This window comes from Chlorocebus sabaeus, chromosome X (genome assembly GCF_047675955.1).
Source record: "Chlorocebus sabaeus isolate Y175 chromosome X, mChlSab1.0.hap1, whole genome shotgun sequence".
Lineage (NCBI taxonomy): Eukaryota > Metazoa > Chordata > Mammalia > Primates > Cercopithecidae > Chlorocebus > Chlorocebus sabaeus.
In genome coordinates this window covers 115,791,929-115,864,017 of record NC_132933.1, presented here as the reverse complement: position 1 = coordinate 115,864,017, position 72,089 = coordinate 115,791,929, and the positions used below count along the sequence as shown (strand labels likewise).

Here is a 72,089-nt window from a genome sequence, read left to right as displayed (position 1 = left end):
GAATTTTATGTTATGTACATTTTATCCTAATTTTAAAAACAATAATTGCTGAAATTATAAAAAGTAATTCAGCAGGCAGACGGCTTCTTTTTTTTTTTTTTTTTTTTTTGAGACAGAGTTTCACTCTTGTCACCCAGGATGGAGTGCAATGGCATGACCTCGGCTCACTGCAACCTCTACCTTCCAGGTTCAAGGTATTCTCCTGCCACAGCCTCCCAAGTAGCCAGGATTACAGGTGCCCACCACCAAGCCCAGCTAATCTTTTTTTTTTTTTTTTTTTTTTTAAGTAGAGACAGAGTTTTGCCATGTTGGCCAGGTTGGTCTCGAACTCCAGGCCTCAGGTGATCACCCGCCTCAGTCTCCCAAAGTGCTGGGATTATAGGCATGAGCCAGCACACCCAACCAGATATCTTCTTTAGAAAAAAAATGAACAATAATAGCTAATAAACCTGCCAAGTGAATATGAGAAATTCACTGCTTTCTGCAAATTAAAGAAAAATAATAATGGGCATTTAATATTATTCATTAGGAGGCAGAGCAAAATGGCTGAATAGAAGTCTGCACTGATCTGCCGGGTGCAGTGGCTCATGCCTGTAATCTCAGCACTTTGGGAGGCTGAGGTGGGCGGATCACGAGGTCAGAAGATCAAGACCATCCTGGCTAACAAGGTGAAACCCTGTCTCTACTAAAAATACAAAAAATTAGCTGAGCATGGTGCCACGTGCCTGTAGTCCCAGCTACTCAGTAAGCCGAGGCAAGTGAATTGCTTGAATCCGGGAGGCAGAGGTTGCAGTGAGCCGAGATCATGTCACTGCACTCCAGCCTGGGCGACAGAGTGAGATTCCTTAAAAAAAAAAAAAAAGGCTGCACTGATCATCCTCCTCAGAAAAAACATTGATTATTTAGAACTATATTGTTATATTGTTTAATTTCCATACATTTGCAATCTTTCAAAATTTCCTTCTCTTATTGATTTCTAATTTCATTTCAGTGTGGTCTGAAATGTACTTTGTGTTATTTCTATCATTTCAAAACCATTTAGGTATGATCTATTGCCTAGCTATGATCTATCCTGGGAAATATTCCATGGGAACTTGAGAAGACTGTACATTTTCCACTATATGTTAGGACTAGTTGTTTACAATGTTGGTCAAATACTCTTTATTTATTGATCATCTAGTAGTTGTTCTGCACATTATTGAAAGTGTACTTTTGAAATCTCTAACTATTATCAGTGAACTGTATGTAACCATCCAATTATATCAGTTTGCCTTTGCATATTTTGCAGCTCTGTTGTTAGGTGAGCATATAATTAACTGTCACCTATTCTTGAAGTGTTGACACTTTTATCATATATAATGTCCTATGTCTCTCACAAAAAATTTACTTAAATTCTATTTTGTCTGATTTTATTATATTTTATTATATATATAATTTATATATATAATTTAATTTATTAGAGCCACTTCAGCCCTATTTTATATTTCCTTGGTATATATTTTACCTTTCTTTCATGTCCAACTTGTTTTTGTCTCTTTCCCCTTTTACTTTTAGCTGACACATAACAATGGGACATATTTATGGGATACAGAATGATATTTTAATATGTGTCTACAATGTATAATGATCAAATCAGCATAATTAGCATAGTCATCTCCCCAAACATGTATTATTTCTATGTGTATTATAAACATTCAAAATTCTCTCTTCTAGCTTTTTGAGAATTACAACAAATTATACTTAACTATATTCACCCTACAGTGCTGCAGAAGACCAGAACTCATTCATCCTGTCTAGCTGTAATTTTGTATCTGTTAACCAACCTCTCCTTATCCTCCCTTTGCCACTACCCTTTTCAGCCTCTAATACCACAATTCTACTCTCTGCTTTCATGAACTCAATGATTATCTAGCTCCCACATATAAGTTTGAACATGTGGGGTTTTTTTGTTTTTTTTTTTATTATTATACTTTAAGTTCTAGGGTACATGTGCATAACATGCAGGTTTGTTACATATGTATACTTGTGCCATGTTGCTGTGCTGCACCCATCAACTCGTCAGCACCCATCAACTCGTCATTTACATCAGGTATAACTCCCAATGCAATCCCTCCCCTCTCCCCCCTCCCCATGATAGGCCCCGGTGTGTGATGTTCCCCTTCCCGAGTCCAAGTGATCTCATTGTTCAGTTCCCACCTATGAGTGAGAACATGCGGTGTTTGGTTTTCTGTTCTTGTGATAGTTGGCTAAGAATGATGGTTTCCAGCTGCATCCATGTCCCTACAAAGGACACAAACTCATCCTTTTTTGTGACTGCATAGTATTCCATGGTGTATATGTGCCACATTTTCTTAATCCAATCTGTCACTGATGGACATTTGGGTTGATTCCAAGTCTTTGCTATTGTGAATAGTGCCGCAATAAACATACGTGTGCATGTGTCTTTATAGCAGCATGATTTATAATCCTTTGGGTATATACCCAGTAATGGGATGGCTGGGTCATATGGTACATCTAGTTCTAGATCCTTGAGGAATCGCCATACTGTTTTCCATAATGGTTGAACTAGTTTACAATCCCACCAACAGTGTAAAAGTGTTCCTATTTCTCCACATCCTCTCCAGCACCTGTTGTTTCCTGACTTTTTAATGATCACCATTCTAACTGGTGTGAGATGGTATCTCATTGTGGTTTTGATTTGCATTTCTCTGATGGCCAGTGATGTTGAGCATTTTTTCATGTGTCTGTTGGCTGTATGAATGTCTTCTTTTGAGAAATGTCTGTTCATATCCTTTGCCCACTTTTTAATGGGGTTGTTTTTTTTCTTGTAAATTTGTTTGAGTTCTTTGTAGGTTCTGGATATTAGCCCTTTGTCAGATGAGTAGATTGCAAAAATTTTCTCCCATTCTGTAGGTTGCCTGTTCACTCTGATGGTAGTTTCTTTTGCTGCGCAGAAGCTCTTTAGTTTAATGAGATCCCATTTGTCAATTTTGGCTTTTGCTGCCGTTGCTTTTGGTGTTTTAGACATGAAGTCTTTGCCCATGCCTATGTCCTGAATGGTACTACCTAGGTTTTCCTCTAGGGTTTTTATGGTATTAGGTCTAACATTTAAGTCTCTAATCCATCTTGAATTAATTTTCGTATAAGGAGTAAGGAAAGGATCCAGTTTCAGCTTTCTACTTATGGCTAGCCAATTTTCCCAGCACCATTTATTAAATAGGGAATCCTTTCCCCATTTCTTGTTTCTCTCAGGTTTGTCAAAGATCAGATGGCTGTAGATGTGTGGTATTATTTCTGAGGACTCTGTTCTGTTCCATTGGTCTATATCTCTGTTTTGGTACCAGTACCATGCTGTTTTGGTTACTGTAGCCTTGTAGTATAGTTTGAAGTCAGGTAGCGTGATGCCTCCAGCTTTGAACATGTGGTTTTATGGTTCTGTGACTAATTTATTTTGCTTACCATAATATCCTCCAAGCTCATCCATGTTGCCATGAATGTCAAGATTTTATTCTTTTTTATGGCTAAATAATATTCTATTTTTTATATATACACCACATTTTCCTTTTCCTTTTCCATTTATCTGTTGATGGGCATTTAGGTTAATTCCATACCTTAGCCATTAGGAATAATGGTGCAATAAACATGGGAATACAGGTATCTCTATCACTATATATAATAATTAACTTAAAATGGATTAAATACTTAAATATAAGACCAAAAACTATAAAACTACTAAAAGAAAACAGGCAAAGCACTCCAGGACACTAGTATAGGCACAAATTTTATGAGTAAGACTTCAAAAGCAAAGGCAACAAATAAAAAATAAACAAATAAGACTATATCAAACTAAAAAGCCTTCTGCACAGGAATGGAAACAATCAACAGAGTGAAGAGACAACTTGTAGAATGGGGAAAAAATATTTTAAAACTATTCATCTGACAAGGGACTAGTATCCAAAATATACAAAGAACTGAAACAACTCAATAGCAAAAAACACAAATAATCCCATTAAAAAGTGGGCAATCAACTTTTGTAAACATTTTTCAAAAGAAGACATATAAAATGTCCAAAAGGTATGTGAAAAAATGCTCAACATCACTGATCATCAGGGAAATGCAGATCAAAATCACAATGAAGTATCATCTCACCCTAGTTAAAATGGCGTTTACCAAACAGACAAAAATAACAAATGCTGGTGAGGACATGGAGAAAAGAATACTCTTATACACTGTTGGTGGGAGTGTAAATTAGTACAGCCATTATGGAAAACAGTGTGGCGGTTTCTCAAAAATCTACAAATAGTTTCTCAAAAAACTAAAAAACTACCATGTGATTCAGCAATGCCATTACTGGGTATCCAAAGGAAAGGAAATCACTATTTGTGTCACTTAATCTAATGTGAGTCTTTTCCACACAGTGTAGAGATGAATTGTATTTTTCAACCACTGTGCCAATCTGCCTTGTAATTAGACAGTTTAATCAATTTACATTTTATGTAATTACTGCTAAGATAGGAGTTCCTTCTACCCTTTTAGTATTTCCTTCTATATTTTTTCTTTTTTGTGCCTCAATTCCTCCATTACTATGTTCTTTTGTATTTAATTAATTTTCATTGTAGTGACTTGACTGTTTTCTCATTTCCTTGTCTTTATATATTTTAGGGTTTTTTTTTAGTGCTTACATGGGGTATTAAAATTGACATCTGAAATTTATAACAATGTAGTTTAAATTAAAAACAACTTTACTTCTATAGTATACAAAAACTTTCAGTGGCATATAAAATGTCTGTCCTTATATAGCTCTGCCCCCCTTTTGTGTTGTTATTGTCACAAATTCCATTTTTATCACTTATATCCCCATTAGCACAGATTTATACTTATTGTTATATAGGAACAAAAAAGGATTTACAAACCAAAAATACAATAACACTTGTTTTAATAATTTCTTCATGACTTTAAATTGATATCAAATTTCCTTTTATTTCAGTCTACAAAACTCCCTTCAGCATTTTTTACAGGTTGGGTCTATTAACAACTAACTGTTATGCTCTTATTTATATAAGGATGTCTTAATTTCTCCTTCATTTTTGAAGGACAGTTTTGTCAGATAGATAATTCTTGGTTGACAGGTATTTTCTTCTTTCAGTGCTTAAATACATTATCCTACTTCCTACTGATGTGTATGGTTTCTGACAAAAAATCAGTTGTTGATCTTATGGAAGTTCCATCATGTGTCACGGTCTTTTGTTTGATTGCTTACTGTTTCCAAATTTTCTCTTTCTCTTTGGCTTTTGACAATGTATTTATTTTATGTCTTACTATGAACTTATTTGAGATTATCCTATTTTGAATCTGTTGAGCTTTTTGGATGTGTAGATTTATGTCTTTCATCAATATTAGGTAGTTTTGGGGCAATATTTCTTCAAATATTCTTTATGACCGTTGATCTCTTTCCCCTCCTTCTGAGAGTCCCATAATGTGTGTGTTGGCATGCTTGATGGAATTCCATATGGCTCTTAGGCTCTTTTCAAATTTCTTCATGTTTTATTTTCCTTCTTTTCCTCAGACTGGTTAATCTCAAATGTCCTATCTTCAAACTTGCTGATTCTATCTTCTGCCCACTCAAATCTGCTACTGAGCTTCTCTACCGAATTTTCATTTCCATTATTAGATTTTTCAGCTCCAAATTTTATATTTTTTTAAAAATAATTTCTATCTTGTTATTGATATTCTCTATTTATCAAGCCATTATTCTCCTGGTTTCCTTTATTTCTTTGCCCATGGTTCTCTTTAGTTCTTTGAGCACATTTAAGATAGTTGAAGTCTTTGTCTAGTATGTCCAATGTCTGTTCTTCCCCCAGAGATAGTTTCTATTAATTTCTTATTTTCCTGGGAATGAACCATACTTTTGTTTCTTTGTGTGCCTTATAATTTTTTGCTAATACTTTTTAAATATTATAATGTGGTAACTATAGAAATCAGATTTTACTTCCTTCCCATGATCTGTTGTTGCTTCTTGTCAGTTGCGGTTGTTGTTTTAGGTAGTATTTTTAGTGACTTTTCTAGGCTATTTTGCAAAGATTGCATTATTTTTCATGTATGGTTATTGAGGCCTCTGTTCTATTAAATTTGTGGTAAGCTAATAATTTTATAGGGATTTCCTTAAACACCTGTAGCCAAAAAAAAATTTAATACTCTCCCAGTCTTTGCATATTTGCTCTGTTGTGGTCACCATTTCAATGCTTAGCCAGGCCACTTACAACTCTGCCTTTGCCTTCCTTTGTATCTTCATGGAACCTAAATGCCAGCCAAAAGTGATAGCTTAGGGTTTTTGCAAGTCTTTTCTGAACATGCATCCAGCCCTTAGTGTGTGTATGACTTTTACATTCTCCAGGATAGGTGGCACCTTTTCAAAGCCATTATTCTCCCATGTATCTCCTTCAGCAGTCTCTCCCTTTCCAGGCTTTTCAGTCTGTCTGATGCTTGCTCTATCTGTTATCCCTCATCTCATGTGGATATGGACTTTAAATGTTTTTGATAAATGCCTACTGGAAAGCCAATCCAGTGCTGAGGAAACTCCATTGGGAAAGCAAAACAAAAGCAAGCCTCTGAGATTATCTCTCAGGGAGCCATCAGACAGGACAAAATACCAATTCTATGTTCTCAAAGTTGTTCTCAAAGAATTGGTGTTCTCTGTCACTTGCTAGCTGCACCAAGAACCACAATACTGCAGGACTAAAGGAAACATAGAGTTTTTCCTTCTTCTTCTACAGTATTTTTTTTATTTTTTTTTTATTTTCTGGCTAGGCACGGTGGCTCACGCCTATAATCCCAGCACTTTGGGAGGCCGAGGCAGGCGGATCATGAGGTCAGGAGATTGAGACCATCTTGACTAACACAGTGAAACCCCATCTCTACTAAAAATACAAAAAATTAGCCAGGCGTGGTGGTGGGCACCTGTAGTCCCAGCTACTCAGGAGGCTGAGGCAGGAGAATGGCATGAACCTGGAAGGTGGAGGTTGCAGTGAGCCAAGATCACGCCACTGGACTCCAACCTGGGCAACAGAGCGAGATTCTGTTTCAAAAAAAAAGGAAAAGGAAAAACTTTTCTAATACATATGTGATCTTGTTAGTTGTAAACATGTCTGCCTTCTCTTATGGACTTTAATTCCATGAAGTTGGACTGTAGTTTAAATGATCACTCATTTCCCAATAGTTTCAACAGTACCTGGAAAATAATAGGTGTTCAATAAATGTTTGTTAGTCAAGTTCACTCTATATAAAGTAGATGAATTAAGACCCTGAAAGTTTGATGTGACTTGCAGTGACTCACTCATCTACTCAGCAGGGAAATCTAGCTGAAGTCTCAGAACTTCCAGAAAAAATATGACGTCGTTTATTTACTTCTTTGAATTTTAATCTCACCTTGCTACCATGATTTGCCCTCGAGCACACAGACCATGTTGAACTTCCAGAAATTGTGTTAGTTCCTTCATGTGTCCAACCTCAATCCCTGTGCTATGCTCACAGATAGTCTGAGAGGAGGTCTTTAAAAAATATATGGACTACTTTTTTCTAACAACTGTATTGTTAAAAAATGCTTTATGAAAAAAATACTTCATAGTCAATCCCAACTGCTTTACAGCAAATTAGCCACCCATCATTTTTTCTTGCCACAAATGCACAAGATTCCTACAAAGTTCAGGGCTAGGTAGAGATTACAAGGTAATAATTTCTGTCTACTGCTTTGCTAGTCCGCCCAAAGGAATATCTATGCCTTTAATTGCCCACTTTAGATAGCTTTCAGCTTTTGAAAATTCTGTAAGATAAAGCTTCCAGTAAATACTACCATTTGACAACATATATCACCTTGAGGGGAAGCAAAGTACAAATGTGAACCACATGAACTTAAGAAGCAAAGTGAGTCACACAGATCTGCCAAATTTGATATACTAAAGAGGAACATCATTCTTTTTTAATTGTACATAACACTTTGAGAACATCATTATTCGAAAAGGCTAATCCTTATTCAATGCCCTCAGGCCTTGCTGTAATCCTCTGTAGGAGCAATTTTCACTGACAGTGGGCAGTAATTCAGTCACCAGTAGGCAAAAGCATTACACTGATAAACATAAATCCTCCAGCTAGGGAAACAATAAATAACTTTAACAGATATGTAATTAATAGGCTGCTCAACAAGTGCTCTGAGCTCCCCAAACTGGGATTTAAATGCAAATATGCACCAGAGGGTGAAAAGCACAAATGGAAGAGAGAACCACTGTGAAACCATGCAGGCCCCCCAAAATTCAACAAGGGACTTAGTACAAGGTAATCATGTAACTTCCCAAGGGGTTCACCTTGCCTGCTGCCTAGACAGAGCCAATTAATCAAGACAAGGGAATTGCAATAGAGAAAGACTAATTTACACAGAGCTGGCTGTGCAGGAGACCGGAGTTTCATTATTACTCAGATCAGTCTCTCCAAGCATTCAGGGAGCAGAGTTTTTAAGGACAACTTGGTGGGTGGTGGGAAGCCAGTGAGCCAGGAGTGCTGGTTGACAGGGATGAAATCATAAGGAGTTGAAGCTGTCTTCTTGTACTGAGTCAGTTCCTAGGTGGGGGCCACAAGATGAGATGAGCCAGTTTATTGATCTGGGTGGTGCCAGCTGATCCATCAAGTGCAAGGTCTGCAAAATATCTCAAGCACAGATCTTCTGAGCAGTTTAGGGAGGGTCAGAATCTTGTAGCCTCCAGCTGCATGACTCCTAAACCATAATTTCTAATCTTGTGGCTAACATGAGTCCTACAAAGGCATTCTAGTCCCAGGCAAGAGAGAGGTCTGCTTTGGGGAAGGGCTGTTACCATCTTTGTTTTAAACTCTAAGCTATAAACTGAGTTTCTCCCAAAGTTAGTTCAGCCTATGCCCAGGAATGAACAAAGACAGCTTGGAGGTTAGAAGCAAGATGGAGTCGATTAAGTTAGATCTCTTTTACTGTCTCAGTCATAATTTTCCAAAGGTGGTTTCAATCACATCAATATGTCCAGGTCAAGCACTAGTACTTCTCTTCCCTTGAAGTTCAAATGTACTTGAAGTTCAAATGTCTTCCTTTTCTCTTAAGATACACTAAATATATTTCTTAAGAAGACCCAATGTAAGGACAATTCTCTCATATTTTGCTTTGCCTCATAACTTCTCCTCACAGTGGAATCCAAGATGAGCAGGTGCCATTTCAGGGCCAGGTTACTCAGGTCCCACGTGGCCATTTCACACAAGCCACAGGCTGTGACTCTGAAGGAGGTGAGCTTGAGACCCTCACATGACCTCCTGTTTGTGAATTTTCAAATTCCTCCTGAGGGGAGAGGGGAGACTCTCATCACAAAATAACACAAGAGAAACAGAATCAAAAGAAATGAAAAGGGAAAGAAGTAAGAAATCCCTACGGGTGACTGGCTCAGAGACAAGGTTAAATACAGCTTATTTGCCTTTTACTGCCTCTGCTCCAGAAGGACACCCCTGCTAGACTGCCTCCTTGTGAGCTACATCACCGTGGAAGAGCCAGGCCCAAGTGAGGTTCTGGGGAGTCTCATTCCATCAAGGATCCCCTCTGTCCCTTCTCCTAACATCTCACCCAACCCCTGAGGGTCAGGTCCTTTATTCTCCTGGCTACTCTGAGCCTGAGTGAAATATCCTGCTTCCCATTCCAAAGGAAGCAACCCTGCCTTGTGTCCTCTTCTCTCTAGATGGTATGAGGACCTCACTAATCAATAAACCACCTATGTACCAGATCTGAATGGATGCTAATCTGTGACTCCATGTGGGTTGACATCTTTACATGTTAGTAGGAACCTTCAAGTACTCTTCCTTACTGGAGATAATAATGCAGGACTTTATACAGGCAGCCAAATGTGGGGTTAGAAGCTGTAAGGGAAGGCTGGAGATATTTTACATGAAAGGTGTTTGGGAATAGGGACATCTGCCCTGGAATTGACAGTGCTTACTACATTGAACAGAGTGGGGTTAAATAACATCTCAGCAGCCCACTGGATCATCATTGTTAAGGACCTACGTAGAAGGTACCCGCCTTTTTCCTCCTCTGTTTTCACTCACTAGTTATTCACGAACGCAGCCACCCTGGACTCCCCTATATGCCGCTTGTATAAGATCTAAAACCACAGCATCTTGAGGCTGATGCAATTTCTGGTGAGGAGTGAGGAATAGGAGACCCGAAGCTTATCCTTTGAACCCCTTTTCCACCATGACGACCTCATGACATGCCCTTTGTTTTCTGTCCTTTCACAGGGACCTCGTTGTGCGGCTTCCTCAAATGTAGGTTCATGGACTGCACATCTATATTCATTCTCTACCTTTCGGTTTGGAAGCTGTGCAGCTCCTCCCAGCATGACACTCCCAAGGAACCCCCATAGGCATCCAAATGTCAACTGCATCCTCATCTCTGACTACAGATGGAACCACTCCCAAGCATGCCATGCAGGTCCCTTGGGAGGGCTTGTACATAGGAGTCACCTAATATGATTTGTTAAATTCTAAAAATACAGGCTTAAAGACACCGTGCATTTCAAAGCTTGAGAAAATGTACTGAGTTATAGGGTTATAAAGCAAATTCACATCAGAAATTAATTGAATGAAATAAAAGAGCACAGATCCTAAAACACGGAATTTGTAGATAATATTATTTCTTCACTTGAAATTTGCTCTCAAGTGTATTTAATATCAGACCTAAAAATACATCTGATGTGGCACTGCAGACTCATTTTACCCTTCTGCATTCTTCTTAGAACTTTAGAGACCTGGGTATGTCAACAGCTTATTGGGATAGTAACAAAATGAAAAATCAGAGCAAGTGGTCCCAGAAGTTACGTACAGAAAATCAACCATGACACTGCTGAAGCAGCTCCATTAGGTCCAATATAAGCAAATAAAACTTATGAGATTGTATAACACGGTATTTTGCTTCATAAGCATTTGATTACGTTTTGTCTATTATTTGGAATAAGGTAGGACTCATTAGTCAGGACACACACACATACACACAAACTCCCCAATAAATACAAATATGTCGATTCTTATAAAGATCAAAATCAGGAATATTTATTCCTCATGCTTTCATTTGCAATAGTTGTAAACTCCCAACCACTTAAATGTTTCCCCATTATAAGTTCATCAACCCTTAACATGTGTTACTCAAGTTATAATTTTGCTAATATCACCTATGTTAAAGAACTACCATTGGTAGCATTGCTACATTACCAGTGTAACTTTATTCTCTCCAAAAAAATATGGCACTAGTTTCTAAACCTGAGTTTATAAAGTTCAACTAGTCACCAAATAAAGTGCAATGTTTGTCAGCTATTGTAGAGAAACTGGCTGTTATGTGAAATGGGCTGCTCCATCAGCAGATTGCCAGGGACCATTTCCAAATACAGGTGGGAATATAGGCTGCTTAAATAAATAAACAAATAAACAAACAGAAGATAGATCCTGTCACTTTCAAAAAGAACAAACATATCATGACTTGGGGCCTGTGAGGGTTATGTTCCATCTTCTCCAGTTCTACCAACTGCTTTTCTCTGCTCTTCTCTGTGCCCCAGAAGGCTGCATCCTGCAGTGTTCATGAGGGGCTCCTCTGCTCTCCGGCTCCTGTTGGGTTTGGCTAATGGGAGGCACCAGTGAGAGCATGGAGGGCAGGAAGAAAGTGAGGTTGTGGAATTTATTCCTCAAACCACTTTCAGACTTGGGCAGTTGTGGCAGTCACTGTGCCCCTCCACAACTATAGCTCTTACCAGTGACTTCTCTGGCAAGGCTCCCTCTCTCAACCGGCTGCCAAAATGCCTCTCCCCTTCAGGTGTGGTAAGGTTTTCTGTTGCTGCAAGTCCCTGAAGAGCCAATTATAATCCAAAAAGGCACAATCTTCAGTGCCATAATCCCAAATATTTAAATCCCAAAAGATCAAAATCTTGAAAATATAATTATGAAAGAAATAATTTTTAAAACTTTAAAAATATACTTATTTCCATTTTTAAAGGGAATGTATTGAGAAATTTATAACACAGGGCAGAACATGTCATAGGATAGTTTACATAATAAAAGAGACAATAATAACATATATATTTTTGAAGGCCTAAACACTCTGGTATATTAACACACAGGTATACCAGCTATGAGCAAACAAACCATATTCATAAAGTAATATGTCAAAAAGGGAAACTTATTAGCACATATCACTGTGGTTTGTAATTGTGTGTACCCAGTTGTATAACTGCAATCACCTGAACTACAACAGACAACCTGTCTTTTGACAAGATTGATTTAAAAAAACTGCAATGAGTCACTACTGCATCAACCCTGAGTCAATCACCCAAAGAACCAAGAACTGGAGAAATTTATCTTTCACAAATGCAGATGTACAAAAAATATCTCCTCACTTATTGAGGAAGTTTTATTGTTTGTTTGTTGTTGTTGTTGTTGTTGTTTTGTTTTGTTGTTGTTGTTGTGTGTGTGTGTGTGTGTGTGTGTGTGTGTGTGTGATGGAATTTCACTCTTGTTGCCTGGGCTGGAGTGCAATGGTGCAATCTCGGCTCACTGCAACCTCCACCTCCCAAGTTCAAGCGATTCTTTTGCCTCAGCCCCCCAAGTAGCTGGGATTACAGGCACGAGCCACCACCCCCACTAATTTTTTATATTTTTAGTAGAGACGGGGTTTCACCATGTTGGCCAGGCTGGTCTTGAACTCCTGACATCAGTGGATCTGCCCGCCTCGGCCTCCCAAAGTGCTGGGATTACAGGCATGAGCCACCGTGCCCGGCCAGAAGTTTTTATGCACATGCACAATGCTTACATACAAAGTCAATGTTGTGATAATACACTTTCATGGAGTCACATTTCAAAAAATGCATAAAACAAATTAGAACTCTCTAAAAGTCTTTACACAATGTATACCTGCAGTGTTTAAAATTATGCAAAGGTAAAAATACATAGCATAAAGAATTGTAAAAAAAAAAAAAAGTTGACAATTTAAAATACTATAAAAACCTAAAAGACAAATGACAACCAAAATATATATATATATATATATATATATGAAAAAGTATACTACAGGCACAAATTATAGACAATTATTCGAAGATAGTCCAGAGATTCTGGCCAATTTTTATGATCATTAACTATATTTTAAGGTATCGCATCATGTCACTTGAGGTCAGCAGTTCGAGAACAGCCTGGCCAACATGGCAAAACTTATCTCTACTAAAAATACAAAAATTAGCCAGGCATGGTGGCACACCCCTGTAATCCCAGCTACTCAGGATGCTGAGGCACTAGAATCACTTGACCTCAGGAGGTAGAGGTTACAGTGAGCTGAGATTGCACTGAGCCGAGATCATGCCACCATACTCCAGCTTGGGCTACAGAGTAAGACTGTCTCAAAAACAGAAAGAAGGGAAGGGAAGGGGAGGAGAGGGGAGGGGAGGAGAGGGGAGGGGAGGAGAGGGGAGGGGAGGAGAGGGGAGGGAAAGAGAGGGGAGGGAAAGAGAGAGAGATAGAGAGAGAGAGAGAGAGAGAGAGAAGAAAAGAGGAAAGGGAAAGGAAAGGATGGAAGAAGAAAGAAAGAGGAAAGGAAGGGAAGGGGAGGGGAAGGGGAGGGGAAGGGAGGGGAAGGGGAGGGGAGGGGAGTGGAGGGGAGTGGAGGGGAAGGGAGGGGAGGGGAGTGGAGGGGAAGGGAGGGGAAGGGAGGGGAGGGGAGGGAAGGGAGGGGAAGGGGAGGGGAGGGGAGGGGAGGGAAGGGGAGGGAAGGGAAGGGAACCCATTCCACGGACACTCATATGCATACTACAAATTTGATAGAAACAATGCTGGTAACCGAATGGGACACTGTTGTGTAAGTATCTTCTTATCTTACTATGCACATACTTGTTTCTGAACCAGTCAGTAACTTTGCTGACTTCTTCAGGCAACTGCATGGAGCTTTAATTCATTAAAAGATGCTAGAATGCCATCAACTGGAAGGAATGCCAGTGCAGGTAAATGACACTTTTTCAAACTGAAGTTTTCATCATTGCTGTACCTCATGGCCAATTGATTCATCTTAATTTTCTGTCAAATATATTGGGGTGAATGGAAAAAAACAAACTTTATTGGAAACACCTTGAAATTCATTTTTAGAAACCTTAATTGCACCTAATTCCAAATCTGTCATTATGGTTTGGGGATTCAATTGAAATTCATTTTCTTCTGCATAAAGACAGTAAGAGGGTACCGAGGTATGCAGATCACTTGAGGTCAGGAGTGCAAGACCAGCCTGGCCAACGTGGTGGAACTCTGTCTCTACTAAACATAAAAAAATTAGCTGGGCATGGTGGCACCGCATCTGTAGTGCCAGGTACTAGGGAGGCTGAGGTTGGAGGATCACTTGAACCCAGGAGACAGAGGTTGCAAGTGATCCAAGATCATGCCACTGCACTCCAACCAGGGCAGCAGAGTGAAACTCAATCTCAAGAAAAAAGAAAAAAAAAAAAAGACAATAACAAAATAATAGTTTCACCTGATGTTATGTAATCAATTTGTGATCGTGATTTTTCAGGATTTTAGATGTTAGGGATTGCCGACTTTAGGAATTTAGACTTTAAGAACACTGATCTTTCAGGATTTTAACATTCTGGATTGTGGCATCTGGGATTATGTTTTCTGGGATTACAATCCAAACCCAAAGGATCTTCTTGTCATCCACCCACCTTGTCATTTAACAGATGATATTAGTCAAATGTCAAACTATCTCAAAATTAGGGTTAGAATTTAAGTCTGTAAACTCCCAGTTTAGACAGTGCCCCATTCTACCCCTCTGCCTTCTTGTTGAGCCATTTGGGAAGAGGCCCTCGGAGTAGTTAGTGGTCCTGGTAGTAAGAGATAAAGTCATGGCATGTCCATAAGGAGAAAGGGAAAAAGGGCATGACAAGGCACAGGCTGAGCACCTGCATTGGTATTGATAGCAGTATCTGGGGCTACACCCGTGGGATGTAGACAGATGCTATCTTCTTGCAGAGAAACACATATGCAGAGGTCATGCTTCCTCTCACTAGAGTAAACTCAAATTCTACCTTTTTTTGGAAGCCCTCCTGGAACTGAATCTACCAAACAAAATTAAATTCCCATAGAATGTATTGCTTGAAACATTGTTGCAAAGATCAAGTGAGATAATGCATATTGGAAAGCTTTATCCAGGGTGACATATTATAGTATTATTAATGAGAATCCTCAGTTAAATATGAGAATTCTTGCCTCCTAGACATGGTGTCTGTTTTGACATGAAAGGAAACATGAAAATGATGTTACCATCTTAACCTGTGGTTAATATTTCTGAACTTTATTCATAGGATTAAAATTGAAGGGGCTCTATGAAGAAAGAGCAAATCAACTTAAATTGGCATCAGAATTTTGGCTTCATTGTCTATTTTCATCTTGGTTTATACATCATGCTCATAGTCTGTAGTAGTCAATTTTCCCTTATATAACAAAGGATAAGGTGGTCTCAACCGATTTTGAAAGGGTCTATCTAGCAGAAAGTGACATAGTCTCTCAGGTTGTTGAATTCCTAGAACATAACTAGAACCTCTGAGCTGTCAAATATTGGGTCGATTTCATCATTTTGCAGTAGATTTTGACAACTGTCCAATGAAAAAGCTCTAAAAAGAAATGAAGACTTACTGAATCATATTTTTCAGAGGAATCGCTTGACTCGGAAATGGTAGTCAGCACTAAGAGAGAATGAAAACAGATCTTTCCCTGATCTGTACTGTGAAACCAGCACAGAAGTACTTTGAAACTCATCTTCACAAGGTGCATGTAATTTCCAAATCCTAATACAAATGCCAGGATCACTCGGTTCAATAAAACTCACCAGCAGTCAGGCATGCATCTTTCCATCTCAACCGACGGTACCGAAACAACTGAGAGAAATAGCCTGAACGGTGAAGAATGAAGCCCCTGGTTCACTGAAGTTCAATTTCTCCTTTGGAGTCTCACAAAGAAATATGGGCTTTAGAAGCAGCTAAATAGTTATGTCCACCTGTCCCTGAAGAAATTCTGCCAGTTTATATTCATTGAGCAGTGAGTGGATGAAGAATCATCTGCAAGGTGCTCTCAGGAAACAGATTTCTTAAATGAAATCAAAGTTCTTTCTTTGATGTATCTGCCACTACCCACAGTAACACCCCAGTGCCATTCTTCAGAGAGATCTCCCTTAGATAGTTTACAGAGAAAATACAGTATATCCACTTATGCTCAGTTACTACAAGCAACTGAACAGCAAACATACTAAGACTCATGCGGACAAACCTGTTTGTACATATAGAAAATCTGAAGCAACATCATCGTGTTTTAAAGAAAGCTGATAGACATGTCAAGGTACTTCTCACTTAGCACAGACAAAAAATAAAGCACAATTTATTTTTATTTATAAGACCACCAAAATGCAACACTGATTCTAACTTAAATAAGGAAGGGGAACAGTTTATTTCAAGATGGTCTTGTAGAGAAATAAGTTTTCATTTAACCTCTGGTGCTGTTATGTTCGAATGCTGCATTAGAGCTCCCTGATGTTGGGCAGTAGGCACCAGTCACTGGAATACAGGCCTTAGTTATAAGTTAAGAAAATATTTGCCTTTGGAGCAACAAACATTAGGTGAGTTGTACAGGCGGTTAGAGAAAGCCTATCAGAGACCATTTGGCCACCTGTCCATTGACCATATATGGTAATCTTTCGTCATTTTTAGAAAGACTAGGTCAGGAATTTCAACAGCCCACCACTCTAATTCTTCTTCCCAGGAGCTTGACACCATTATAATGTCTCTGATCTCAAAAACCCAAGTAGAAATCACCAAATCTCAAGAAGCAATTCATAAAGAGCTTACTCTGCAGACTTTCAAGTCAGAAACTGCTGTTGTCTATAGCCCTTCTATGCCACATTTACTTTTTTCATTGACAATGAAACTGTGAAAGGGCTATGTGGACCCTGGTTGCATCTTTTCTCAGCCTGCCTTGTGGGTGAGTTTCCCTGTACATATGTCTGTTATTGTACTTGGAAAGTGGCACCATGACTCTGTTTATGAAGATTGGTCTGAAAGCTGGATAAAGTCCTAGAAGATTGTGTTAGGCATTCCCCCTTAGTTGCTAGATCAGTTGTTGTGAGGGAGTGTGTGTAAGGCAACAACTAATAAGGTCTGGGAACTCAAAAGTGGCTGTTAATCAACTTGTACTCCAACACCTAGATATATTCATATAGTCTGCTCATCTCTTATGTACTTGAAATCCAGTATTCTAGAGGGATAACTTTGATAACAAAAAGTAGCTGTGCCCATTAATAAAATTTTGGTCCAGGTGAAGAGCACATACACTCATTAGAATACAGAGGATCAGCCCGGCAGCTTGCAAGCTGTGTTTAGCACTCTCCTTATTTTCTTAAAGACTTTGCTCTTTAGTGACATAGGGATGAAGATACCTACCTTGCAAGGGTGTGATGAGAATCAAACAGGGCAATGCTGTTTAATTGGATGAAACAGAATAATGCTCAGCATTGTGGTTACAATGTAGAAGTTGTGCCGTAATTGCTGAAATATGCTGAAATATAATGGTACAGTAGAGAATATAATGGTACGCTAGGCAACATCTCATCCAATTTCCTCATTCTACAAATAAGAACCTTTGGGTGCAGGGATGTTTATAATTTCCAGTGGTTGCCCAATAGATTAATCACAAATTCAAAAGAGGAAAGCAGGTTTCCTGTCTCTCAGTGGAACATCCTTAACCCTACATTATATTATATCATTTTTATCCTTTTACAAAGAATTTACCATAACTTTGTCCCTGTGGTACGTTAACAAGTTATGCACTCATGTTAATAACCTTTTGCTGTAGAACACATAGTAGTGAATAGGGAAAAAGTAAACAAAATGAAGTTTTATGCATAAAGGATAAGTCCTATAGGGATGTGCTTAATGAAAGGACGTGGGGTGTGAGATAGCAAATTCCAATTAAAATAGCACACTCTTAAATACAGGCTGTAACCCATTCTTTCAAGGATGTTCAGTCAGAATGGTGTTATTTTCTATTTCTTGTCCTACTAAATATTTCCCAATTATTTTTTGACTAACTTGAGTGTCCAAAAGCTCAGTTAAGGGAATATATTTTGACAGAACACAGATGATCTTCCCTGGGAATTACTGCTACTAAGTCTTGTGTGAATCTGCATTCCTCTATCTGGCAGCTCCAAGATGACATTTGTAAATAGCAACGTTAAGTAAATAGTCACAGCATGAAGAGTTCTTTCACAGGATTAGTACCATTCCTGACCGCTGGGGATGGCAAACTCACATTTAAAGAAAACTCCCAAATATGTCACACTGATCCTTGTCTTTCATATATTTATCCTAAGTCAAAACAATGTCTTGTCTTTGGAGAACACAAACTGAAATCAGACCTGGACTTTAGTCCCCTGCCCCACATCTTCTTACCTTCCCATCTATAAATGTGCAGTTTCATTGGTGAAAGTTGTGTTTGTGCATACGTGTGTGTGATTTTTTTTCCCTATGCACAAACTCTCAATAGTTAATAAGGCAGCAGAACGTGTTCTATCTTCCTGGAAGCAGAAAAATTAGTTATAATCTGTCAGGAAACAACTGTTTATCAAGGAATTCTTCCAGGAACACTAACCTTTATTTAATATGTCGTCGATTTTCTAAACTGTTAAGTATGCCTTATAATGGTGAAAACCTACATGATACCACTCACTACATCAGTTAATATCTAGTTTATTAGAACATTAACATTTACCACTGGCAATTAACTGACAAATGGCACGCGTATGTGATTTATAAAGAGAGATTTGAAAATGAGCACAAGTTAAGTATTTTTAAATGGCATGTGGGAATGCTGTAGTGAAGCCTAGACTCTTCTTGTCCTTCCCTTTTCTTCTTAGAAGAAGCAGACCAGTACTATGCAAGTATGAAGCCCCTCCCCTCTGAGCTTGGTGAACTAATCTACAGTTAGCCATTGGAAAGCATGTGCATAATTAATTAAACATTACTATTGAAGAAAGATGTGTATGTGTGCGTGCAGATGGAGAACTTGTGAATAGGATAAGTCAAAGTGTTCTAAACAATGAAAACACATTGTGTTGCTCCATCATTGGTGCAAGGTAAGATTCATGTTTATTCATTTATAGGGAATATATTAGTCTGGCAGGACTGCCAAAACAAAAATGCCACAGACAGGGAGATTTAAACAACAGAAATATATTTTCTCACAATTCTGGGACTAGAAGTCCAAGGTCAATGTGTCAGCAGGTTTTGTGTCTGGTCAGGCCTTTCCTCCTGGCTTGTAAACTGCCATCTTTTCACTATGTTTTTACATGGCCTTAGATCTTGCAAGTCTTTAGCCTTTATTTTCACTTTTGAAATTTTTTGTTTTTATTAAATTATTGTACATACATTTGAGATATGCTAATAGATATAATACGTACCATTTAAATCTTCACCAAGTTATAATTACTAAAATGATCTTTAAGATTGTCAAGTTTGTGAAATATCATAAGAATCTATAAATGTACAATCATTTATTTATTTAAATAATTTTTGTCATTCAACATACACTTAATATCTCCAACAACTGACCTACTATTATTTCTATCATAGAGTTGTTGCTATATTGTATTCAGAAAAACTAAAAATCTTTTTATAAATTGAACATGGAAAAAGACTACTGAATGTGGTAAAGCCCTAATAATTTATACAGATGTATATGTACTTGCTTATGCATCAAAAATTTTTAGTGCATATGTCCCTCAAAGGCAAATATTTTAGTAGGCCATCCCATCAATTGACTAGAACTTAAAGTGTTTGATGATGACAGTGCTTTCTTTTGGACAAAAACAAGTTGCATATTACTAAAGTTCAGATCAATATTTTACAAGGTACTTTGCAATTTTTTCACTATACATTATTTCCAAAGTTAAAAACATAAAATAACTCTCTCCAATGAAATACTCAGCTGAAATGAGGATCACATCCTTTTCTATTTTACTTCTCTTATCTTTGTATTCTATTTGTGGCTACATATGCAGATATCCTTGAAATTAGAAATATAGCCAGAGGGTTTTCCTCCCAACAAAATTGCATTTTAAATGAATATTAATAGAGTAACTTTTTATTTTTAACCTCTTTTATTACAGACATTTTAAACATATGCCAAAGTAGATATAATAACATAATGAACATTCATATTTCCATCAAATAGCTTCAACAAATGGCCAATATTGCTTTATCTATTTCTCCAACTTTGTAATTATTTTGAAACAAACCCCAGACATCTTAAAACTTCCGTGAATCCTTTACAGTGTATCTTTAAGAGATTACTATTTTAAAAAACATAACCACAATATCATTACAATCTCAAATAACAATAATCACTCTATACCATAAATTTTTAGCCATTAATCAAATTTCCAGTTTGGTTGGATTACTTTTTTTTTTTTTTTTTTTTTTTTGAGACAGAATTTCACTGTTATTGCCCAGGCTGGAGTGCAATGGCACGATCTCAGCTCACCGCAACTTCTGCCTCCCAGGTTCAAGCAATTCTCCTGCCTCAGCCTCCATAGTAGCTGGGATTATAGGCATATGCCCCACGCCCGGCTAATTTTGTATTTTTAGTAGAGACGGTGTTTCTCCATGTTGGTCAGGCTGGTCTCGATCTCCTGACCTCAGGTGATCCACCCGCCTTGGCCTCCCAAAGTGCTGGGATTACAGGCATGAGCCGCCGCGCCCGGCTGGATTACTTTTATTTAATATCTCTACAATTTTCTTTTGTAGGTTTCCTCTCTCACTTTCATTCTTCAATTTATTTATTGAAGAACCTGGACCATTTTTCTTGGCATATTTTCTATATGTTAGATTTTGCTGATTGCATTCCTATGTTTATTTGTCTCCTGTGCACTCCATAAAATAATAGACTAAGAGATTAGGTTTTGTATTATTTTTGGAAAAAATGCACATAGTTGAGTTTTATTTTCTTTCTTGTACCATATCTGAAGGCATGTAAAAAGGGGTTGCTTTTCTTTTTGTGATTAATCAACAGGTTTAGGTGTTGCCACCTTCACCCATTCATTAAAAAGTTTCCCATGTGGTTTTCACTTACTGCTATCAGCAACCATTCATATTTATTACAAAGATCCATTAATTACAAAGATCCAAAAATCTCTACTGCAATGTGGTAATATTCCAATGTAATTGTTAACCTTTAATACATTATTTAATAAATATAAATAAAGTATGATTATTTTCATTTCTTCTTTCAGGAAATTCCAATTTAAGGACTTTGCATTATTATTCACAGACTTATTTAAAATTATTATAAGAGAGCTCTCTTTTTCTCTCTGTGTGAGACTGGTTGGTTGTGTACTTACAGGGGAGAGTTTTACTTCCATTTTAATGATAAGCTCTTGATTTATTATATTTATTTTTATATAGCACCTACCATGATGTACTTTACATTGCAGACACTCGAGAAAGTCATGGTAATTTGGTCGGTTAGAATGCTTTGGCACCTGCCAACCTGATCTTTGGGCCATTTCCTTTACCCTATCCCTCCTCCAACTATGGCCCTGTTCATCATTTTTACCACATCATGTGGGATTAGTGACGTGTAAAGTCATTGATTGATAGTTGGTGTTTATGCATTAGGTTCTACCTCACTCTAGAAAGTAACTGTTGATATTTTAAATTCTGAAACAGAAAGATCCACTTGTGCTGGTGTCAACTATTCAATTAGAGTCAATCCTTTTCTAACAAAGTTTTTAAAAAGGCAGAGATAAATAATTTACTGATGTTAGTTACTACTAAATACTAATGTTAGTTACTACACAGTAGTATTTTACTCATTTATATAAAGGATCTTTATAACACCTTTCAATATACTATAACATATATAATATATTAATATAATAATAAATGAATCTGAAAATGATGATTTTCAGGAAAGGAATACGTTGAGCCATTGTGTGATTAGTATCTCTACAAGATTTACACAGGGGTTTACACAAATAGGCAGTAGTATTTATTACTGCTAAAATGAAATAGAAGACATATTACTTTAAGGAGTTTATGGTCCAGTCTGGGAAACAGAATCTATGGTGATAAACAAATCATAATACATATGTAATGATGTAGTCAGGATTCAGAGACTACTATTAGAGCTCACTGAGATTATTATAATTATTATAAGTCACTTGAGACTTTACCTCAGGAGAGATCAGTAAAAAATTTCTCCTCATCTCAGTTTCTAGAAGTGGTTATTATATTCCATGGATCTGTAATGGCAGAATTTAGATCACATTTTTATCAAAAGTTCAGATGGGACAAAAACGCCACATATGGATAGAAATTTCCAGTTTTCCAATGATAGATGACATCCATTTTTAAGTCAGCTTTAGTAGCAGTAAATCAGTTTGAAAGGTTATATAAAAACATATGTCATAAACTTCTTCACATCCCTCACTCAGAATCTGCCTAAATTAATAACAGAATTTTCTAGGCTTTGATGACAGGTTATTCTCAGGAAACTGCTACCACAGCACCTAACAATTCGATGTCATGATGCTTACTCCAGATTGAGTGCTACAGATTTGTTCTATTCCTATTTGAGGTCAAAACTGAATAAGAAATGGCAGTTGCATTTTAATTTGAGGTAGCATTTAGAAATGATTTAAGAAACGTGATTTAGGAGAACACAGATTTATTCGATGCAATTATTAGGAGGCTTGTTTTTACCTTTTCCATGTTTCAAGCAGGTACTAAATAATTCTGTCAACCTGTTATAAGACATCCATAAATGGCATTGCATAGAATTATTTACATGTCTCTTGAACATGATAAAGTACTCATCATAATAAATTATTATGGAAAAGGCAGTACTATTAATCACTTGTTAAATGTTAATAACATTTACCAACATTTATTTCTTTTAAAGCAGCAAGAAAAAATAGGCATTTCATTTTGAAAAATTATCAACTGAAATAAGGATTTTATTATTTCCAGATTCCAGATTCTCCACTTTAGACTTAAATAGTTAAATCTTTTACCTCTTAACAGTTCTCGTATTTATTGGCTTTAATGTAGATGAAAAGAACGTGTTTGAGTTTTACAAAAATTTAGCTTCTAGAGTGCAAAAGCTTTTGAGAATGTAAGTGGGGTAGAAAAATTAAAACTAGGTTGTATATTATAAAGCACTCTGTACTACTTAACCAGGAAAGCATCTAAATATTTATTCACTTTCCAATGTAGTACATCTATGCTATCTTCTGGCAATGGTTCCTCAAGTTGGGAATATTCAAACTAACACGCATCAAAATAATTTAATATTTCCTTACAGACTAACTAGCTGACATTCCTTAAATAGTATGAAGTCCTGTTAACATTGGAACAAGGCCACAGTAGTGGTTATCTTTAGTAAACGGAGAAAAGGTGATATTACAAAATCACTGTTATGTTAGTTGGCTAGTCCCAATATATCAGAACAGATGCTAAACATTCACAAAACCTGTAAAAGTTAAACATTTGGAAAACACCAAGTGTTCATGAAGAGATGGAGCAATGACAGTTCTATTTCACACAGTGCTGATAGAAATATAACTTGGAAAACTGAATGTTTGTGCCTCTCCAAAAATTCATATGTTGAAACCCTAATCCCCAATATTATGGCATTTAGAGATGATTCCTTTGGGTGGTAATGAGAAAAGTATTTTTTTCCTTTTTTTCTTTCTAATTTTTGTGGGTACATAATAGATGTATACATTTATGGAGTACATGAGATATTTTGATACAGGTATGCAAAGCATGATAATCACATCATTGAGAAAGGATTATCCATCCCCTCATGCATTTATCCTTTGCCAATTATACTCTTTTAGTTATTTTTAAAAGTACAAGTAAGTTATTATTGACTATAGTCACCCTATTGTGTTATCAAATAGTAGATCTTATCCATTCTTTCTATTTTTTTTGAACCCATTAACCATCCCCACCTCCCCACCCAGTTCCCTACCACCCTTCCCAGCCTCCGTTAACCAACCTTCTACTCTCTATATCCATGAGATCAACTGTTTTGATTTTTAGATCCCACAAATAAGAGAGGACATGTAATATTTGTCTTTCTGTGCCTGGCTTTTTTCACTTAACATACTGATCTCCAGTTGCATCCATGTTGTTGCAAATGATTGGATCTCATTTTTTAATGACTGAACATGAATGGGGAAATAACAGCCTTTCCTATAAGATCTGGAACACTACGAGGATGTCCACTGTCATCACTGTTATTCAACATAGTACTGGAAGTCCTAGCTAGAGATTAGTGTATTTATTTATTTATTTATTTATTTTTTATTTATTTTTTTATTTTTTTTGAGACGGAGTCTCGCTCTGTCACCCAGGCTGGAGTGCAGTGGCCGGATCTCGGCTCACTGCAAGCTCCTCCTCTAGGGTTCACGCCATTCTCCTGCCTCAGCCTCCCGAGTAGCTGGGACTACAGGCACCCGCCACTTCGCCCGGCTAGTTTTTTGTGTGTTTTAGTAGAGACGGGGTTTCACCGTGTTAGCCAGGATGGTCTCGATCTCCTGACCTCGTGATCCGCCCATTTTGGCCTCCCAAAGTGCTGGGATTACAGGCTTGAGCCACCGCGCCCGGCGAGATTAGTATATTTATTTTTTAAAATATGAGTTAGCCTACTTCCTCTCTCTCTCTGTTCTCTGCCATGTAAGGACATAAGAAGATACAATGTAAAGATGTATAGAAGCTACTGTTTCCGTCTGTAAACCAGGAAGAGGGCCCTCACCAGAACCCAACCATGCGGACAACCTGATCTCAGACTTCCAGCCTCCAGAACGGTGAGAAATAAATTTCTGTTGTTTAAGCCACCCAATTTATGGTATTTTTGATAGAGTGGCCCAGACTAAGTTAGTATTGTCCAATAAAAGTAAATAAGATCACAATTTATGACTCACAACTTCACTCCTTAGTATCTAACAAAGCAATACTAACTGCATTTATTTCTTTTCTTCAAAAGATAACTAGGTCACTTTATATCCCGTCTAACAATATTTTGTAAAATCTGGTTTAATGTCTGTAATCTTTTTCAATAGCTTGGTATGTAAACGAGGTCACTTTTTTTTCATTTCTTCAAATTTGATTGCTTAGAACTTCATGTATCCTGATTAGCAGTATGTCCACTTTCTCCTTTTTAGGGCCTTTAGCTTTCATTAACCAGGAAAAGGAGAGTTTACTTGACACAAAAAAATCAGTTCTTCCCCCAAAACCTATCCACACAAAGAGCTAGAAAGTCCAGTTCTAACACCATTGTGTTGTTGCCACATGGAGTCATAGTTGAACTCTCTGGTTCTGTGAGATCTAATGTTACTTGTTCAATACTGAGGTGAGTTCTTTGGAAGTCTGGATACTTTATGAGACACAAGGGTACCCTGGTCTAGGGCTTCAGCTTTACCATTGTGTATTTATGTGTCTGTGTGTTTAACTTCCCACTCAAACTATCAGCCCTTGTTCTTCCAAGTGAAATGAGACCTCCTCAGAGTACGGGCATATTTTCAAAAACTTTGTGACGTATGCCAATGTTTCCTTTGAACAAGAGTCCACTGATGAAAGTGCCATAATAGCTTTCATGAATAAATGACAATCCACTTTTTAAAATTTTAGAACAGCTTTAGGTTTCAGCAAAAATGAGCCGAAAAAAATAGAGTTCCATATACTCCCTGCCCCTACACATGCATAGCCTCTCCATTTTCAACGTCCCCCACCAGAGAGGTACATTTACTATAATTGATAAACCTACATTGACACATTATTACCACCTAAAGTCCATAGTTTACATGAGAGTTCACTCTTGGTTTTGATATAGTTTGGATGGTTGTTCCCTCCAAATCTCATGTTGAAATGTAATCTCCAAAGTTGTAGGTGGGGTCTGGTGGGAGGTGTTTGAGTCATGAGAGTGGGTCTCTCATGAATGGCTTGGTATCCTCCCCACAGTAATGAGTTCGCATGAGATCTGGTTGTTTAAAACAGCTTTTGGCACCTCTAAGCTTCTCTCACTCCCTCTCTCACCATATGACACGCTGGCTCCCTTTCACCTTCCATCATGACTGTAAGCTTTCTGAAGCCCTCACCAGAAGCAGATGCCCATACTACGTTTTGGGTAGAGCATAAAAACCATAGGCCAAATAAACCTCTGTTCTTTATAAATTACTCAGTCTCAGGTATCCATTATAGCAACAAAAACAGACTAATACAGTGTTGTACATTTTATGGGTTTGGGAAAATGTTTAATGAGTGACAGGTATCCATCATTATAGTATCATACGAAGTAGTTTCACTGCCCTAAAAAAACTCCTCCGTTTTCCACCTATTCATCCCTCCTCAATCCCAACCCCTGGCAACCAATGAAACCTTTACAATCTCCATAGTTTTGCCTTTTCCAGAATGTCATACAGTTGGAATTATTCAGTATGTAGCTTCTCAGAATTGACTTTCACTTAGTAATATGCATTTAAGTTTCCTCTGTGTATTTTCATGTCTTGACAGCTCATTTTTTGATAGCACTGGATAATAAATACTCCATTGTCTGGATGTACTAATTTATTTAACCATCCACCCTCTGAAGGCTATCTTGGTTGCTTCCAAGTTTTGCCAATTATGAATAAAGCTTCTACAAACATTCAACTGCCAGTTTTTGTGTGGACATAAGTTTTCAACTTATTTGTGTAAACACCAAGGAGAGTCATTGCTGGATCATATGGTAGAAGTGTGTTTAGTTTTGTGAGAAACTGCCAAAGTGTCTTCAAAATTGGATGTACTACTTTGCATTACCATCAGCGAAAAAACAAGAGTTCTTGTTGCTGCACATCCTTGCCAGTATTTGTTGTTGTCATTGTTCTGGGTTTGGTTTATCTGAAAGAGAATGGAACCAGAGCCCCAGTTCAGAAAGCACAGAATCTTAGCCACTAGGCCACAGGGTGAGGTGCTCTTTTGTCAATGCTGCAGGAAATAGAAGCAGGCAGTTTAAGCATTTCAAAGGATTTTAACTTCTTTCAGATGTGAGCTCAACTGGAAGGTTGTTTAGCTAATTAATTAGATGTTACCGTTTCAAAGACAGGATCAGATTTACATCTCCAAAGGACTGCGAAGTCCAGCAGGACATTTAAAGGGTATTCTCTGATATTGGGTCAGTAAATAACCCATGTCATTTATTAGTTATGGTTTAGAAGAAAAACTTTATTGGATCTGTATTTTATAATCTCAGTAGTTTTCTTCTCATTCTGTAGTTGTTCCATTTGTTTTCTCCGCTCCAAATTTAAAGACGTTTACCCTCTTTTGAGAGAAAAAAAAAAGTTTGCATCGTGGAATTTCAAAAATCTCTGCCTAAGAGCTTATGGGAGCTGAGGGAACAAGCAGAAAGGGATGAATTCAGATGACAGGGGTACAAGGAGGAGGAGCAGTTGGAGGCAAAATGGAGAAAGTCTCAAGTCTTTTTTCATTTGAAATAATTTTAGACAATCTTGATTTCCTCTTGCAAAGAAATTTCTTTATCAAAACTCTTTTAAAAGCTTCTAAGTAGTATTGAAACATTGCTCTCCCAGTTAAATTTTGGTTTTATTTTAAAGCCAGCTTTATTTTTATTAGTAGAGCATGCAGATAAACTATATTAGGTGTTTCAAAGATATCCTATTTAGCCTATTGTAGTTAGGGGTCTTTATGCTTTAAGACCATTTTTCTAGATATTGACAGGAGGTGGCACCATAAGTATTGTACATGAATTCACCTGAAGTTTCTAAAGGTGGATGTCTCCTTTAGAAGTACAAATGCAAATTAGATTTTCCCTTTGAAAGACCAAAAAGATCTAGCGGGAGGAATTCCGGTTACTCCAGATAAAAGTGCAGATTTGACCATTGAACCAAACTTCAGAATCTGGCCAGTTTTAAAGATTACAAATTTTTCATTTAAGCCACAAAAATTTCATTTTCTCTCTTCAAAGAAAAACTGTTTTCTCCTTGACCAAATTTCAAGTGAGTGAAAAGGTTTCAAACTCTAAGAAATAAGACAAACAAAACCTTTACTGCAGAGAAAAATGAAAATGACAAATATGCAGTCCACAGAATCCCTAGAATAAAAGCTCTGCTTTAAAGTAGGAGTTTTTCTCAGAAGACTCCTCTTGAGGAAACTCCTACCTTAAAATCAGAGCTTCAATTCCAGCTCCATTGAGCATGAAATTGGGTTGCTTGAATAAAGTTTCAATCTCAAACTGAAACCAGGGCAACTGAAAACCCGAGAGGAGCTTTGACAGAGACCCCCATCAGCTGCAACAAGGTCGGGTGAATGAAAAGCATTCCCTCTTGACATAATTAATTTAGGGAGAAAGTTTTTTTCTATAAACCCAAGTATTATTAAATCAAGTTTAGCCTAAAGCAACCTCCTTACATATTTTAAGGTCGGCCTAAAAGTTTTTCTGTACATCATGAAGTACAACTTAAATGGAGTTGTATATAGACTATAGCCCACTCTTGTGCCAATCACTGAGTTTTGGTCAATCAACTGTGGCCAACGGTTCAAACCATATTCAAATAAGGCAAACCCTGAGCTGTAACCAATACCAAAATCAAATTTCAGCTTCAAAAATCAATCTTTTTTGACCTCTAACTTTGGGATGCTACAGAGCATCCAAAAGAGAGGTAAACAGGATTATATGACATGTTAAGTTACATGCAAAGCATTGCCAAATAAGAAACAATGTTTAACTTTCTGCAGCCTATATTTTAATGAATGTTATTAATATATGTTTCAAAATTGTATGGAATTTCTAAGATTCCAATACGTCTGAGTATATGCTATCAATCGTAATTATGGTTAAGTTACTGTAGACCACAGAAATAACCACATTTCCTTGTCAATTGTGTCTTTAACTGTGACTATTTAAAGCCATTTCCATAGTTAACTGCTTGATTCTGATGCAGTTTCTGAAAACTTCACAAGCATGCAACATCCAAGAATATGATGTCTTTAAGGAGGTTCAGGAAAGGATGGAAAGGACCCTGAGAAGCACTCCTCAGTACAGGTTTCTAATAACTTTAGAATCATATCATTTGGACTGGGTAAGAATTCCCAGAACTTTAATGAAGAGACTGACTAGTATATAAAACTACTCACCCAAGCAGAACAAAAATTAATTAATATCAAGAAAATATTTTGCAGGTTTTCATGCTAAATCAGCCAGTACTGAAAATGTTTAGATATACAATTTGAATGAACTCTATGATCTAAGTATAATTTCCTATGATAACCCATCAGTTATCAGTGCTATGCACCTAAATTGGAGAAATCGCTAGTATTTAAGAAGACACAAGTGTATTGTTAAGCATAGACTCATGGAAAGCCAGGATGGCTGTCTTGTCCTTCTTAAGTCCTTAAAGCTATGGTTATTAAAAGTTCTAAATCCAAATTAAATATATGTATTGGTGTGGTGACTTCTAAGTTGCTAAAATAGTTTATGACCAATGTTTGGTTTGTCAAACCCATATTCTTGGGAAGACAAAAATTTCAGGTACATTCTACTGTCTGATGGGCTATTTAAACATTTCTAAAGGGATTTCATTCGATTGTCATTTTCAGTGCATGTTTTCTGGTTGTACAAAACGTTCCTATGCAAGAAGGCTAATGTTATAACAGTAGCTCATTATACCAAAGTCTCTTTTCACCAGGTAAAGAAAGCTTTTAATGGTTCACTGAGAGCAATTAACCCCTTCACAATATAGAACATGAAGATTAGACCTTGTAAGAATATCATTGAAAGAGTACCCTTGCCATCCACACTGCAGCAAAACTTCTGGACCTTGAGCCTTGAGTTCATAATCTCACGACTTAGAGGGGTCCCTCCTCACTCTTGGAACTATAAACACATTGGAAACCTTAAGGTAAACTAACCAGGGAAGTTTCTCCTCAGAAGAAGGTGGCATCCTTGATGTAGACAGCTTTATCCCAACATCACAGATCAAGACTTCTCCACTATCATGAGACTCTTATCTTTGACTATTTTTCCCTTACTTATGCCTCTATGAATGATAGAAGTGAAAGGGGGATCTGTTGTGTGCACTCGTGGGGTATACTTTTTTTCTTCTTCTTCTTCTTTTTTTTTTTTTTTTTTTTTTTTTTTGAGACGGAGTCTTGCTCTGTCTCCCAGGCTGGAGTGCAGTGGCGCGATCTCGGCTCACTGCAAGCTCCGCCTCCCGGGTTCACGCCGTTCTCCTGCCTCAGCCTCCCGAGTAGCTGGGATTACAGGCGTCCGCCACCGCGGCCGGCTAATTTTTTGTATTTTTTTTTAGTAGAGACGGGGTTTCACCGTGGTCTCGATCTCCTGACCTTGTGATCCGCCCGCCTCGGCCTCCCAAAGTGCTGGGATTACAGGTGTGAGCCACCGTGCCCGGCCTCGTGGGGTATACTTTTATCTGTGAAAAATTTTGCAGCCAGCCTTATACATGGATAACCTTATGCCTCGATAGATGGAAGATGAAGGTGTAATGTACTTGAGAAATTGTAAGGGTATATAATTTGCCTCACAGTCAGTCAGAAACAGAACACTGGTCCACTCCTCTAAACCTGTATCATAGGCTAAAAAGAAGACTACCAGGAGGTCTTCACTCTTCTAAAGGGCATTGTTTGTTAAGTCCTTTTTTCCACGGTTTAGAGTAATTGAAGTAATGATTAGAAATTGATCCCTCATGATATGCTTTATAGCAGATTCTACTGTAGAGGCTATGGTTACGTAACAGACTTTAAAGTCTCTTGTGAAAGTTATGCTGAATAATAGAATTGCTCCGTATTACTAACTAGCTAAACAGATGTATCTATGCAACTGCTGGAAATTCTTGTTGCCCATGAAGAAATACATCACATCCAGTATTACAGAGATTCAGTTATAGGGTATTAATGAAGAGACTGCTTAAAGTGAGTAGACTCTTCATCTAGCTCATTCTTTGGTCTATTTCATTTTAGTTGGTTTGATTTATGGGGAACCTGGCTAAGGAGCAGACTCCAAACTCTTGGTATTATCCTCCTGATAGTCTTAATAGTAATCTCCCTGGTACACTGTATTCTCTCAAAAGTTTTAAATACTTCCATGCAGCCATCTCTAAAATGTCAAATGGTCTCTCTTTAACTGGAATGACAAGAGCCAAAAGAAATATGTGACCAAAAAGGCACTGTTACCCATGAATGACATGCTGAGACCAGAAATCCAAAATGATGGTAACTGAGAGTGGCACTAAGGTCCTAAGTTTTGGTCACACTCTCACCGTGAGAATCTGACCAAAAGGGGGGAATTTTAAAACAAATTATGGGAGCCCATTGTTTGCCCAACAGACCAGATGTAGTCATTTATGCTAAATGTGACATAATCAAACTAAGACTTTAAGGAAACATACAAGATTTTAGAACAGACCACGTTTTGTTTCTCTCCTGCAGCATAAGAAGGTATTCTCTACTCTAAACCTTACAAAAATAATAATAGTAATAACCTTAAGACGTTGTTTCCACCTTACAAAACCTGCAGTTCTGCTATTTCCCAGTGGGTTTCAAAACCAAATAAGTACATTTACAATGGTGATAGTGACATCAATGACTAAAGTTTTGGTAAATCTCTCACAATTAAGAGGATGACAAAATGGTGGGAATTGTTAAATCAAGTTTAGCCTAAAGCTATCTCCTTACATATTCTAAGTTCAGCCTAAAGATTTCTCTGTACATCATGAACTATAACCTAAATGGAGTTATAGATAGACTGTAGCCTACTCTTGTGCCAATCACTGAGTTTTGGCCAATCAACGATGGCCAACTGTTCAAACCATGTTCAAAGAAGGCAAATGCCAAACTGTAACCAACCCCACTGTTTCTGTACCTCACTTCCATTTTCTGTATGTCCTTTCTTTTTTCTGTCCATAAATCTTCTTCTACCATGTGGCTGCACTGGAGTCTCTTAGTCTTCTCTGGCTCAGGAGGCTGGCTGATTTGTAAATCATTCTTTGCTCAATTAAATCCTTAAATTTAATTCAGTTAAAGTTTTTCTTTTAACAGTACATATGGTCAAGTAATTTTCTACAAGGCCACCAAGAAGACACAAGGTAGAAAGAGTAGTCTCTCCAATAAATGGTGCTGGGAAAACTGGATATCCACACACAGAACAATGAAACTGGTCTCTTTACACCATACACAAAAATCAGCTCAAAATGGATTAAATACCTAAATATAAGACCTGAAATGTAAAACTGTTTAAAACAAAGGGGATGAGGAAGTTATTTGACATTGGCCTTGGCAGTGACTTTTTGGATATCACACCAAAAGCACAGGCAAAAGCAAAAATAAATAACTAGGACTATAAAAAACTAAAAAGCTTCTCCACAGCAAATAAAACCATTAACAAATTGAAAAGGCAGCTAATAGATTGAGAGAAATTATTTGTGAATCATATATCTAATAAGGGGTTAATATCCAAAATATTTAAGGAACTAAAAGGAAACTAAAACTATTTTCCTCAAAATAGACTTTTTTGGTATATTTTGAAATGGCTATTCAGAGGACCTGCAGACAGGAATAGCTCTGAAAAGCTGTCATTTGTGGAGTATATATGCATTGCTACATTAGCAAAATAAATAGTCAGGCTTTCTTTGAGGCCCTACCCCTTATTCAGATCTGGAAATAATTAACTCAACCACAAGCTGCTACCTATTCTTTCTGATAGCTGTTGCCTTTGAGGTTTCATCTACATGACAAGATTGCCTTTACCCCTTGCCTTTATTTCTCTCTCCCTCCCATAATCTTGAAGCATGGTCTTGCCATGCTTTAAGCCCCTATTCTTCTGTTACCTCAAGATGGTATAAAAATGTCAACTATCTGGCCCTGTCTTTGAGAGTTTCATATTTTGTATGACTCCCACGCACACATGTGCATATTAATAAATTTTCTATGTCTTTTCTCCTATTAATCTGCTTTTTGTCAGTTAGTTTTCAGTGAATCTTCAGAGGTCAAAGGAGACATTTTTCCTTTTAGCCCATTCAGAACTCACAAAATTTTATAGCAAAATAATAATAATAACACAATTAAAGAATGGGCAAAGGACCTGAATAGACTTTTTCCAAAGAAGGCATAAAAATGGCCAATAGCTATAAGAAAAGATGCTCAACCTTATTAATCATCAGATAAATGTGAATCAAAAGCACAATTACATATCATCTCATACCTGTTAGGATGGATATTACCAAAAGGCAAGAGATAACAAGGGTTTTCAAGGGTGTGGAGAAGAGGGAACTGTTGCACACTCTTGATGAGAATCTAAATTGGCATCGCTATTATGGAAAACAGTATGGAGGTTCCTCAAAAACTTAAAAATATAACTACCTTAAGATCCAGAAATCCCTCTTCTGTGTATATACTCAAAAGTTTTCTGTGCTCCCATGACGAGCATTATTCACAGTAGCCAAGATATGGGAACAACCTGAGTGTAGTGTGAGTGGGTAGTTGAACGGATAAATTGTGGTAGATATATAATGGAATATTAACCTTAAAATAAGAGATACTGCCATTTGTAACAACATGGATAAGGATGGAAGACATTTTGCCAAGTGAAACAAGACAGACACAAGAAGAAAAATACTGCATGATCTTGTATGTGGAATCTTTTTTGTTAAAAAAAAAAAAAAGTCAAATACTTAGCGCAAGGAGGAAATGGGGATGTGTAGGTCAAAGGTACAACTTACAGTTATGTGGGTTAAATAAATAAGTCTGAGATCTAATGCACAGCAGGAGGACTGTAGTTAACAATATTGTATCCTGAAATTTTACTAAGACTTTATTTTAGACGTTCTTATCACAAACAAAGGTAAATATGGATGGATGGTGATGGATACATAAAACTTACCTGTGGTAATTATTTCACTATGGATATGTACATCAAAACATCTTGCTGCTCACCTAAAATTAATACAATTAAAAGGGAAATATGCTCCTGACTGGGCAGGAGGAGAAAGCTAGGTGACCCGGAGCCAGCGTGGCTGGGTACCTAGCGTCTTCAAGAAACTGCCACTGGCTGCCAGTCGGGGGCGCGGGCTGGGATCCCCCAGCGGGCCAGGGGCGCGGTAGGGGCGGGACCCGTGCGAGCCTCCGGCCCTGGGAGCAGAAGCCGAAACCACTTCCCGCAGCCTAGGGAGGGGCCGGGACTGAGCTAGCCTGGTCGCGTGGGGCGGAGCGGGCGCGGGGGCCGGCGGCGAAGGTCCGGGGTGGAATCGACGTTGCTGCGGCTGCCGACGACCCCCACCCAGCCGGCCGCCTCCGCAGACCCACCTTGGCCACGCCGCAGGGGGCGCGCAGAGCCCCGAGGGAGCCAGTCCCAGCGTGGGGGCTCGGCGGCTTCCCAACTCGGGAGGTCGGGCTCCTGGCTCCCCGGACCGGCCTGGCGTCCTCGGGCGGCAGCGGCGCCCAGGAATGGCTTCGGCGGGCAGCGGCATGGAGAAGGTGCGCGTGTCGGTGCTGACCCCCTTGAAGCTGGTCGGGCTGGTGTGCTTCTTCCTGACGCTGTGTCTGGACCTGGGGGCGGTGCTGAGCCCGGCCTGGGTCACGGCTGACCACTAGTACTACCTGTCGCTGTGGGAGTCCTGCCGGAAACCCGCCAGCTTGGACATCTGGCACTGCCAGTCCACGCTCAGCAGCGGTGAGGGCCCGGCGCACCGCGACCCCTGCCTCTCGCCCCGGACTGCCTCGCGTCCTACTGCCAGGACAGTCACCACCTGTCCCCACCTCTCGGCGTCCCCTGCCCTGGCCCGTCTCACCATGTCCAGGCCCTTCTCGGATCCTGGGGCTCCAGCCACCTCCCTGGCCTCCACCCCTCTTCCCTCCACATCCCTGGTCGCCAAACCTAAAGCGACAGCCCACGCCCTCTCCCTCCGCCGTGGCCATTCCTCCTATTCTGCAGTAACACGTAACGCTATTTTGGGTATTTGTTATCATTTGAGGCGAGAGCCATGTGGCTGTGTAAAAAATGCGACGCCTTCCACACCCTCGTTAAAAAAGAAGCAGGCAAAAACACCCCAACTCCACCGAGATGCTGCGGGGGTTCTCTGTTCGGTCTTCCCCACTCTTTTTTCCCTCCTCTCTCGAGGACGAATTTGCCTAGGTTTACCTCTTAGTGTTCACATTTCTGCCTGTTCCACTCCACCGTATCTGGATTTTCACCAGTTAACTCAGATTGGGATTTTATTTCCTTAAACTTTTGGGAGATATGAAGAGTTGGGAGAGGGAGGGGCTTACTTTCTTTTGTGGTCTTTGGTTGTGAGTTGCCCTCCCATCTCCCCAATCCAAAGTACCCCTCTTCTCCAGTCAGACCTTTATTTATTTCTCCTTTGCAAGAGCTGCTCACAGATAGCCTGGGACTTTATAGCTTATTCGGCCCGTACTAAAAGCTGCAAATGGATCCCCACTGTGGGAGATCCCAGGACAGAGTTGTCTGACATTGGAGCTTGGAGTGGAAGCAAAATGTTATCAAGACATTATTGGAATGATTGTTCAGTTTAAATAGGGATAGTTATTGTAGAATTAGATAATATTGTATTAATGTTAAATTTCCTGATTTGCTCATTGAGAGTGGTTAAATAAAATAATGTGTTTTCTGGCCAGGGATTATGGTGGCTCACGCCTGTAATCCCAGCACTTTGGGAGGCCGAGGCAGGCAGATCACCTGAGGTCAGGAGTTCGAGGCCAGCCTGGCCAACATGGCGAAACCCCGTCTCTACTAAAAATACAAAAAATAGCCAGGTGTGGTGGTGGGTGCCTGTAATCCCAGCTACTCAGGAGGCTGAGACTGGGAGAATCGCTTGAACCCAGGAGGCGGAGGTTGCAGTGAGCCGGATCGCCATTGGCAACAAAGCCAGACTCTGTCTCAAACAAACAAACAAACAACAACAACAAATATATATATATATGTTTTCCTTTTTTTAGTCAATATACACTGAAATATTTAGGGGTACAGGGTCACAACATATGCAACTTACTCTCAAATGGTAGAAAATATGTATATATGGTAGAGAGAAAAAATGATAAATGAGACAATGTTACAAATTGATGAATACGGGTAAAGGACTTTTCTTGTACTATTTTTGTACATTCTTGCAAATTTTCTGTAAGTTTTAAAGCATTTAAATTTGTAATTAAAAATATTTTTCCCAGGTATAAAGTACTTTTAGCACAATGAATTCAAAGTATTTGCCTTTTCTGTAAAGGAGAATGATAAAGTAGGATGAAAAGTTATTAAGTGTGTGAAAACTGTTAGATTATCTAAAATTTATATTTCTTGAAAACATACAGTGTGAAAAAACAGATTTTATGTCTTAAACATATGAACCATATTGAACTCTAAACATTCTATGATACTTGGTATAGTGAACGCTTTCAATAACATTTAGATGACATTTGCAAATAGTACTTTATTCTATTTAGAATATATAATAGCTCACGATTGGTCTAGGAAGGTGAATACCTTAAGACAAAGCCGGTTATGTTAAAACACACACATATATGCATGTTCAACCACACACTCAGAGAAAACTGTGTGAAGCCCTCCCTATTAGAGTGAGACACAAGATGTATTTGTCTTCTAGCACACATGACATCACTTGTGTAGCATCTAGTGTTATTTTTGTGCTGCCCAGGACTGGATCTTTATACAATGTCTACCTCTGGTAATGCAATTTCCAGCTGTGGAGCAGTTCTATGGAATTTTCACCCCCACCATGTGCTTTCCTATCCATGCTCTCTTTGAATAGCATGTAGTCTAGAGTAAAGAATGGTGGGCCGGGCGCAGTGACTCACACCTGTAATCCCAACACTTTGGGAGGTCAAGGCGGGCTGACCACCTGAGGTCAGGAGTTAGGGACCAGCCTGACCAACATGGTGAAACCCTGTCTCTACCAAAAATACAAAAATTAGCCGGGCATGGTGGCAGGGGCCTGTAATTCCAGCTACTTGGGAGGCTGAGGCAAGAGAATCACTTGAACCCGGGAAGCGGAGGTTGCAGTGAGCCAAGATCGTGCCATCGCACTCCAGTCTGCAGGACAAGAGCGAGACTTCGTCTCAAAAAAAAAAAAAAAAAGAAAGAAAGAAAAAGAATGGAAGAAGAGTATTCTCTCAGAGTAGGAAGGGAAGTCCAGATATGTCTTTTCTTTTGTATGAGAAGTAAAACCTTTTAAAATACTATCAGCGTCTATTAACTTCCTCCATACTTTGTCTCTCATTAGGCAAAGCAATGATGTTATCTATAACCTTCTAGAACAAAACTTTGTGTGAATCAAATCCTTCCCCCTGGCCAAGGTGATAAATCCTAGCTCAGCAGAGTCCTACAGAAATAGGGCTCTCAAAGACAGTTCAGCACACAGGAAAGTGAACCTAGTTCTCCAACCCACATAGTATTATTAGTTAAAAGCATCTTCCAGAGTTCCTAACAAGGGTAATTTTTGTTTGCTTGGTTTTGTTTAAAATGCCCAGGCACATTTTATTAATAAAAACTAACAGTGCCAAGTTAAACAAGTCAAACAATTAAAGTCTCTTTATATTCCATAAAATATTACAGAAAAGTTTATTTGTGTTTCAATAAAAAGACTTTCATTTTAGAACAGGGAGCTAATAGCAACTGTGCAGTTAATGGGTTTTGTGAATAAATTTTAAAAGAGACTACTGCCTGTCCTTAAATTCCTTGTTCTTTTTATTAAAAAAAAGAACTATTAAAAATGATTGACAAATTTTGAGTTAAAAAATTGTTAAAATATTCTCTATATTTAATTTCAATTTTATAAGAGATTACAGGAAGATGCTTATGAAACAAATACATTTGTTTCAGTACATGTCTTTAAATGATAGACTGATAAGTATGTAAACAGCTATATAATAAAAGGTTTCCAAACGTTACCTGTAAGAAATCAGGCAAATTTTACCATAAGCAATAAACCATTCCAAGCCTTCCAAACAGTCTCCATTGCCGCACCAGCGTGGCAATAAGCTTTAACCAAGCGAAAACAAACAAAAGCACTTTGCAATTTGTTGCTGCAAAATAGGGAGAGAAAAGAGTGTATGAACTTGATGGAATCACGACAGTCAATATAATTTAAGGGAAAATAAAGTTAATAAGGTTGATGGTGTTTATTGTTTAAAAAGTCGAATTCTGCTATTTGCTTGGGGCTCTGGACACCGTACCACTGAACAAATGGAAAACTCCACAGAGTCTCACTATCTGCCAGTGGGGGCGCCGTCCAAACTCATGGCAAATAAACGGAGTCAGGTGCTCACCATCCACAACAGGAGGGCGTTTTATTTTCATGCATGTGGATGAAATACAATTTCTCCAGCAAACTCAGCAAAAACTCTTCAGGGACAAAACTGAACTCTGCACTTAAAGAAAAAATAGAAAATGAAAACACAAAATACTAAAAAGTAAATAAACACTCTGCGTCATCACACTGGTATCAAAACACATCCACAGCACGTCCTAAACCTACGGGAAACAATCCTTGCTTATCAAAGGTGCATATCTAAATTCAATAGCTTACCAATGTCTTCTTGGGAGTAGGACAAAAGGGAACAGAAAACCCACATTTAAAAAAAAAAAAAAAAAAAAGTTTCTTTTCCCTAAATGTTTTCCTGAAGCGGCATTTGAAGTGGGGAGGATGTCAGTCGTCCTTGTCATTCTCGTCGAAGTCATCATCCTCCTCCTCGTCCTCCCCGACATAGGACACTGGGGTCTCCGCCCTGGAGCCGCTGTACTGAGACACGTTGGAGCTTGTGGCCAGCACCCCATCTGCACCGTTGGTCAGGTCACCGGCAGAGAACCTTGTGCCTTTAGACGTGGAACCTGCCGCTGTGATGAACACGCCTCTAACAGTTCCCTGAGCCATTTCTGTCACATACGGCTCCAGTGCCTTTGGGACCAGACTTCGGGCCATTTTAAGGTCTTCAGCAGAGCAGCTCCCGGACTCCAGCCAGCAAGCCATGCCCATCCGCTTCAGCACTTCTATGTCACCGTGGATTTCAAACGTGTTGTCAAAATTAAATAGATACTCGAGTTTGTCGTTGGAGATGCTGCAGTCGATGACAGTCTTCTTGCTGGTGTTGACGATGATGAAGGGCAGGTGGATGACCGAGTTGGGTGGTGGCGGCCGGCTGGCCTGCTGCTCCGTGTGCCGATTTCTCTGCACCAGGTTCTTGAAGGCAATTTGCTGTAGAATAAGTTCTTGAAGTTGAGACTGTTTCTGTTTTATTCTTTCAAGTCTCCTCTGTCTTTCTACCTCTAAGTTCTGACATTCCTGAGCCGAGTTGGTGGGCAGGCCAATCCACTTAATCTCCTTCTTCTCCTTGGAGATGATGTTCATGGCCATCAGCACGTTTAAGGCATCATAGACGCGCCGTCTTATATTCTTCTGGTCATAAGCTGACTCGTTTGGCAAGATGTGGTTGTCGGCAGCACTGAACTCTGCGACCAGCTCGTCCGCCACTTCGTTGTAGGAAGTGGTCCCTTTCCTCTGCACCTTCTCGCAGACCTTCATGGAGAAATGCCGCAGGCCCTTGCAATTCTCTCCCTTCCTGATGCGCTTCCCTGCAGACCGAGGTGAGGAGTCAGAAGGCTGGTTCTGAGAGGCAAAGTGAGTGCTGGGGGGGTGTGGGCTTCCTACCACCAGGCTGTTTGACGCTGCAGGTCTCTGAGGCATACCAATCACCACTTGCTGGGCAATGCTGACATTGGACTGTCCAAAGGCTTTTGGCAAAAGCTGCTTCCCGAGCGGGTTGACTGTGGAGGGGTGAACGGCCACGAGGGACACCACGCCTTTCCCGGGACTAAGGTTCTGATCTATGAAGACCTTGAGTTCTCCGTTGGCTTCAATTAGACCGGCATCTTTTGCCATGTTACCAGATCCGGGAAATCAATGCTACAAATGTTCACCTTCCCAGAGAAGAAAAATGATTTTTCTGGGCGCAGTCCCGGGGTCCCGGCGCAACGTGCAGGCTCGCGGCGTCCACCCCGGACACTGGCGGCGCCCGCCCGGCAGACCGGTAACTCTGACAGGTGGGCTTCCGGGGTCCTCGCCACGCGCCTGTCACTAGGCCTCCGGCCGCCTCCGCACTAGGCGCCTCCCGCGCGCGCCGGAACCGGGTCCCCGCGGGCCGCCGTGGGGCGGCCTCCCTTCCCCCGCCCTGCGCGCCTCCGACCGACCCTGGCCCCGGCCCCACCTCCGGCGCGGGGCGCGGGCGCGGTGGCGGGCGCTGCTGTCTGCCGGGAGGGCCGGGCCCGGGACCCCCGCACCACGATTACCTGGGGAGCCCCCACCAGCGCCGAGTGCGCAGGGTCCCCGAGGCACAGGGGCGCGCGGGGCGCGGGAAGGCGCGGGTCGGGGCCGCGCGGCGCCTACACGTGGCCAGGGCACGGGATGGGGTGGCCAGGGGTCCAGCCCGCGCCCCTGGCCCTCGCCTGTGGCTCCCACAGCATCCCCTGCCCGTCCGCACCTGGTTGCCCGATCCGGCCGCGCGGGAGGGGGCGCGGTGCCGGCGCACAGAGGCGCGGGCGGGGGCCCGGCCGGGCGGTCCGGGTCCTGGCGGGGTCCCTGCCCTGGGCCGAGTGGCGCCGAGACCACAGGGTAATTTTTAATTACTAGCAGTGTACGTAATTCAGGGATGCAGATTTCAAATATACACCAAAAAGATAGGCAAATCTGTGCGAATTTTTCTTTTAATTCCCAATGTACTTACTTTTTTTTTTATTATTTTCAAAAGCTTGTCTTGCTGCTTTGAATGTGCAGACTTCTGTGTACTCGCCCTCAATCTTGGCTAGCATTTTAATACTGAATTGGCTTTTTTCCTGTGAAGAAAACTAAAAAGATATATAATTATAAGCAAAAGAAATATTTTTTTATTGAGACAGTATCTCACTTAGTCACTCAGGCTGGAGTGCAGTGGTGATTATGTCTCACTGCAACCTTGACCTCCCAGGTTCAGGTAAGCCTCCCATCTCAGCCTCCCGAGTAGCTGGGACCACAGTTGTGCACTACCACCATACCTGGCTAATTTTTATATTTTTTGTAGAGACTGAGTTTTGCCATGTTGCTCAGGATGATTTTGAACTCCTAGGCTCAAGCGATCTGCCCACCTCAGCCTCCCAAAGTGCTGAGATTACAGGCGTGAGCCACTGCACCTGGCCAACAAAGAGTAATTTTATTTTATTTTTTTTGAGATGGAGTCTCACTCTGTCACCCAGGTTGGAGTGCAGTGGCGTGATCTCGGCTCACTGAAACCTCTGCTCCCTGGGTTCACGCGATTCTCCTGCCTTGGCCTCCCGAGCAGCTGGAATTACAGGTGTGTGCCACCACGCCCAGCTAATTTTTTGTATTTTTAGTAGAGAGGGGGTTTCACCATGTTGGCCAGGCTGGTCTCGAACTCCCGACCTCAAGTGATCCATCCGCCTTGGCCTCCCAAAGTGCTGGTATTACAAGCGTGAGCCACCACGCCTGGCCGAGAGTAATTTTTTTTTTAAAAGCCCACATGGAAAGTTAATATACCAGATGAAAACTGCTAGGTGCTCTCTAGAAAACAGCCAACATCCTAAACCTCTTTCTTGGAGTCAGCAATGGAGTAACACTTAATTCCAAACTAGTGTATCTGCTATCTTCCTCATCATGTGAGTACCTCCTTTCAGTAGCAGTTGCCCCGGGCAGGGACAGTGACATAATTAACTGTGTTATATTCAGACATTAGCACATTCCTGCAAACCAAGGGTGTTTATGATAGCACTATTTATACTCATTAGTATAAGTAGATACCCCAAGGCATTCTGCTGTTGGACAGAAGCAACCAAATCAAAACCCAGCCTCTAGACAATGTCTTTGTCCTGCTTCCTGAAAATAAATAAAACTTCAATTGACCCATGTAATACAAACCCAGAGAACCACCACTTGTATGAAAAGACAGGTGACAAAACAACAATGAGGAGTTAAGATACATTTGGCCAAACCCATTCCAAAAAAGAAATAATAGTTTTAAATAAAATTTAATTATCTATAGTGTGACATTTTAACACATACAACCCTATTCCACTGCCCCTCAGAAAAAGAAAATTCTTCTCTGTGATGTATGGAGATATTGCCACATAGATAACCAAAATTTATACCCATGATACCCTGTGCAGTAAATAAGGCAATGGCTATATATGCACTCATGGAGAATTATTTTTACTTTTCTATACAAGTAAATATAAAATGTACTTCAATTACATATTTCTAAAAAGAAATCTTCCTTGTTTGTATACATAAATAAAATGCCACTGGAATTCAATCCCTGTTAATATAAAAGGCTTACAACATTTCTTAATCTTATAAATTTCTAACATATGAAAAGTCACATTAGTGCAAGATTTTTTTAAAATTTGTATTTTCCAAAGGACTTTTTAAAGTATTCATTTTCCAGAGAACATTTTGAAATAAATGAAAAACAGAAGTGCCTTTTTAAGAATAAATGTCCAATCAATGAATTTAAACTTTACTTAATTATGTGTATTTCATATAATACAAAACAGATTTTTAACCTAGTATTTTTTTAAGTATCCAAATTAAATCAGCTAGATGACACACAATAACAATGACAGTAGGCCCACAATGAATGTTTCCATCCTTCTACACTTCATAAGCATAGCCATCTAAAAACAGACTTCAAGCATGGCTGAGTGAAGAGGTCAGTGAAGTATCTTTGCAAAAAGCAATGATAAACTGGATAAAATTGCCAAAAAAATTCAGTACTCTTGAAAATGACAAAAGGCATACAACAAATTGAAGGTATTGACTCAAGAAATACAGTGAATTTGTGGCATTATTAGCCTGAGCTCCTGCCATCCTGCCTGTCTACCCCTAGCTCTGTGGTGTAGCACTTCTACTGTGGTGTAGCAGCAGGCTATGAGACCAGATGATGGAGAGGGCTGATTTTAAAGTGCAGAAAAATCTATGCTGAGGGGTGTTGTTGAAAACAATAATGATTTTAGTGGCAAACAACTGAGGAAGATCAACATCACAGCTAAATCGGGGTTGCAATATGAGTTGGGGTGAGCTACAGATAAGAAAGTCGGCTGTAAATTTAACAGAGAGATCCAGCAATAAGACAGCCATAGTGAACCTTAAGAAGCTCCCATGTATCCCAACTGTTATGAAAGGCTATATTCACTCAGGAAAGTCCAGAGATTGCCCTAGCTAGCAACTTGTCCCTGGCTACATGTGAAGCCTTACGTGCCCAGAAAGTAAAAGCCAAGGCAGATTTGTAAACTTCCTGAACTTCGAATGTGACTATATTTGGAGATAGGGCCTTTATGGCGGTAATGAAGGTTAGATGTAGTCATAAGGGTGGGATACTGTACTGACAGAAGGGAAACCTCTAGGTATCCAGGTTTAAAAATAAAAAAAATAAGACTTTAAAAAAATGAGTAGAAACATTAGTAGCTACACACTACAAGAGAGACAGACCCTATAGAATGAATCTGGGCAGAATCTGTAGCTGCTACAATACAGTACCAAAAATGTCCACTTCTAAAATCAATTATAAGACATGCAAAAAAGCAAGAAACTGACTTGTACACAGGAAATAAAGCATCAAATGAAAACTATCCCTGAAGGAGCTGAGATATTAGACTTAGAAGACAAAAATGTCAAACCAACTTTTATAAATATATTCAAAACTAAGGAAACATATTTAAAGATTAAATGAAAAGTACTAAGACAATGAGTTGTCAAATAGAGAATAAAGATACAGAAAATGCAAAAATTCTGGAGTACAAAAGTACAATAACTGAGATGGAAAAATTTCACTAGAGAGGCTGAAAAGCAGATTTGAACTAGCAAAGAAAGAATCCATGAAGTTGAAAGTAAATCACTAGAGAAAACTGAATGGAGACTCACAGACCAGTGGAATACATCAAGCACACCAATCAATATATGAATAATTGGAGTCCTAGAATGAGAGGAGCGAGAAAGAAGGGAAGAAAAGGTTTTTGAAGAAATAATGTGAGAAAATCTCCCAAATTTAATGAAAATCAGTCTCACCTAACCTGATCAACCAAATCCCATTTTCAAAAACACAGAGATATGGCTGGGCATGGTGGCTCATGCCTGTAATCCCAGCACTTTGGGAGACCAAGGCAGGCAGATCACCTGAGGTCAGGAGTTTGATACCAGCCTGACCAATATGGCGAAACCGCGTCTCCACTAAAAATACAAAAATTAGCCAGGCGTGGAGGCGGGCACCTATAATCCCAGCTATTCGGGAGGCTAAGGCACGAGAATCGCTTAAACCCGGGAGGCAGAGATTGCAGTGAGCCGAGATCATGCCACTGCACTCCAGTCTAGGCAACATAGCGAGACTCTGTCTCAAAAATAAAAATTAAAAAAACACATACACACACAGATCTATCCCAAGACATGCCATAGTTAAATTTTTGAAAAAGACAGAAATGATTCAACACATAGAAGGGAACCACATTAAGAACATAAACCAACTGCTCATCTGAAACAAAGGAGGCCAGAAAGCAGTTGGGATATTCAAAGTGCTGAAAAGGGAGAAAAGTTTATCAACCAAGAATATTGTATAAGCAAAACTATCATTGAAAAGTGAAGACGAAATAATGACATTCCCCAATAAATGAAGGCTGTTAGAAATCATTGCTAACAATCTTGCCTTGTAAAAAAATCTAAGGGTTCTTCTATCTGAAAGAAAATAATAGCACACAGTAACTAGAATACACAAAGAGCTAAAGACCACAGGGAAATATAAAATGCTGTATAAATACTTTCTTCTGCTTTCATAACTGTCACAAGCTATGCATACTTCCCATTTTATAATGTACAAGTGGTAGAATTTTACCATCTTTTGGCTGTTAAAAGGCAGATTGTGAGTGAAAATAGGAAAATATTAATGACCAACCAAGTATCTTGTCCATCAAATACTTAATCCTAAGTGGCTCTGCTGTCAGATCCATAAAAGTGAAAACACATTTAAGCAGGAGCATGTAAAGAGCTAGTTTTAAATTATAGGTTGTCCTTTCTTGAGATTTTTATACTTGAGCCTCAAAGGGAGTTATTTGGTTTCATAAAATTAAAAACATGTCATCTGTATTCCTTCCTTCCTTCTGCAAACATGTATTGAGCATATTCTGTTTGCCAGGAAGGTGACTGTCATTCCGCTCTGTAGTAGTAAAAAGGCACTGGCAATTGGAGTTGCCTCATTTAAAGGCTCCCTAGGAAACATGTAAGATGAAAACAAAAGTGATACTGTACGTGCAGTGAGCAATACACCCAAAAGGGAAGCCAGAAATGCCAGAGAAAGGAAACAAGAAAATTATAAAAACGGCTTGTGAGAAAAATAGCAGAAGAAACTCAGGGAATAAATTTGTTAGAAACTTTTTGCTTCGTGGTTTATTTCACAACTTGCCATCTAATTTCACTCCACATACTTAACCATCCATGCTTGTCTCCAGCATCGCACTACCAGTCCTTTCAATATGTTCTATTCAGGACTTCTTACCTGTATCTGAATGCCTCCCAGACACCTCTTTACAAGTTTTCAAGCTACTTTGGTGAGTCCAGGGTGAGAGTAAGCAACTAATTCAGTCCTGAATCCTTATGACTGGTTTAGAAGCTCTGCCCACTCCCGTGAAAGTTCTCTCAACAAACAAAAACAATTGCCATTCAGTCAACACTTATTGGTATAATTAGGTAATGGGGAATTTTGTTTAACACTATTAGTACCACCATCCCAAGACAGCAGAAAGTTCACAACTTTGGAGAAGAACTTGAGTTCTGGATGAGGCTCCATCTCTTATCAATTGGGGGCCATAAGTCCCATAGGTAAATCTTGGGTTGTATCTGTTGTTAGACTCCCCACTGGCTGGTGCCTGTCAAAAGTATCCTGCTTGGGCAACAAATGTTATCATTATTCTACTTCTCAACTATATAACCTTTGGAAAGCTACTTAACCTCTCTGCAATGTTTTCTATTTTCTATTCTGAAAATGAATGTGGTAATAATATCCAACTTGAAGAGATACTGCAAGAATTAAATAGGACAGCTTATGTAAAATGCACTTAGCAACTTAATGGTCTATATAATTACTAGTTTCTCTTGGTTGCAATGACTTGGAAGCATTTTAGGATCTCGGAGCATCTTAGAGCCACTGCTGTGAAAAACTGTTATTCTTGCTCTGCTTTAGATAAATGGTTCAACCAGTCTTTATTGTGTTCTAATCATCTATCTTTTCACTTTCAATTATTTTAACTGAGCCCTATTCCCATACTCCTTTTCCCTGGGTAAAAGCTTAATATAGGTCCAGTCCTCATTTTTAACTCAATACTTTACTAGGGAAGGCACAACTGTGTAAATAAAACCACATGAAGATTTGAATCAACACAGAGGTATTCAACGCTTCATTCTACTAATAAAACATCATCATTAAATCTTAATTTAGTATGGCTTATAAGGATATCAGGGATATATCAAGCTATATTTTTGATGAGGAAATGTTTGTTGACAAAATTGATCTATAAATGACCACATCATTTCTGTTATTAGATGGCATTCATAAATGTTCTCTAAGAACACTGTTTAATCATTGGGCAGGAAGAGGGTAAATGTGAATAACAAAACAGAGTGTGTATAAATAATGGCCCAAAAGCACAGGTAAAGTCAGTTAAGGAGTCCTCATTTATTTTCTTGACGTTTATATCTCAAAGAAATACATGTTTATTGTTTTAAAAGTCAAGAGTTCTTCAAAATAGCAGGCTCCTGCCCCCACCTATTTCCACCCATATATCAACTCCTTTGAGGCCAAAAATTAAAACACTTTTATCTGTATATTTTTCTAGCAACTTACCTCCATAGTTTAAAAATGGCATCCTTATACAACTATTTCTTTATGTGTTCATTTAGGCATTCTATATTAATCTGCTAACATGAAAGATGAGAAACTTTAGCTTTTTTGGCCGAGCGCGGTGGCTCAAGCCTGTAATCCCAGCACTTTGGGAGGCTGAGTCGGGCGGATCACGAGGTCAGGAGATCGAGACCATCCTGGCTAACCCGGTGAAACCCCGTCTCTACTGAAAAATACAAAAAACTAGCCGGGTGAGGTGGCGGGCGCCTGTAGTCCCAGCTACTCGGGAGGCTGAGGCAGGAGAATGGCGTAAACCCGGGAGGCGGAGCTTGCAGTGAGCTGAGATCCGGCCACTGCACTCCAGCCTGGGTGACAGAGCAAGACTCCGTCTCAAAAAAAAAAAAAAAAAAAAACTTTAGCTTTTTTATAATGTCCCCATACATACATCTCCTTTCTTACCTACCCAAAATAATAGTATCACATTATTTGACTAAATCAATATTCATTGAGCAATATCATGTGCAATTAGGACTACTTTTGTCTCTTTTTTCTCCCCTTGGTATTACTACCTAGCCGTGATCCTGGACTGTCCTTTTACTACTACCCTGGAAGTTCCCTGTGACCCCACTGGTATTGGGGCCTCAGGTTTCGTGATCCCGGATTTTCCAATGTTTTGGTTCATTCCCTCTTTATGACAAACTACAAAAAGGGTATCTTTTTGGAGACCTTGCATAGCTAAAGATATGTTTTCTACTTTCACATTTGATTGATAATTTTGGCTGCTATAGAATTCTAGTTGACAAAGAATTTTCTCTACGAATTTTGGAGACCTTGCTTCATTGTCTTTTCAATTTCTAAGTTGCTATGAAAAGTCCAGTGCTAATCCTTGTATGGAACCAGGTTTTTTCTTTTCTTTTTGGAAGTTTTTAGAGTCTCTTCTTTATTGTTTTTCCACTGAATATGCTGGTGGGTCTCTTAAATCTGGCAACTCATATATTTCACTTATAAAAAATATTCTTGCTTTTTTTCATAATTTTCCTCTTTCCCTTTGTTCTCTTTTAATTGGGACTGACTATTAGACAGAGGTTGGACTACTCTAATCTTTTCTCTTATTATCAATCTCATTGTCTTTTGGTTGAACTTTCAGAGACATTCATTCAACTTACTATTCTCATTTTTGCATTTAATTATTTTTATTTCTGCTATCATATTTTTTAATTTCTAAGAGTTCTTTTCTGTTCTCTCAATATTCCTTTCAACAATATCCTGCTTTCATTTCAGACATGTGATTACTTTCCTCTCTGACAATATTAATTATAGGTTTGGGCATTTGGAAATTTTCTTATGCAGTATCATCTGTTTCCTCCAAGATTGGCTTTCCTATTTGTATATTTTGTTACCATCGCTGCCTTTTAAATCAGACACGTTCCTCAAATGTCTTTTGAATGACAGTCCCTATTTAACAGTTTCACCCTAAAAAGCTCCCTGGCAATTCTGGGTATGGGAAAGGGCTAGCTAGTTGATGGGCTTTAGCATAGTGCGATGAGACAGTGTACCTGCATTCACACTGGGATGGAGTGCTCCTCCAAATGTCTGTATCTGTGGTTCTTTTTCTTGAATGTATCTGACAACCGTATATCCTCCTTCAGCCAACTGCTTGTTGGAAGCAGTGGCTGCCAATGTTCTGAATGTGGATTTGAGGAAGAGGTTAATTAAATGTGTGTGCGGGAGGGAGGCGCCCACAATTCAACATGTAAACTTTCATGTCATTCTGCCTTCAGTGAAGTACCACATCTCTGCCCTTGACTGTGCCTTGGGCCTCAAAGCTGAGTTTCTCTAATTCAGTCTGTCAAAAAAGTGAATCTCAAGGCTTCTACTAAGGTGTGGAGGGCCCAGGTGGAGGAACTGCAGGTTTCCCTACCAAACTTTCTCACATACTTCTTTATCAGTTCTTTGAAGCCATCCCCCTATGTCCATATACTTTGCTTCTAACAATTCTCACCTGCAGGCTTCTTCAGAGCCCTACTTTTGGGCTACAAGGGCAACTTCAGCAGCATGCCAAGAGAGTGGGTAGTACCCGAAAATTTACGTACCCCCCACCACCAGCTGGAGCTCATTACTGGTACAAGAGTGTACCTCCAGTCTAGAGTGTAATATACACTCCAGAGCTTCCCTACAAGATGAGACAGAGACTGGAATTTAGCCTAAGATCACACTCTTGCTTCATTTCCTTCCATTCACTGCTTCCTACTTTCCCCATTCTCATACTGCTTTCTCCTTGGAACACTTCCTTAATAAACAATTCCATATGAATCCACATCTCAGGGTCAACTTTGGGAAACCTGGCCTAAGACCATCATCTGGTTGCTCAGATTTGGGAAAGTATCTGGGAGTCTAACCACTGTTTATCAAACTTGCAACTAATTCTGTTTTCATACCTGACCCACACTCCCACTACCACCAGAGATGCCTGGAACCTGCAATTCCTGAACCTTTCTACTGTTCAGGAGGCTGAGACTTCCAGGCTTCTGGAATTTTGTGGAAAATGTAGAGCACCTTCCTGTATTGTCATTTTAAATAGAAACTTTAGAAACATTTTGCATTTGATAGAGTTGAGTTCAGGCTATTCTTCCAAACGTCTTGGGGTAAGATTATTAAAGCACAAGATTCTCTTAGAAGTGTGTGCTTTAGAAAAAAAAAAAACATGTGGACAGTTTACCTGACTTAAATCTATAGAAATTAAGAAGTTATATAGTCAGACAAACATGGGTTCTACTACTTTACTAGTTGTGTGATATTAGGCAAGTTACTAAGCTTCTCGAAGTCACAATTTTCTCACCTGTAAAATGAATATGCTTATCATAGTGCCTGTCACATAGTAAGTCTTATCCTTTGATTTATTTTCTGGTGGTGATAAGTTTATGGTACTGCTGCCATATGCCCTCACCTAGTTCCCACATTTCAGAGATGTTTGGCCAAGGTTAAGGGTATAGTCTAAGAAATTCATTCTCAAAATGTTTTCCCCAGACCAGCAGCAGCTGCAGCATCACTGGGAACTTGTTAAAAGTGAAAATTCTCCCTGTAGTGCCAGCTACTTGGGAGACTGAGGCAGGAGAATGGCGTAAACCCGGGAGGCGGAGCTTGCAGTGAGCTGAGATCTGGCCACTGCACTCCAGCCTGGGCAACAGAGCGAGACTCCATCTCAAAAAAAAGTGAAAATTCTCAGGTCCATCTCCAGAAACTTGGGGAGTGGAGCCCAGCCATGTGTGTTTTAACAAGCCCTCGAGGGATTCTAACGCATTGCAGGTTAAGAGACCCTTGTGTCAGAAAATAATAATAATAATAACAGACCCACACGGAGATTAAAGCCAAGACTTAGAACCCCAGTTGGTGTGGTATCAAAGATCATAAGCAGAGCTAATCAATATACATGACACCCCCACCCCTGATTAGGGATAGGGGAAAGTCATAAATATAGCTTTATTATTAAAGTAGCATAGTTGTTAATATCAAGAGCATTATGTGATAAATGAATATAAATAGGAGCTAGGAATGAAAGAGTGAAGTGCAGATTTAAGTTTGTAAAACTGACAGTGAGTCTATGCCACGTAGCTTTCAAATACTAATAGAGAAGGGCATTAATGCAAGAAAAAAATACTTTCTGAGCCCAGAAACTGAAGAAACACTTGAAAGAATCCTTCATTGTATTAACCCTTTTCTGAAATAAGCTAATAAATGTACACGACCTGGAACATTTGCCGAGGAAAACTTATTTGAGGTTGTCACTTTGACAGTGTCACTACTATTGAAATTCCTCTGAAATTCTGAATTAGTGCTATGGAAGCAAATTGTCTCCAGAAACAAAGAAGAGAACTTAAGAGCAAAAAATAGCTCATTGAATCCACCACTCAGAATAGGGGGTTGGAGTGGGGAACAGTAAGAAGCAAATATTCCAACGTCATCTGCATAGCAATTTACAGTATCTTCAAGCCAATCAGGTGATTTACTCCAAGGAGCACATATCAGAGAGACAGGAAAGCCAATTCTTATAATACTGCAAAGATCCTACAGTTTTTAAAAGAGAAAAGAGCCCCTTCCCTGGAGGAAGTGCAGAGTAATTCACACAAGTCCTTGTTTAGGGGTGATGCCCACCCACTCAATTTCCTTTGACATATAATCTGCCTGAGCAGCTCAGCTTAATCTCCTGCATGGCAGAGCAGAGGGCTTCCCCCCAGCCCTTTATGACCTCTGTGTGAAAATCTCAAAGCTTTGCTGTTGCCATCCGGGTCACAGCAGCTCTGAATGCCACCACAGGGAATATTAGACAGACTGGCTCAACATCCAAAAGAATACGTATGCTATTTAGTCAATGTAGAGTGCTTTAGCACCCTATGCTAAAGCCCAACAATACTCAGAATCAACATCCAGAACACTGGCAGCCACTGTCTTCACCAATCAGTAGGTTGAAGGAGGGTTTATGGTTATCAGACAGATCCAAGAAAAAAGAATCACAGATACTGACATTTGGAGGAGTACTCCATCCCAGTGTAAATGCAGTTACACTGTCTCATCACCCTATGCTGAAGCCCATCAATACTCAAAATCATGGCTGACATAGGGAATTCTTAGTCTATGCCTGGGAGCATCCTCTGGCAAGCACATTACCACACATTCTCAGTGGCCCGTCATAGCACACCTATGAGGTAGGTGCTGCTTGAATTGCATTTTGTTGGTGAAGAAATTAAGCCTCAGAGATGCTAAGTAACTTGCTTAAAGTCAACCAAATATTGCAGTGGAGTCCAACAATCGCAAGGCTACCTGAGTCTGAAAAGACTGTTCTTAACCATCATGCTTTATTATCTTCATTGAGAGTCCAGCCTATTTCAACAATTGCAATTTGTAATAAATGTGCAATTCTCTTTGCTTCACAAGAAAAAAAAAAAACACATTTTAAAAAGCAAGATTATGTTAATGATACATGCATGAGGACAATACGTCCTTTCTGGTTGGACACTGGATCTCTTCGGCTTTGGATAGCTGTAAAGTCTGTTAGAAATGTGTCTCCTTCCTAAACTCATTGTGTAAGCAGAGATTCAGCTGGTCCCGACAGTGCTTGCTTTGAGATTGGTGATGCTTTTGTTGCCATAGACACCAGATTTCAACACACCACTGAGCACAAGGAATCCATTCCACGCAAAGTAATGGGGCCAGCAGATGGGCACAGGAACAGCTAATAGCACATAATGCCATGACCAATATTTGTTTTGCCACCTCTCATTTAGATGTTTTTACCAACGAAGTCTGTAAGACTTTGTCTCTCATCTGAAAAACAGCTTCTTTATCACCCAGATAGCCATACTCACACATGAACGGGCCAAAGTTGTTCATTTCTCTGGTTTGCTGAATGGTTAAGGCTATTCAGAAAGGAAAATCTGATCTTACACAAAACACTCCTTCATTCAGCTTGCAGAAAGAAAGATCAAATACTTCTTGAAAATTCAGTTTGTTCAAATGGCTAGCGCCCCAAGAATAATGGGCCTGTTATCTTGGCAGGTTTCCCTAGTAACTAAAACCATAAAGAAAATAGGAAGAGTTTAGTGATGTGTGCATATATGTGTATCTTATATACCCATGCATATATATATCTGTGTGCATGTGTGTGTATAATGAGATCAACTTGTTTTTTTATGAGACAAACCAAACAATCAAGACATTGTATTTGACTGGTGGTCAGAGATGAACCTGTAAGTTGAATCATGAAGAGAAAGACTTGGACATATCATGAACTGTTGGACCAGTTTACCAAGAGACCATCACCATGTGGGGAAACTACAGGACCGCCCTGTCACTTGGAGGAAATCCATTGTATTTTGTGTTGCAGCCAATCACACGACAAACATCATTTACTAAATTAACCAGCAAAAGTGTAATTAGAGAAGTTAGTAAGAAATTAATATAATCTGTCATTTTCACATTCAAAGGCCAATACATTCAATAAAATTCCATTAAAACAATCTCCTTATAGAGCACTGGGAGTTTAGTTATTGGCAAAATAAATAATTAAGTTCATTTAAAAGAATTTTTACGGTGTTTAGTTTTTCATTTACTCTAACAAAAATCATGAACTATGTTCTCTTTAAATATAATACAAATAAGTTTGGGTTTTAGTGGAATGTATATTAACCGATGAAAGATATAAATAAAGTGTATCTAAAGCTTTTTGGATTGAGTAGGTCTGTTAAATCATTGTGATTAGAAAATCAAAAAGAAAATATCTGATCATTTTTAATTTAAATTAATTTAGAGTTGGAAGAGAAGCTGCTTTATGTGATACAGGTAAAAATCAATTGAATGATTAAACAGGCATTGTATCATGATTATCAGGCTCATGTTTTCTGTTTGGGAATAATGTAATAAAGTGTCTCTTGAATTATGATGAAATAATTTAAAACTGCTGGGACATGGTTTGGGCCTTTAAAGGAATTCTAAAAACTTGCTGTATACGGTGAAAAATTACATCTATTAGGAAAAAGAAATCCATGCATTTGCTCATTCATTCAATAGATGTCAGCAGATTCCTTAAACATGCAAGGAGATACACCAGGAAGTGACTCTTTCCTTCAGTATAACATACAAACCGGAGAGCTGCTATTTTTGCACCCATGGAAGAAGTCATCCTTAGTACAAGAAAAAATGATGAAAATCATGAAGTTTGTGGACTCGGTTACATTTGTTGACAGGCAACCCCGTAAAACTGGGGAAAAAATTGTAATTCAGAGTGTTGTGCTCAAGTCTGCTCCATAAACCAGCAAGAGCGGCATCACCCGAAGTTCAGTAGAGATGCAGAATCATGAGCCACACTCCAGACTCACTGAGCTAAAAGCTGATTTTTAACAAGATCCCTGGGGTTTGCATGCACATTAAAATATGAGGATCACCAATTGAAATCACAGATTTGGCAACCAGCCTGGGGAAGATGGAACCCCATCTCTGCCACTGACTTGCTGTGTGATCTGGAACAAGTTTCTCAACCTCTCTGTGCCTCAGTTTCCCTACTGGATATGATGGCAATAATAATGGTGCCTATGTTATAAGGTTGTTGGTAGTATTAAGTGACATATATGTAGAATCTAAAAACGTCTAACTCATAGAAGGTGAGAGTAGAATGGTAATTGCCAGAAGCTGGAGGTGGCTGGGGGAAGATGAGCAGGGAAAGGGTAGAAGGTGGTAAAAGGGTACAAAGTTTCAGTTACACAGGAGGAATAAGCTCCGATGATCTACAGCAAGGTGACTATAGTTAACAATAATGTATTCTATACTTCAAAGTTGCTAAAAGCGGATTTCAAATGTTCTCACCACAAAGAAATGATAAGTATGTCAGGTGATGGATACGTTAATTAGACTGATTTGCTCATTCCACAATATGCACATGTATCAAAACATCACATTGTGTCCCATAAATATATACAATGATTGTCAATTACAAATAATAAAATTTTAACAAACAAAATTACACTTAGCTACATTTTGAAAAGTGACATAATACATGAAAAATTCCTACAACAGTGTGTGGAAATAAGCGATCAATCATTGTTGGTTCGTATTACATCATTTTAGCACTCACTGGGTTCTGCGTCATGGATAACAATGGGTCTAAGCTGTAGCCCATAGAAGTGCCCACTTCCTGGTGGATCTGTAACCAGCCAATTAGGAATTGGACCCAGCCTACAAAAATCCAGCTTGCCCAACCCTGCCGTCATTTCAAGCCAAACTTCAGGGTTTCAGGGTTTACTTAGGCAGTATGCAACACACACCTGCCTAACAAATGGGGACTGCTCAAATCCAAAGACTGCATGAAATCCTACACATGCATTTTGTTTGGTAAAAGTTGAAAGGAACAATAAGGAGACTCAGTTTCTACCCTGGAAACCTCCATCCTAACTTTCTGCTCATCAGTTTGGCATATATTAAAAACTCAGATGAAACCCAGTGAGAACACAGGCACTCCCAAATGCGGGTGGAGGGAATAGAAATTGATGGAACATTTTTGGAGAGCAATTTGATAATCCTCTATCAAATAAAAAATATATGTCAACTTTGACCCAACAATTGTGTTTTAAAAATTTATCCTACATAGATAATTGCAAAAGCAGGCAAAAATACAAATATAGAAAGATATATATATGTGTGTTTCAGTTACCAGCAGACATCCAGGGTCCAAAAATACTATGCAGAAAATTCCAGAAATAAGCAATTCTTGAGTTTTAAATTTCATGCCATTCTGAGTAGTGTGATAAAGTTTTTGGATATCCTGCTCCTTCCCACCTGGGACGTGAGTCATCCCTTTTTCCAGCGTATCTACTCTGTAAACCACCTGCCCCTTGGTCACTTAGTAGGAGTCTCTAGGCGTCTCGGTTATAAAATCGAAAAAGCAGTATATGTAGCGTTTGTTACTATCCACGGTTTCAGGCATCCACTGGAGGTCTTGGAACATATCCCTGGCAGATATGGGGAGACTACTGTATATGTATATGCATGTATATTATTTATGGCACTATTTATTTGTGATAGCAAAAAAGAAGAAACGAGTCAACCTAAATGTCCATCAACAGGGTTAAATTATAGTATAACATTAAATAGAATGAGTATAAAGAATGTTACATCTCTCTATACAATATGCAAAGATGTCCAATGTACATTAAGCAAGAAAGCAAGCTGTATAATATATGTATAATACGATAATTTGTATAAGTGGATAAAATACAGGTATTTGATGGAATAGACTGTTCTAAAAAAAGAAAAAAATGTTAACTTTTAAAACAAATTTTAAACAATTTAAAGACTCGTTTTGTTTTAGATCTTTGATAGAGAGAAATAATTTTTAAGAAAAACTAGGAAAAATGCAGTTGCTGCCATAAAATATACTCCCCAAACTTTACTAAACTTTACTAGTTTAAATCTTAATTAATAGTTAATATCTTAGCTTTTATTTAATTGGCAGCTAGCTGACAGCAAAAACAAGATATCTTACAGGTGTAATGATACATGGAGGTGACCTGGAAAAGGGAAGAGAAACACCAAAGGGAGGAAAAGCGAACGGATAAAGGAGGTCACAAGACAGACCTTGCCAAGGGATGCAAAAGGGCAGATGCTTTGGTAACGACCCAGTAGCCATTTCCTTCTTCCTTTTTCGTATCAGAACCTATGTCCAATGATCGAGGTTAAAAATAAAAACACTAGCCTTCCCAGGCTCCCTGAAACTAGAACTGACTAATGACCAAGTGCTGGGCAATGAGTCAGAAGGGAAATTCTTCTAGGATAGAGTGTTCTACATGATGTTAGACAAAGATGTAGGGGGAAAAAGCCTCAGACTTTCCCTCACTACTTCAGTTAGGGGAACACGATTAGTGTACGATCACTACTGCAGTTAGGGGAACACAATGTTTGCAATGACAGCAGCCATGTTAAACATTGAAAGGTGAAACAGCTCAAACACTGAGAACAGCAGAGAAAACAGCTGGAAAGAGCTTGGATTTGGATAACTCTCCTGAGTTGCTGAAACAATCCTGGAGTGGCCTAGTTTTCCACTGCTTGCTAAGTGAGGTAATAAATGTTCTCATTATTTAGATGACTTTTTATTGGACATTTTGTTATTTACAGCTAAAAGCATTGCCCCTTATACAGCTGCCAACCACCTGCCTTAGAAATGAGCCAAAGACCCAATTAACAACTTTGCAGTAAGTTGCTGTTGTTGTTGTTGTTGTTTTCAAATCACAGCAGGAAGATAGGTACGTTATATTGAGTATCATTTTCTATCTGATATTCAGAATTACCTTAGGTTTTCTGTTAGTAGTAGCGAAAAAGGCTACCATTGATTCCATTTAGCAGCTACTATGTGCCAAGCACTGTGCTAGGTACTTTATCTAGGACTGGTCATCACAGCAACTTCCAAACCAGTCGTCTTTGGCTGGGCAAATAAAATCACATCTACATGTTTCCCGCCTTACTTAAACAACTTAGCATTTCCTTACAAATGTAAACCACAAACCACTAGTTGTACTTGTGACTTTGTCACCTATAGAAATCACAGATATATGCATGCCACGCTGCAGCTGTGGAAGGTATCTCAAAATATCATTGACTCTCATCACTGTTTCAAAAGTATCATCATCATTAGACCTGCCGTAAAATCTTATTTAATGTGTTAATAAAGGAGCACATACGCTGCTGCTCACACATTTTTAAAATGTTTTGGTGACGGGGTTGCAATATACTTGACTTCCTTTGTAATTCTGTGTGTTTTCTTTTATGCATTTAAAAATATTATCCTAAGAAGAGGTCCTATAGGTTTCACCAGACTGACAAGGAGTCCTTGGCACAAAAGAGGTTTAAACGCCCCCATAACCAGTCCCCCTTGTTATCATTCTTAATATTGTCAATCCATTCTTAATACAAAAAACCAGGGCGATCTTTCTAAAAGGTAAGTTAGATCAAGATATTTCCTCCTTTAAACACGAAACAAATGCAGACTCCTAACTTTGACTAACTTGGGTCTCCAGGATCTGATTTTACCCTGCTCATGTCTCCTTCCATGGTTTCAAACTCCTCTATGCCCTGCTCTCTCTGTCCTCCAGCCATGCTAGCCTCCTTCTATTTCTTTGAAATGTCCAAGTGATTTCCTACCTTAGGGGCTCTTGCCCTCTGCCTGGAATGCCTGTTCTTAGCGCAACCACTTGGTTCCCATGCTCTAGTGATAAGCCAGGACGTTGCCTCCACAGAGAAGCTTTCCTACCAAAGAGCAGCCCTCCCCTTTCCCACCTGTCCTCAGTTAGTTCTTGATTACATCCTTAACAGCACTTAACTAAAAGGACTGATGTTATTTTTTTCTTCACCAACAGACTTATATTTTTTGTTCACTACTGAACCCAAGCATCTAGTAAGTTGCCTCACACCATGTAGAAACCTGACATTTACTGAATGAATGAATGAAAACCGGAACAAGTCAACGAAAAAGCTCTTATTAATCAATTTACATGTGAGGAAATTGAGGCTCAACGATGTTAAAATATTTTTTTTACTTTGGGAGGCCGAGGCGGGTGGATCACGAGATCAGGAGATCAAGACCATCCTGGCTAACATGGTGAAACTCCGTCTCTACTAAAACTACAAAAACAGCCGGGCGCGGTGGCAGGCGCCTATATTCCCAGCTACACTGGAGGCTGAGGCAGGAGAATGGCGTGAACCCGGGAGGCGGAGCTTGCAGTGAGCCAAGATCGCACCACTGCACTCCAGCCTGGGGGGAAGGGCGGGACTCTGTCTCAAAATAAAATAAAATAAAATAAAATAAAATAAAATAAAATAAAATAAAATAAAATAAAATAAAATAAAATAAAAAATAACATAACATAAAATAAAACAAAATAAATATATATTTTTTTCCAAGATCACTCAGTGGCGGAGTTATTATTTTAACTGAGATCCTAGGTCTCCCCCTAATCCCTCTGCCATTGTCCGCTCCATTTCCACCGATCAGTGGAAAGCCGAATGGACCCAATATAAGTTTTTCTGGCATGATTTCTTGAGACTTCAGTGCCCCATTGCTCAAGGATATCTGCCTAAGAGATCCTTGGAGCTATTCCAGGAAGGCCAAGTTAAGTGAAAATATATGCCTGGAGAGAGGGATTCTCTGTCTCTTGCCACATACACATACATCTTTTCCTTATATCTGAACCTTATAAACGTAAGTACAAACAACGAAAATCAAATAAAAAGAAAAGAACCTACAAAAGGGTAAACTAAGGAAGAAACAAATTAGATAAACCCAGGGGAAATGTCTACACATAAAAATAGATCTGCTAAGGTACTGTATGCTAGCTTATAGGGACCACAATTCTAGCCATACAATCCCTAGTAGCCAACACAAAGTGACAAACAGAATCAGTTACATGACATATTTTGAAGATTTTTACAATTCAATCAATTGCCAGGAGTCACACAACTATTACTGTCTCTACAACCTGAGAGCAATTCCTCTTGTGGGTCTTTAGAGTGAAAGGTAGGATATAGTAATCAGCATTCTAAACTACAGACGTTTTAAATAAACCTATCAAGCATCATAGAATGGTGTCTTACAGTATGCCTTAATAGAGGTGGCAGTTATAATGCTAAAATCTATGCAGCACAGTATTGCCTTGCTATTCAAAGCATGCTCTATGGACCCGCAATATCAGCATCACCCAGGAACTTGCAGCGCTACAAGATCTGCAGGTGATTCCTAAGCACATTAAAGTTTAATAAGCACTGCTTTATTGGTTGAGCTTAAGCCAAGAAAAATAATGGAAAGAAACTATAATTCATTCATTCATTCATTCATTTAACTAATATTTACTGAAACTTTGGCAGTAGGAAAGGATTGCTTTAAACATGACACGAAAACTACCACCATAAAGGAAAATATCGATATAAATGGGGCACCACTAAAATTGGGTGATATTTGCAAGCACACACAAAGCTGGGTAGCTAAAAATGTGTCAGGCAGTCTTGGCAATGAACATCAATGAAATCAAAAATGTCTACCCTTATGGAGCTTACATTCTAATTGGCAAAGGCATAAATAAACAATTTAAGTAAAACGAATCATGAAAGGGGGATAAGTTGAGGGTGGGGTTGCAATTTTAAATAGGGTAGTAAGGAAAGGCCTCAGTGAGGAAGTAAAGACCTATACAAGGCCAGGCACAGTGGCTCATGACTGTCATCCCAGCACTTTAGGAGAATGAGGCGGGCAGATCACTTGAGCCCAGGAGTTCCAGAACAACCTAGGCAACATGGTGAAACTCTGTCTCTACAAAAAATACAAAAAAAATTAGCCAGTGTGGTGGCACATGCCTGTGGTGTCATCTACTTGGGAAGCTGAGGTAGGAGGATCACCTGAGCACAGGAGATCAAGGCTACAGTGAGCCATGGTTGCACCACTGCACTCCAGCCTAGGTGACAGACTGAGACCCTGTCTCAAAAAAATGTATACATAGATCAGGCACGGTGGCTCATACCTGTAATCCCAGTACTTTGGGAGGCCGAGGCGGGTGGATCACCTGAGGTCAGGAGTTCGCGAGCAGCCTGGCCAACATGGTGAAACTCGTCTCTACTGAAAATAAAAAAATTAGCTGGACGTGGTGGCACACGCCTGTGATCCCAGCTACTTGGGAGGCTGAGGCAGGAAAATCGCTTAAACCCCAGAGGCAGAGGTTGCAGTGAGCCAAGATGATGCCATTGCACTCCAGCTTGGGCAACAAGAGCAAAATTCCATCTCAAAAAAAAAAAAAAAAACTATATATATATATATTTTTTATTTATATATATATATAGAGAGAGAGAGAGACCTATACAAGGTCAGAGCTCTAGCTATAAATATCTAGGGGGAGTGTTCCAAGTAGAAAGAACCGTAAGAACAAACACTGAGGCGGGAAAGTAACTAAAACAGACAGCCAGTGTGGTTGAAGAAGAATGAGCAAGGAGTAGAGTAGGTGTGTAGGAGGCTAGATCATGTGGGGCCTTCTCAGGATTTTTCAGAATCATAACTTTAACTGTGAGATGACAAGCCACTGGAGAAAAAGAGAAAAAGTAATAGGGAGCCACTGCAGTATGTTGAGCAGGGAAATAATATGATGAAAAGTGTCTTTTGAAATATTTGTTTCTTAGGGGTAGATGGAACGGCTTGAGTGGGAGATTCCAGCTCAAAGTATGTTGCACCAATCCCAATATATGGTGATTCATTCATTCAACTCTTTATTAAGTGGCAAAGATGTGCCAAGTAAAGTGGGGAAGATCTAAATTAGAGTGATAACTGAGGGAACTGCCAGAGGAATGTGAATATAAATGACATAAATGACATCGGAGGGGAAGAAACCCAGGTCATACTGGCAGATTATTTATAGAGAAATGACACAAATTCGCAATTCAATTTAATCAAGGTTTATGGATCACCTACTGAGGGCAAAGTCCTGTGCTGGCTAGGACTTGCGGGGTGGGGATGGTGTGTAAAACTTGTACTTTCCCCTCAAAGGGCTTCCAGCGTGGCGTGTTTAGCCCCTGCCCTACACCTTTCAAGCCAGAAAGTCCTGAATTGCCACAGCTGCAGCTGGCACTGGAACTAACTGGTTTGCTCAGGTTGAGAGATGGCTGTTGCTTTTGTTGTTGTTGTTATTCTTGAAGCTTCTTCCATCTTCTGGGAGCAGGGGCCAAAACACCTCAACTCGATTAGTACAAAAAAAAAAATAGATCTGGTTTGGCAGGGGGGCAGAAGAGAGGTCTTAATAAATGTCTTTGTGGCTCAGTGTTGCAGATTGGCCCAAACCACCAGTTTTTGGGCAGAGTCCTTCAGGTCTGCTTCCACCTGTGTGACCTGGTGGTTACACACTCTTCCCATTCCATTCTGGAGAAAAGGCATCAAGGCATGGAAAGGGGAAGAGGCAAGATTAAGGAAAACAGTTGGAAAAAAAAATTGAAATTCGCCTGCTGCCAGACTACAAGGTGAGGGGAGCAGATGCAAATACAATGCAAATGATATGTAAATATCTCTGTGGCCTGCTAAAAGGTTTTCTACAACTGGAAGGGCATTTGAATAACTGCTGGTAGTAACAGTGACTCAGAAGCAGAGCAAATTATTTCAAGACAACTTTGTGACGTAGACCTTTGCTGCCCAGCTAACACAGTGCACTTTCTTTAGTCATCTTTTTTCTCACTTGAATCAACCTCACCTGCTATTAAAACAAAAAAAACACAAAACAAAACAAAACAAAAAACCTGTCTGCCTCTGTAGAGGTTATTTAAGTTACTCTTTTAAAACACTGTATATACCTTTAACTTTTCTTCAAACGCCTTTCTCACCTAAATAGAGGCAAGTTAAATGTGTCACTTCCTCCCTAGAATAATACCTGGCTCCAGTGGATTATGAATGAAAGTGCCTCTCTCTCAGTTCTAGTCACTATGATCCTTCAGAGTTTTGTTCTTTTTCCTACTCCACAGGAACTGGCATATTCTCTTCTAATAACCACATGCTGATTTCAAAGTGAGTCCAGGAAAAAATATGTATGTGAAAACCAATTCACTTTTAGGAGCCACTGTAAAGTTATTCATCAAGAAAAGCTACCCTGTGAAGAAAGCTGTGGTCTTGCTCATCCTAAGCAAATATGTTTAAGTGAAATAATGCACATGCAACCACAATGGGGTACATTTCCGGGTACATTTCCGTCTACCTTTATGTATTTTTAAAGGGGACACTCCTATCAGATATGCATTTAATAAGAGCCATGGGTTGAACTGAATAGTAAGCAAGACAGTACACACATCAGACCCACAGCTGAGCAGTTATTCTTGGTTACAGACCCAGGGCTCCAGAAGCAACTTACCTCCACATCGGCCCCGAAAAGTTCCATTACTTTCTAGCACTCTAACATTCGAGGATGCCTCAGCTTTTGACAGCAGAGTCAAAGGAAAGGAAATCCCTTCCATTTCTGAGGTTTTCATCTTACTTGAAAGGGCCACACTGTCATCCCCCAGAAAGCTAACAGGCATCTGGAGTGATGCCACGTTCAGCGTAAAAACACGGACAAAGCGCACAGACGCCGAATCTCAACAAATGAGAGACTGAAAAAGACAGGAAAGAAGACGGACAAAAGCAGGAAACAGACCTCAAGAGACTGACGAAATGCTAGCACCACACGAAGAGTAACAAAGAGATGGAGAGCAACCCGGGGCAGTGCTGCCGGAGCCAAGGAGTCCGGGGAAGGGAGGCCGGGCAAGCGGCGAGCGCCCTCCCGCGGCCGGGGCTACCTCTTACCTCCTGGGCGAGTTTCTGCTTGAGCACCAGCGCGGCACACAGGTAGCCTGCGCGGCCCACGAACAGCTCGTCGGAGCCGCACTCCAGGAAGGAGACCGGCGCGCAGACGGCACACAGAGCCCGGAACTTGCCCAGCGGCTGCACGTAGTCGGACCGGCCCAGGGCGTGGTACAAGAGCGTGGCCACGGCGTACACGCCCGCGCCCCCGAGCAGGAAGGCAGCGCGGGTGTCGGCGTCCGGCTCGCCCCACTCCTCAGCGCGGGCGCACGCGTCGATGAGGCGCATAGCTGAGCTCAGGTAGGGTTCCCGGGGCTCTGCGATACGTGGTAGAGCATGTAGGCCACTTCGGCCACGCCGCCAAAAAGCCACGCCTGGCAGCCGCTAGCCCCGGCCGTCGCCCCTCGGGCCTCCGCGTCGCCCCCGAGTGGGGGAAGCTCCTGGAGGATGCGCTCGATGGTGGCGGTGACCAAGGGCGCCACCGCCTCCTCACACTGGCCCGCCAGCAGGCTGCCCTGGTAGTCATCGAAGCGATTGGCGAAGCAGCGCTTGGTGTCCATGCTGTTACCCGTGCCCGCTAGTGCGGAGCTGAGGACCGCTTGAAGTCGTGCCCTGCAGCCCCGCACACCACCTCCGGCTCTCTGAGGCACTCGGATGGCGGTGTATGCGGCGGGGAAGGAGCGAGAAGGATGAGACGGGAGGTGACTAGAGGAGGCGGGCAAGGAGCGGATGGCCAAGTGGGGCGCCGGGCTGCGATCGCGGGGATGTGTATCGTGCGCCCCCCTCTCAGAGGCCGCGCCCTCGCCGAACCCGCCCCCTCCTGCCCCGCAGCAGCTCAGCGGCCTCTCCAAGGGGCCGAGGTGATCTCTGGCAGGACCCACGCGGGGCCCGCGCCACGCCTCCCGCTCCGCCCCTGGCTCTTCCCCTCCTGGCGGGAGGCCGGGGACGTGCGGGACGCTGATCTGGGACTCTGGGACTCAGCATACGCACACCTGGTGGTAGAAGTGACAGTCTTGTCCCTTGTATACTCAAAGTGTGGTCCTTGGGTTAGAAGCATCAGCATCACCCGGGAGCATGTTAAAAACGCAGCGTCTCAGGCTTTGCTCCAGACCTACTGAATCGAAATCTGAATAGTCAGCAAGATCCCCAGGTGATTCGCATGCACATTGAAGTTTAAGGAGCCACGGAACTAGGCTAGAGTACCAAGATAAAACTAGGCGCCTTCTTTGACGTTTGTATTTCATCTTGGTCGCTTCGGAGTTCTCATTATGAATGTTTCAATCCCAAAGGCTGGGGTATTTGAGCACATCATGTTTAATGCATTAAAACGGTGAAATACCCCATACGGGAACTTTTTTTTCCCAGCTTTGGTTTTTGTATTGTTTTCTTCGAGTATACAGGAGTAAAAACTCAAAGAACCACATCAGGTTAAGGCAAGGAAGGGGCACTCCCCTCCTGCCATACGTGCATAGTAAAAGCTCAATACATATCTTGACGTCATTAACTAGTTAATATTAAGACAAACGCTCTGTGACAATTTAATTAGGCTTTTTATCTTCCTCTTCCCTCCCTTCTTTCCCATGTTTGTTCTCTTCTGCTTTTTTCCCAAGGGCGTTATGGAGGGTCTCCTATGTGTCCTGAAACCTGGAAATAGATGGATGAATAAAATTTGACATGGTCCTATACTTCTTGGAAATTACAATTCAGTGGGAAAAACAGAAAATGAACAATTACAAAAGCTAGTGGTCTTTCTTATACTCAGTTGTTTGAAGTAATTCTGCCTTTCCCAAATTGTTGACTCTTGAAGACTAAAGAGGTCACGTCTCCCAGGAGTATTTGCATTTTGATAGGGACTGTGCAAGACACAAAGGAGTAAGTGGCTCATAGAACAGTTTCTGATACTTTGTGGGGAGAGTAACTACTCCACTTACTTAAAAGGCCAGTTTGGATGCATTTTGTTTTTCCTCAGAAGTATTAAATGTCACCATGATTGGGAAGCAGAAATTAAATACTCTGCCCCTCCACCCTTACTTAATGTAGTCCGGGAAAGAACCTTAGTTTGCCAACATGACTGCCAGGAGGGACACATCCACATAGTTCAACGACAGTATGGCCATCATCCCCCTTTGATGCTGCCAAAACAGGTTTATTTTTAGTAATAATAATAATAAAAGTCCACTTTTAGGCAGGGAGCTTGATATGTTAAAGGAAGGAGAGGCATCAAAGAAGCAACAGGAAAGTTGAGTTTCTCCTTGAGACGTCCTTCCTCATCCCTCAACCACAACAGGCATTAGAGGTGATTTTTGTCCCCTCAGACAAGGAAACATAAAATAAAGCCTTTACCAGCAGAAATGAAGCCTTATTCCACTTCATTCCTCCACACCTCCCTCACCCTTGTCATGAATCTAGAGGCAACTCTATTAATTCTGACTCTGATTATTCTTCCAAACACTCCAGCCTAGAGGTAGCGCCAGCAACAACAGGGATCTGCTAACTGGCTTCAAAATAGAACTGTATGTAAACACATCTCCGAGAAAAGGAGCTCTTCTGCTTTTTCCCAGTTGTGTCATCTGTCCATTGCCCCAAAATGCTGTATAAAAAGCAATCACAAAATCTTATAGCATATGACAGTAAGTTTACTGTTTATGCATCTGGGATCTTGGCTGGGCTCATTCAGGTGTCTGGAGGTGGGTTGGATCTTGCTTGGGGAGACTGAAGTGACTGGTCTGTAGCCCATGTGTCTCTTGTCTTTTAGCTGACCAACCCCAGCATGCTTGCATGGCAATGGCAGAGGGGCAAAAGCAAAAGCAGAGACATGCAAGACTTCTGAGGGTCTAGTCTCAGGACCACACACTCTTTTCTGCCTTCATCTATTGGCAAATCACATGAGGAAATATAAGGTGTTTTTGTTGAACTTCAAAGTTGTATGACAAAGGGTATGGACACAGTGTAGGGTGAAGTGTTAGGGTTCTTTGAAACCCCACCCCTAATTGTCCTATACTTAATTTGCATGCAGCGTTATTTATTTTAATACCATTACTCCACTAGAATATACTCTCCGTGATGGTAGGGCTTTTTCTTGCATTTATTTACTGATATGCAAGAGTCTAGAATAGTCTCTATTCTACTACTACTACTACTACTACTACTACTGCCACCACTACTACCTGTAGTAGATATTTACTAAATGTTTATGAAATAATGAATGAATTACCATGAGAGTGCCATGAGAGACTTAAGGTACCCCAAAGTGTAGAATACAGAGTGAGGCCTTTTTTCAAACCTTAACCTGACATGTCTAAACTCCTCCTATATTCTTGGATCCTTTTCCTCTTGTGAGTGCAAAATGTGAACATTCTGCGGTTTCTGCTCTTGTCTGTTTCTCTGTAAGATATAGTGACCTCTATACCTTATCTTGAATTCAGGGCCTTCACACATTCTACTTTTGCTAACTAACCCTGTGTGGCAGCTTATATTTTTCCAATATGGCCACAACAATATCTCTACAATCCATGTGACCTTGACATTCCTCTCATCAGGAGGGAGGTACATGTAACTTCTTCTGAATTCTAGGTGGGCTGATATCTCATTTGTAACAAATAGAATGTGATGGAAATAACACGGTATGGCATCCAAGGCTAAATTATAAAAAGTAATGCAGCTTCCATCTTAAATGTTGCAGCACTCACATTTGGAGCCTTGGGCTACCGTGCAAGAATCTGACTACCCTGAAGCTGCCTTATCGGGAGGAAACCCAGACAACATGAAGAGGTCACTTGGAAGTGCTTGGATTGACAGGCCGAGGACAGCATCAACTGACAGCTATGTGAGTGAACCACTTTGGATATATCCAGTCCAGTCAAGCCTTCAGATTACCACCATCCTAAACTCTTCCAGAATTCCTGACCCAAAAAATTACAAACAAAAATAGAGTTGTTATAAGCCTCTAAGTTTTAGGATAATGTGTTATGGAGCAAGGTAACTGGAATGTCCTGCTAGCTTCCCATAATCCGATGCTATGGAAGTCCCCTCTAACCAACAGTCTACACTCAACAGGGCAATGAGCAGTTAGGAAGATAAATATTTTAGAGAAATCTGGAAGACAGAAAAGTATGCAGGCACCCAGAAAGTTGTGTTCTGAAATAGCAATTCCAATTGGATTCTTTAAAAGTAGTGATGACCCCACAAGAAATATGCAGTCTATACAAAATCTTGCCAAGGCCATTTATTTTACCATTATCTGCAAGATTTGTCCTGATAGTCACAGAATTTCTAGGAGCATTTGCTGACAGGCAGCTCCCAACATATGTTTCTGTGATCTTGCTGAATTGCTCAGTTCCCAGTTCTTCTTCAGTATGTCCTTATTATGCAGATTATGCAAAACTATGGATGGAAGAGAGTATTAGTGGGTTCATCAAGGAAATCGCATAAAAATTATGCAAAACTATCCAGAAAAGAGAGTATTAAAATCAGGGTTTCTCTTATACAAATTATTGCTCTCTATGGGTGAATATGAAAAAAATCAGTAACTGTATAACTGTCAAACCTTACCAATTAAGGTTTAATACATTTAAGGAATAATGCATCTTAGAAATGCTTTCAAAAGATTTTCCAAAGTTTTGCTCAAAGGGTGCATCCTAGAAATGCTTGAGGTAACTGAATAGTGCTTTGTTCATTCCTTATAGCATATCCTCTGTGGAGACTCATCCCTACTTTATTAGATTAACAACATAATTGGAAACTTTCCCTAATTCTGCTCTTTGCTTTGCAGTTTTCTCTCCTTGGAATACTCTTCAAAAAAATTACCTCCTGGCTTGCCTCTTCACCTCTTTCTCAATGAGGTTGTCTCCAACTTGTTATTTTAAAGTTACTACCCTTCCAGCAACCATTAGTATCTAACGACTATATATTTTACTTACTTATTTTGTTTCCCATCTGTCTCTCTCCACTAAAATTTAACCCCCAAAAGAACAGGAAATTTTGTCTGTGTTGTTTCCTCTTGTATGCTCAGCATCTAGATCAATGCCTGACACATGATATGTGCTCAGTAGATACTTATTGATGTCTGTGATGCTCTTCATAATGTCAAAATTTTCTGTCCATCCATGGCTGAGTTTTGCTGTCTGCTTTCCTGACCAGTTGCTTGATTATACACCTCTGCCACAAGCAGCCACAAAAATGTGCATTCTAACATAGGATTTGATTCTCTTTATTGTCTTTTTTCCCTCTACTTCCAGTTTTATCAATTTATAGTACTTTGTTAGCCATTATAGGCTAATCATGATTGCCAGTACACATGTAATCCCAGAATTAAAAGCCACCTGAAATAAGCAAGCAAAGTGGCACTCGCCACTCCACCTGAAGTGGGGGTAGCCAAGTTTGATTGGGTCACGTTGGCCAAGAACGAGCAACGGTGCTCACCCAAGCTTATTGGATATGAAGAAAGTATATGTCAATTATGCCCTTGGGTATTACAATGTGTGTTTATGGATGAGTGATTTGAATGAACATTGCTGTATGGGACACTGCTAAAACAGGTATTCCTCCCTTGTAAACTAATGCATCTGTGTAAGGTACATTAAATTGGCAAGTGGGGATGTAGGTGTTCCTTTAGGTAGAGTAAATTATTTAACTGGAAACATTTAACAGCTTCCTACATGTGGTCATTTCTAAGGTTTTCACCAGCATTCAGAAGGATAGGAGGAAAAGAGTGATGGTAAGTTCTTACGGTGGTATAGTTCGCTGGCTATTAAATAACCTAATAATAGCCTAGTGTTGATAATGCATTAACACATCTGCTTTTTGTCTTATGGTACACTAATATTTTTCACTTGTACATTTGCAGTTCTCCTTGTTGTAAGAAGTTCCAATGTCAACAACATAAGGTAGAAGTAATTCTCATATACAATTTTTAGACATTTGCATGAATGCAAATTGTGGTATTTAAAGAGCAGATATGTTCCAAATAATTCATATAGATTTTGAGTCTGGAATGGCCATGGTCACGCTTAGCGAGCTGTTCTCAATATGAGATGACTGCTCAACAGGACTTGACCCAGCATTCTCATGAGATACAGTAAGAGGCGATAACCAGAAAAACACAGGGTCTCAGTCCATAATCCAAAAGGCAGACAAACAAATTACCAAATGATTAAACGGAGCTAACTGCTTTAGGATGGCAAAGATTAACAGAATCATAGAGCTGGAGATCATCTCCAGGAGATCATCTCTTTTTGCCTTTCCTTTAACAATAAGGAAACCAAGGTCCATGAAAATCATACAGCAGGGAATCGTTGAAATGCTGTTAAGAGGAGAGTCGTGGGATCACATCTGTGCTTTAGAAAGATCAGTTTTCTTGAAAATTAGAGGACATATTTGAAAGGAGGACAATATGTCAGAGTGGTAAGTAGAATAATCAAGAAATGAGGAAATCTGAACTAATAGCAAAATAGGGTGGCAAGACTTGGAAGAAGTCAAGAGATCTGAAGCGAGCAGGTTACAGGGTTTTATGAACAACTGGCTGTGGGAGTAAAGGAGGATAAAAGTCAAAGATTATGGCTGGTTTCTTCTCTGGACAATTGGGCCAACAAAGATACTATCCACCATGCCAAATAATACATTCAGTGGAATAGATATGAAGCATAAAGAAGAAGGAAAATAGCTAATTCAGTTTTAAAACCTGAGTGTGGTTTTACAGTCTCATGATGTAAAAAGAGAAACAATAAGGCAATAAAATGTTAACAATATGTCCTGAAGGTTAAAAATTCAGTACAACTGATTAAAGGAGGTTGATAGAGGTGAGCTTTGGAAATTGGTTAATATAGGGATAGTACGGATAAAGGCATGTAGCTAGACTTCAGAATGAGGAAGCTTGACCACCTAGTTTTAATGGCCTTCTACTATCAGCAACATCTTGAGTTTATTTGGAGAAACCACCATTCCCTATTCCTGGAACATGTGATTTAAAAGAAACTATACCATTCCATGTCCCCAAGGGGGAGCATATATCCCAGGTCTGCCCAAGGAGAAACAATCCTGAGCTTTCTTGGCTAAAACCATTGGGAAAGCTAAGATTGCTAATGTAGGATTAAACCTACAGCTACTGCTGGCCCTCTTATGACTGCAAGGAGAAAGCACGCTGAGGATTAAAGCACACACAGGAAAGCAGAACTGTGTAAAAAAAAAAAAAAAAAGTATGACATGCTATAACAAGATGTCCTAGAATAAAAAAAGAAAAATAAAATAATAAACCAATAAAACAAAAATTATAATAAAAAAGAAAAAAAGTATGACAAAAAGTGTGACCCATGACATTATTAAAATGCCTGCATCTGGCCTTACCTGAAAGACTCTTCAACTATGGAACCCAGTACATTCCTTCTTTTACTTAAATGGGGGTATGTCACTTGGCAAAAGAAGCAGACCTGGAATAATTCAGGGTTTTTTGGCCATTTGAAGTAGTTTGCTGTGATTCCATTAGAGAAGCTAGGTAGGCATGGACGGGAGCAAGAAAAATATTTGCTGAAGTCACATTTGAGAGGATTGTTAACAACAGAGAATTCTATGAGCCTGTGAGCAATGAACGAGAGTGGAGGTGTTGAAATGAGACTTGATGACAAATTCCTGCCCCACCAAACCTCACTGTGTGACCTTGGGAAAGTTATTTAACCTTCCTAAGCCTTGGTTCTCTCGTCTGTAAATTGGTAAAGACAATGGAATCTTTCTCGAAGTATGGTTAGGATAATGCCTATAAAGGGTTTAACTTGATGTCTAGCTCTGAATAAATGTTAGCATTTGTCCAAAATCATTATTATTATTGATGGAGTTGCTTTGAGAAGTGGATTATTACTGCGTGCTTATGGCCTAACCTCTTGCATCTTCCTCTTTTTCTAAGTTGGTTCTCCTGAGAAAAGAGTCATAGGTTTTTGGTTTGTTTGTTTGTTTTGCTTATTCTTTCTCAATGATTCGTAAATAAAATGTGTTCCGTTTACAAGCCTAGCTATTTTTTTTTAGGGTGACTAATTCAACTTCTAAGGTGAAAAAAGAAATCTTGTTGTGTTTCTCAGCTTTTATGTGATCACCAGTAATAAAGATTCAAGTTGACAACTTCTGTTGCTGATGCATGAGACAGAATAAAGTTAATCTTTTCAAGGCTATCTGGTTCTGCAGCAGTAAGAGTAAACAGGAAAGCAAAAGCATGTGACAGAAAGCTATGTGGGTGAGCAGATCTGCAAAGAGAGGATAAGCAGATAATATCTGAGGGGGCACTCTTAGTTATTTTCAATCTTTTAAGTTCTGTGTAAGTTTCCCACAATTTCTCTTTACCAAGCTCTGTACAGTCTTTGCAACTGGTTCATAAATCAAAAATTATTCTAAAATAAAAGGTTTCCAATTTAGACTATATATTGCATCATGATAAATTATCAGCAGTCTAGATGTTGCTATGGAGGTATATATATATATATATATATATATATATATATATATAGAGAGAGAGAGAGAGAGAGAGAGAGAGAGAGAGAGAGAGAGAGAGAGAGACAGAGAGAGACGGAGAGAGAGGGAGAAATTTTATTGGTTTATGCAACTGTGGGGTTGGGCAAATCCAAAATCTGCAGACCTGGTTGCAGATTAGAAATTCAGGCAAAAGTTGATGTTGTAGTCTTGATTCTAATGGCTGGAAACTGAAACAGATCGGTCTTCTAGGGGGAACTTCTGTCTTTTTCTTGAAGGCCTTCAACTGATTGGATGATGCTCACCCATCCTATGGAAGGTAAATCTGATGATTTACTCAAAGTCTACTGATATAAAATGTTAAATGACAACTTAAAAATCTCTCCACAGCAACATCTAGACTGTTTGACCGAATAATTGGGCACCATAGCCTAGCCAAGTTGACACAGAAAATTAACCATCCCAGAAAGTAAACTTACCAAGAGCTAATAAAAGCAAAAGAATTCCAAAGTGGGTTGGATCAGAATGAAAATGATTGGGTATCTGAAAAAGGCTGGCAGGTGCCGCATGTGGGTGGAAGAGGCAGCAAGGCTGCAGATAATGTGAGTCTGCTGGAGGGTGAAAATTGTGTCCTGAGTTTAAGTCTGCAGTAAAGGTTGTAAATAACTAAGAGCAGTCAGAGGCACACAAAGATGTCAGAACTGGGACTACTTAAGGCTCCATTAAACCAATGCACTTCATCACATGGATTTTCATTGTTTATTTTAATT

General features: G+C 39.7%; 1 pseudogene; it reads right to left on the bottom strand.

Annotated features, from left to right (window-relative positions):
• Nucleotides 1-38,448: 38,448 nt before the first annotated feature.
• LOC103231791 (transcription factor Dp-1 pseudogene) lies at nt 38,449-40,137 on the bottom strand (annotated as a pseudogene).
• Nucleotides 40,138-72,089: the final 31,952 nt, after the last annotated feature.